This window comes from Silene latifolia, unplaced genomic scaffold (assembly GCF_048544455.1).
Source record: "Silene latifolia isolate original U9 population unplaced genomic scaffold, ASM4854445v1 scaffold_167, whole genome shotgun sequence".
Lineage (NCBI taxonomy): Eukaryota > Viridiplantae > Streptophyta > Magnoliopsida > Caryophyllales > Caryophyllaceae > Silene > Silene latifolia.
The window spans coordinates 47,841-119,404 of NW_027413146.1; the positions used below are offsets into that span (position 1 = coordinate 47,841).

General features: G+C 38.2%; 5 protein-coding genes and 1 non-coding gene across 6 annotated transcripts; 5 read left to right on the plus strand and 1 right to left on the minus strand.

Annotated features, from left to right (window-relative positions):
* The first annotated feature begins 5,806 nt into the window (after positions 1 to 5,806).
* On the plus strand, positions 5,807 to 13,569 carry LOC141638048 (uncharacterized protein C630.12). The gene is made up of 13 exons (XM_074447498.1): positions 5,807 to 6,053; positions 8,839 to 8,898; positions 8,986 to 9,164; positions 10,086 to 10,221; positions 10,347 to 10,443; positions 10,576 to 10,635; positions 11,216 to 11,316; positions 11,457 to 11,491; positions 11,710 to 11,767; positions 11,885 to 11,959; positions 12,060 to 12,205; positions 12,483 to 12,752; positions 13,109 to 13,569. The coding sequence occupies exons 1-13, from the start codon at positions 5,901 to 5,903 to the stop codon at positions 13,344 to 13,346; spliced, it is 1,608 nt and encodes a 535-aa protein (XP_074303599.1). The 5' UTR covers positions 5,807 to 5,900; the 3' UTR covers positions 13,347 to 13,569.
* Positions 13,570 to 21,300: 7,731 nt separating this feature from the next.
* Positions 21,301 to 23,984, plus strand: LOC141638050 (xyloglucan O-acetyltransferase 3-like). Its single transcript, XM_074447500.1, has 3 exons — positions 21,301 to 22,100; positions 22,600 to 23,236; positions 23,380 to 23,984. Exons 1-3 carry the CDS (start codon positions 21,944 to 21,946, stop codon positions 23,798 to 23,800), a joined length of 1,215 nt encoding a protein of 404 aa, XP_074303601.1. The 5' UTR covers positions 21,301 to 21,943; the 3' UTR covers positions 23,801 to 23,984.
* Positions 23,985 to 28,308: 4,324 nt separating this feature from the next.
* Positions 28,309 to 35,533, minus strand: LOC141638042 (15-cis-phytoene desaturase, chloroplastic/chromoplastic). Its single transcript, XM_074447491.1, has 14 exons — positions 35,138 to 35,533; positions 34,879 to 35,011; positions 33,693 to 33,781; positions 32,948 to 33,005; positions 32,504 to 32,659; positions 31,626 to 31,774; positions 31,334 to 31,453; positions 30,731 to 30,944; positions 30,271 to 30,373; positions 29,494 to 29,541; positions 29,315 to 29,360; positions 29,034 to 29,221; positions 28,677 to 28,839; positions 28,309 to 28,538 (listed from the first exon to the last, which is right to left on the minus strand). The coding sequence occupies exons 1-14, from the start codon at positions 35,324 to 35,326 to the stop codon at positions 28,479 to 28,481; spliced, it is 1,716 nt and encodes a 571-aa protein (XP_074303592.1). The 5' UTR covers positions 35,327 to 35,533; the 3' UTR covers positions 28,309 to 28,478.
* A 1,477-nt stretch (positions 35,534 to 37,010) lies between these two features.
* Positions 37,011 to 46,581, plus strand: LOC141638035 (uncharacterized). Its single transcript, XM_074447485.1, has 3 exons — positions 37,011 to 37,285; positions 37,391 to 37,775; positions 45,202 to 46,581. The coding sequence occupies exons 1-3, from the start codon at positions 37,011 to 37,013 to the stop codon at positions 46,579 to 46,581; spliced, it is 2,040 nt and encodes a 679-aa protein (XP_074303586.1).
* A 198-nt stretch (positions 46,582 to 46,779) lies between these two features.
* Positions 46,780 to 47,661, plus strand: LOC141638036 (uncharacterized). Its single transcript, XM_074447486.1, has one exon. It carries the CDS (start codon positions 46,780 to 46,782, stop codon positions 47,659 to 47,661), a length of 882 nt encoding a protein of 293 aa, XP_074303587.1.
* Positions 47,662 to 67,135: 19,474 nt separating this feature from the next.
* LOC141638052 (small nucleolar RNA R71) lies at positions 67,136 to 67,242 on the plus strand. The gene has a single exon (XR_012541978.1). It is a non-coding gene; the product is annotated as a small nucleolar RNA R71 (small nucleolar RNA).
* The last annotated feature ends 4,322 nt before the right edge of the window (positions 67,243 to 71,564 follow it).

Consider the following 71,564-nt stretch of genomic DNA (forward strand, 5'->3'; position numbering starts at 1 on the left):
TTTACTTACTAGTTTTTAATTGAAGTCATATTCCAGTGAGTAGATGCATAAACTTAGTGGTCCATTGAGTATTTTATGATAGAATTATCGCTGTTTTGTTTTGTGTACTCGGGAACCCAAACATGAACCGTAACTGAACCGGTTTTGAACACCCCTAGAGGAAGGAGGTAAGGGGGTGAAGGGATGGAGAATGATAATGAAGAAGGAAAAAGAAGAAATAAATCCCAGAAGAAGAATAAGATTCAGGAGAAAGAAGATCCATGGTTTTGAAATAAAATTAGGGGGACAATGGTGTTTGGTTGTCAACCAACCAAATGCTACAAATTATTGTTGGTTGAAGTTATTGTTGGTTGAAGATGGTTGTATTATTTGATTAGGATTTTTATGGATTTTAATAAAATCTGGGTTTTGTTTTTAATTTGGGGAAAGTTACTTATTTAGGAAGATGAAGATTGACAAATAATGGGAAAAAAGGAACCAAAAAAAAAAAAAAAAAAAAAAAAAAAGTCAACTGTTGGGAAACCTGTGATATCAGGTCAATTATGGGATCGGTTTAGTACAAGTTAAATGATGTCAAAGTTCGGATTTTTCTCGGTTAAACTTTAGGTTGGATTAATATGAGAAGAGGGCCCATAGTTTGGATTATTCCCATAAAATAACCCTTTATTTTATTTTATTTATTCCCGTTTTTTTTTGGGTTAGTACCTGTTATTCCAGTGTTATTCTACATATTTGTCTTTTTTTTTGTTACAGGTTGTCTTTTTTTTTGTTACAGGTTGTCTTTTTTTTTTTTTGTTACAGGTGTTATTCGAGTGTCTCTTATTTTTTTTTTTTTTTGGTGTTAGCAGTTGTTATTCCAGTGTTAATCTTATGTTCTCACGGTTTTCTAATTTTCTCATCATGTTACTTTTTTTTTTACCACGTGTTACTCAGGTGTTATTCTGCTGTTATTGTGTTGCTACACCGCTGTTATTCTGGTGTTATTTTATTGTTATTCCGGTGTTATTGTATTGTTACTCGGTGTTATTGTGCTGTTACTTCGGTGTTATTGTGCTGTTACTCCGGTGTTATTGTGCTGTTATTCTATTGTTATTGTGCTGTTACTCCAGTGTTACTCTATACTTTTTAATTTTTTTTAACTCTTATGTTGTCACAATTCTAGACCATTGGATGAAACAAGATCACCGACTGACATTAACTTACTCAACAAATCAAAGCCCAAAAAAACAAACTCTCTAGATAAGAGAAAAGCCCAAGGATTAAGACTAACAACATTAATCTTAATCATCCGCCATTAACAAGCGAGAACCTCAAAAAGAGAAAGATAGAGAGAGAACAATTAATAAATTTGAAGGTCTTTCTCACTTCACGTCACAGTTACTTCATTTATCTTCTGCATCTTTAATGGAATCTACGATAGGTCATTCAGATCCGCCCTTTGTAATGAATCTTCCTTCTCTTTCACTTCTATCGGAAGGGTCAGTTCCGTCTTTCTCCACCTCTAATTAATCTGAAAGGGAAATATTAACATTTACTTCTTCCAACGCAATCTCATTACCATTCTCAGTAGGTTCATTAGATGGTTCCTTTTCAACGCAATCTCATTTACTTCTTAGTTGGTTTGTTTGTGGTGGTTGTTGGTTTCAAGTTGTGGTTCGAGGGGAGTTGAGTTGGAGGTAAAAAACAATCAGACGAAAGTCAAAGTAGGATTTTTTTCGTAGGTCAATTCACTCGCCTCAAACCACCCCTTGCAACCAACAACTACGACCTACCTTACACTCCCCTCTACCTACATGCCAAATTTCAGACCAAACAAAGTATCCTAACCCCATTTAAAGACCCACGAAAAACTCCATGACCACTCGCTTTATGGCTAGCCTCTCCGACCAACCTTACTTTACACAGTAATAGACCTCATATAAGGCCACCTTTGACCATCGTGTTGATAGCTCCTGGAAAGCTTGTATTGCCACCTTTCCAACGAGTCTAAGAACACCTCAAACCGACCTCGCTTGCTATCTCAAACATCGACTCAAAGTTACCCTATTGCAAAATGTTGAGTCCTCCGGCCAAAATGTCGTGTTTGACAAAAAAAAATTATTAAAGGTTGTGTTTTACAAACTTTTTTTTTTAAAAGATGGTGTTTGGAAAAAAAATGTTTTTTAAAAGTTGTGTTTGACAAAAAAACCTTTTTTATTTTATTTTAAATAAAGGGTATTGATGGAAAAAACACGCAAAATATGTTGGATTGAGTAAAATGACGTGTTGGATTTAGCAATTACGAAATTTATTTCTAAACTTTCAATTGTAATTGTCCCATACAATCAATCAATTGCCCATGTGTTTAACACAAATAAGATCATACATCCTGTTGTACAGGAAGCATGGTACATCAGGCCCATATATTACATATTAAACTATTTAAGCCCCAAAAAAAAAATTCTACCCATCTTCATTTTTCCCTAATTCTAATTTCTCCCCAGTCGACAAACCCTACCCCCTCTTTCTCTTCTCTAAATTTCTCTTAAACGATCCGTAATTCTGATTTTAATATGGTGAAAAGAAATCAATTGACATCATAATCAAGGAGGAAAAACGCATCTAATAATATTTTGGTGAACGAGAAGCAATTTACATCATCAAGAAGAAAAATGGATCGAATAATACTTTGAGGTAAATTTCTACACTAATCATACGAACTATTATTAGAACAATACAAGTTCAAAAATTTGAGTACATAAGAATACGAGCTATTAAGATAAGAATATGAGCTAATGTAAAAAGATTATGAGCTTAAAAGAATCACGAACTTAAAAATACAAGCACATGAGAATACGAGCTATTAAGATAATAATACGAGCTAATGTAAAAAAAAATACGAGTTTAAAGGATTACGAGCTTAAAAATACTAACGCATAAGAATATGAGCTATTAATATAAGAATACGAGCTAATTTAAAAAGAATACGAGCTTAAAAGGATCAAAAGCTTTAAAATACTATAAAGATAAAAATATGAGCTAATGTAAAAAGAATACGAGCTTCAACTATTTTCATGTATTAAAAATTTTGGATAAATTTTTTTTTCTTCGCGAGTAACGTCATATTATTTGTTCCATTATAATAATTTAAAGGAGAATATGATTTATTAAGTGGATGATGGATGAATAAGGAGAGGAGTTAGAAAAATATGGAAGCAGTCAGAGAAAGTAGGAGGATTAAATTCAAAATTGGATTACGTTATTTTATTTTATTTGTAAAAGTATTTGGAATAAGACTAAAATAACCTTGGATGTACAATGCTCATTGTACATCCAGTTGTATAGTCTTGGAACTGTGTGTTTAATTTTGAATGTCAAAGTAGCATGCGATTGATTTAGGGTTTTCAATTAAATAATAAAATGTTGAAATAAAATTGGGAGTAGTGTTGGCTGTAATCTCCTTGTCTTAGATTTTTCTTGGTGTCAAAATTTTATTGGCAGTGTATAGAAGATTTTATACACTGAGTGTAGCCGTAGCATATTCCTAATTATACAGTGAAATTTCTTTTATCTATTTTATATGGTTTGATAATAAAATTCATTTCATAAAGTTTGATCATTTTGGGCAAATAACATTAAAATTAATTTTAGTTTATAATAATCTTTTAAAAAAATAAAATAATTAATTGAATACCATCAAAACAATTTGGTGTCAAATCATTTTCATCAGATTTATAATTTATAAATTTCTCATTTAATTTCATGTTGAATTATATTTGCATAATTAATCGAACATATTATACGAATAACAAAGTTTTAAAAGACAGACCCGTACATTTTTTGTACGTGTATAAAACTAGTCGAATGTTTATAACTATAAAATATACTATATTTTATTAAATTTATATAACGTGTTCCGTGTCTTAAATTTCATAGGATGTCGTGTCACGTGTCCGTGTCGTGTCCGTGTCCATGTCCATGTCCGTTTTGGTGCTACCTAGGTTGCAACTTACATGTGCATATGGATGGCAGTGGGTCGGGGACCCGACCCAGACCCTAAGGGTCGAACCCTTATGGGTCGGGTATGGGTCTCATTTTTTCAGACCCAATGGGTATGGGCCGGGTATGGGTCTTAAGAAAATATTTCGGGTACGGGTACGAGTCTAAGTTATGAGACCCATACCCGACCCTTAGACCCTTTATTTAAAAAAAAAATCGCAACTTTTCTGAATTCATACTGGCAGACCGTAGAAACCAAAGCAACTAAAGTGTCTTTCTCTTCCCTCATCCCATAAAGTGATAAAACCCAACCAAACTCTTCTGACAATACCACCACTCCACCACTGACACAAGGCAACCACCACCACATCACTGATACGCGACTGACAACCACCTCTCTAATAGGTGGCGACCGACAACCACCATTGACGGCAGCCAGCGACGGTCAGATGAAGACGGCTATCAAGTACGGTATTGATTTTAGGGTTCCGAGTTTGATTCTTTCACATGTATTTGGAGATAAAATTAATTTAGGTCTTCTTTGTCTTTCTTAATCTCTTTGGTATGTATATTGGATTTGGTAGTGTACAATAGAGATTAATAAACTCATAATGTTAAAGTAGTATGATTTTTTTTTTTTAATATTATAGACCCCATAACTGTTAATCCTGTTATTAAAGTGGCTGAAACTCGGACCCGCGGGTAGACCCAGACCCGACCCTTACCCATAGGGTCCGGGTATGGGTCCTCAAATTTTAGACCCTTGCGGGTCTGGGTCGGGTACGGCCTACGGGTCCAAAGGGAAAATCTCGGGTCCGGTGGACCTGGCCCAAACCCTACTCAATACTCATTGCCATCCCTACGATGTGCACATGACGAAATAATTAAGGGCTAAGGGTAACATGGTCTCCTTGCAAACAAATCCCGTGTATTGCATTTAAATCTACGACTCTGAAAAACTGCCCAAAAAGGAAAATAAACAAAGAAGTGTACTCCGTAAAAGGGACAGCTAAGGTTGAAGTACTGTCTTAAAAGCGCGAAAGTGGTAATCTAACCCCTTTACCTTGGCTTATTGTGAGATTAGGCCCCTTAAGTTTAGATAGGAGTGATTAGGCCCCTTAAGTTAGCTAAAATGTGAAAGTAAGCTCCTCACTCAAAATCTCATGAGAAATTTATTTTCTCATACAATAAAAGTTCAAATAGTTTATGTTTTATTTTAAAAAAAGCTCAGAATTGTTTTTTTAAATATAAAAAAAGATAATATTTTTAAATTTTGAAAAAATAAAGTTTTTTATTTTAATTATGTTTCCCGAGAAAAAAACTTATTTTTATTAAAATATATCACTAATTCACTATTACTTAAGAAAAACATTTGATAGTCAAAAACTCAAAATTAGACACATATATTTTTAGAGGATCTCTAGCAAATTTTATATATATATTTATTTATTTGTAAAGAACTGTAAAAAAAAAATTAGGAAAAATATTCAGTTCGCTTATAAAATATAAAAAGTTTGATTTTATAATAATTTAAAACTCTAATTAATTTTAAATTTTGATTCCATTTGTTAACTTTTTTATTCTACTGGTATATTTTATAAAAAGTATAATTAATTTCACTTTTAGTGATGTGATATATTGAATTTCTCATTAGATTTTGGGTGATGGTTTAATTTCACTTTAATGCAAAGTTAAGGGGGTAAATTACAACAAACCAAACTTAAGGGGGTTGATTTCACTATCAAGTAAAGCTAAGGGGGTCATTTACCACTTCCGGTCTTAAACGTGTACTTAAACTAGCACAGTTACAGTTATTTAAGACTTATTACAGAGTTACAGTCTGTAAAAATGACACAAAATCAGTTAAACATAAAGTTCATCATCTAAATCCAAAGTAATCCCTCCAAAAATAATTAAAAAAAATGAAGATAATGGCAGAAAAATCAAGAAAATTAACCATTTTCTTCACCTTGATTTGGGTTCTCAATATTCTCTATGGAGAAATGTTTGCATTTTGGGTTCCTGTTTTTTGGACTTGTTCTTGGCCTCATCATCAACATTTCTCCTCTTCTATGGTAATTAATTTATTCTCCCTTTTTTTTTTGGATTTGTTGATGCGGACGAGTTTGAACCCTGATCATGACTTTACCAGCTAAGCTATGTAGAGTTTTTTTTTTGTTTTGTTTAATATTTAAGTTTGATTTTTGGATATTTATGTAGCTTAATGATTTGTATTAAATGGGGTTTGTGTTGATTTGATGTGGGTTAAATCCAAACAATTATATTCAGACATTAATTTTGAATTTTGATGTGGATCTTTATAGTTTTAGAGTCAAAGGTTGGGAACTTGAGAAGAAAATGGGATTCTTTTGTTTTTTGTTGTCCTAATTTATGAGTTTTCTGATCTTACTTATTCACCTTTATATTCTTTGTAAGACATATTTCAATCAATCAAAGGTAAACAAATACTTGAGACGGAGGGATTTGACTTTGTTCAGTGTTGAGCTTTAACTGTTCAAATTTGGTGTTTATGTTACTTATTAGTGTTTCCTAAGAATATATTTGCAGTGAATTAAATTTAATCTTTGGGATTGGCTAAAAAAGAAGTTTGCAATTTTTTGCTACATTAATCGCATAATTTAGTCATTGTTGTGGGCGGTGGACACTTGATTTCGACCGAACAAAAAGTCTCTTTGGAATGTTATAGACTTATTGATTAAGTTGATAAATCTAATAATACTTGTGGCATTGTACAAATGTTGTTGCTAGAATTATGTACATTTGACTGCATAGATTAGAAATTACAGTGGTACTAGAATTTAGAAGATGGCAGCTTGAGATGTGTCCAATTGTCAGCAAATGTGTCTTCTTAACCTTAAGATTTGTAAACTTATACGACTAATACGAGTAGCTATCTCATAGCTAAACCATAGGACGAAAGAGGAGATATCAAACCATATCAATGTATAATCCGATTAGCCACTCTTCACATTGTTGGAAATAATACTTTGTAGGTCATAATAAGGTTAAAATATGCCAAGTATGTATATCGTGATTAGAAAATGTTTTTTTGATGTTAATAGTCACGGAATGAGAAATAATTGCGCCCAACCTAGGGTTCAAATCGATAATATTCAACAATCCCCATGGTCACATAGTCCTCATTGAGGTTGTACTAACTTTATTTTTGGGTGTATAACGTCCGGTTTAGTCCGGATTCAAGTCAAGTAGTTACACAAGGGTGTTAAAGCTCTCCCTTATAGTTTTAACATTGCTGTATAGCCTGTATTCCATAGACTCACTCGGAGACTTGTGGCCTGTGGGATGTGATTAAGCTAGAACAACCCCTTTCGAGTTGATCTAACTTCTCTTGGGAACTAGCTTTTGGGTCAATGTTGAAATATACTTAATTTTTTTTATTGGGTGAAAGATTAGTTTCATTAATAATAAGTCCTATGATATCTACAGTCGACATCAAAATTAACAAAATATGAATCTATAGAAATCAAACAAATTACTGCCTCCATAACACAAAGATCATAACACAAAAATCGTTGTTATTAATGTTGCATACCCTATGATATATTGCTTATATTTGATGTAGCCTTGCATGAGGGGTCTTTGGATATGTTATTGTTGTGAAGATGCTTGGAAATGACCAAATAGTACTCAACAGAGTCTCCTATTGATGAAGAAACCCACCAGTTGGCGGGGGGACGAGAACTCTCCTTATGGGAGAGAAGAAACTCTACTAATGAGAGCGCAACACTTCCTTTTATAAATAGATTAAAGCTAAAATTTGAACATAAGGCTTGTCACCATCAAATTGATGGACAATAACCCATTGTTGAGAGTTAGGGTTTTTTCTTTCTTGAGGGGTGAGGGTATATGCAATGTTATTAGGATCGGGATACTACTTTGAATCGATGAGGTTACTAGGATCGAATCGGTAGGATCGGATCGTAGGATCGTAAGTAACTAAAATACATAATTATGTTATCAAAATATATGAAAATATCGTGTTTAAATCTTACACACTATTTATCATGTGCTCACAAATTGTTCTAGCTTATACAGTAGTAATTTTCTATCATAAAGTCATATACTCCGTACAAAGTTTTGGTAATCGAAAAAATGAAAATGTTACTATTGTGGGATCGGGTCGTATAAACATAGGATCGGGTTAAGATTCTACTTGGAAAAAATTTGATACAACTTGAATCGTAAGATCCTACAAAATTAAGATCCTACGGCTCGGGATCGGTTGCATGGTTCAAAAGCTCGGTATCAAACATAGTCGCGTATAGGTATAACCGGTCCTTATTCGGCCGTTGCGGACGGATCACGGTGAATCCCCGATTTCTTGGGCAATCTCATATTGGCAACTCAGCCGAGATTTTGAACCATGGGTATATGGTTAAAATTATCTCGATAGTAGGGCTTTGTTATTGTTGCATACTGCATAGACAAATAGTGCTATCCAAATACATCAAGTCTCGGTCCATCATCTATATAAATGAGTGCAGAAGATCAATCTTCAAAATTCAAGTTCTCCTTTAGTTTAGTTCAGGACTATCATAATTTGTTGATCACTTATTGTCACGCGTTTTTTCAATGAACTAACGTTTTATTAATTTATTAGTCTTAACAAAAACTACACCAAAGCTGAAAATCTGTTCATAATCTTAAGCAATTCACATGATGAATTGTCCAATTCGTGTTTTTTTTGAAATTGATGGGAATATTATTCTGCCATGGCAACCAGACGACCCCTTACAAAAATTTATGAACATTAGATGGTCCATATGACATGATTGGTCTTTTGATATAAACCCTAATGGCAACAAAATTTTGGTTCAGACGGGTGGAGGGCACAAGACTGATGATTTTGTGAAAGTTGCTGTGCTCACTGATCCACAGGTGAAAGTTTACCCTCTCCTCAATTTTACTGTAAAATGTATGTTTTGATCAGCTTACAAGTTCTGACCCTTGGTTAATGGTTAACAGTTAATGGATAGAACATCCATTGGTCTTCCTCCTAAATCACTTGTTTTGGAGACTGTTGAATTCTATACAGATTTGTACATGAGAAGGGCATTTGTTTCCTCAGTTATGCCTTTCAAACCCGATGTCATTTTATTCTTGGGAGATTACTTCGACGGAGGTCCCTTCTTGTCAAATCAAGAGTGAGGCATTACTACACTTGCATTTGTTTGAATTACAAAGTTTCTAGTTTATGATTTATGAATAGTACTCCTTGTGTCTCATAATAAGTTTTACGCTTTACTTTTCAGGCCGCCTCACAATCAGATTCAATCTTTACTTTATTCATTTTTTTGGTTTGTTATTTGTGGTTACTGTGATTTGTGGTGCCACATATTTCTCTGCTTGCATTTTTTTCCCCGCGCATTCTTTCCCCCATAAATCTTGTGCCTAAGAGGGTGTGAAACTTAGGTGACACACGGAGTAGTTTACTATTTGGATTGAACTTTTTTGTCCTATCTACGGATTCAGTCCGTGTGAACTTAATTATCTCTTATTAATTTGGGGTATTTCATAGAAGTTCATTTTGGGTTAGTGAATTTAGTGATATAAAATGTTGTTTATGCAAAAAGCATGCGGGGGTCTCATGTCACGGATGTGAAGCGTGTGGCCTAGACCTGTTTCACGAGGAAGTTTGCATGAGAAATTTTGATGTTAATGTTCATTAGCCACGACCGTTACGTTACGTCCACTAAATCCAATGTCATGTATGTTCAGATAATCAGATTTGGTTCTCCATGACTTATGTGTATTCCGATTAATGCGCGTACCAGTGGCAGAACCAGGCCGGGGCTAGCAGGGCCGGTCGGCGGTCGCGCCCTCTGAACAATGAAAAAAAACTGAAGCTTTCAGTTGAAATTTTCGATATTTTTTGTAATTTACTCTATTACATTTGTACTTCGCCCCCGCTAACATCAAATCCTGGCTCCGCCACTGGTGCATACAATAGATATTCATGAATCATGAGTACCATGTCCATAAGCCAGGAAATTTGCCCTGCTTCAGATGTTTGATGAATTCTCAAATGTGACCTGATGAATTTATTTATTCATTACTTGAGGCAGATGGCAGGAGTCTTTGAGCCGATTTGAGCATATATTTGAGGTTGGTAAAAGCAAAAGAACTAAAGAGATTCCAGTTTACTACCTAACAGGAAATCATGACATTGGCTATGCATGGCATGCTAACCATAAGCCAGAGGTATACCAGTTTGTTGCCTTTGTGATTTAGAATTAGATAATCTTGTTAACACATCTGCCTTTTCGACGTTGAGTCACTAAGTCATTGGTTGTGCGGTTTTCAGTGATTTTGCTTTTCTGTTGCAGGTTATTGAGCGTTATGAAATCAGATTTGGCCGAAGAAACTATAAGTTTACTATTGGAGAAGTTGATTTTGTTGTTATTGATGCCCAAGTGGTTGATGGTAAATAAAGTTAATTTACCTACAGTATTGGCTTTGCTATTCTGTTCTACTGCTATTCCATACAACTTTAGATGTTTCGCAGCTGTTAAAAGGTTATAAAGCTCAAAAGTGTTTTTTTTGGACTGCCTGAAGGCACCTTAAATGACGATCTAACTTCTCGGACATGGGATTTTGTAAAGAATGCCACCGCGGGTAAGTCCGGTTGACTGTTTCTGTTCCTCTCTACAATCACATTAGCCATTCGAAACATGTGGTCTAAAATAAGAAATTTCTCATTGAGTGGCTCTTGGTAAAGAGTTTTTCTAAGCTTGAGTTAATTCCTCGTCCGAAAGAAATGCATCATATTTAGTCTTAGATACGATACTACCACCTCCATCCCAATTTTCTTGTACCATCTCACTTTGGTCGACCAATGTCAACTTTGATCAATAGTTCCTATAAATAAAAGTAGATACACAAGAAAAAAAATGTCATGCTTCATTATCATATATTGTGAAAAAGCGAGTCAAAGTCGACATTGTTTGACGCCAAAGTCAAATGAGAACGATATAATTGGGATTATGGGATAAAGGAAGTACATTATTACATGCTACATAGAAACGTGCTCCTCATAGTAAAATCTTGCGCTTCTGCTCTTGCATTATTTGCTTTTATTTCGAACTCTTGCAGCAGGGAAATTTAAGGCCAATTAAAGTTCAAATATTTTATGGAGGAGACTATCGTAAGAAAACACCTTCGATTAATTGCAAAATTCAAAATTCCTCTTCTTCAGATGTTGGAGAAAGATCAAGAGTGTTATTGACTCATATACCTCTGTACCGGCCAGATGGGACTTATTGTGGCCCACACCGCTCGTCAGCCATCATCAATCAGGTATCACGGTTACCGCTTCTAGTTAGTCACCTTTAGACTTGGTTTACTATACTCAGCTGATTCATCTTTGCTGCCATTTGTAGCATGGCCCTAACAATTTAGCAATTAAACTTACAGGCCTTTTTTCCCTTTGTGTCCAGAGCATTTCGCGTTCCCCTTATGATCACAGGATAATGTAAGCGTAAAGTCAGACTCTTTTAATTTCAACTTATCAATTTTACCTTTTTAGTTGTTTATATTTTCTTCTTCTGATGCGACCCATGAGGGTATTTTTGATGTTGACACGTTTTGAACACAGATAATTAATACCACCACTCGGTGATTTACCAGTTAAGCTAGCCACATCTACTTTTTCACGCGTATATGATGAATGTTGTTCATTTAATGCTGCAGATACCAGAATTATGTCTCTGAGAAGTCATCAGGCCGTTTATTGGACTTAGTTCAGCCTGTATGTTCACTAGCCTTTTATTTTCTGCTTATTTAAGCGGAACAAATCAACCCTTTTCTTCATAGACTGGAATATCGATGAAATTACTGATGGACTTTTTGTTTCCTGAATCCCAAGGCACTTGTGCTATCTGGTCATGATCATGACCAATGTACAGTTACCCACAAAACTAAACACGGTCCTGTCGAAGAGGTAAGAATTGAAATTCCCTTACAAAAAGAACCGAAGCATACATTGCTAAAGTTATTGGTACGTGGATTGTTTCGAAAGCTGATGACATTTATTACTGCAGCATACTGTCGGAACTCTAAGTTGGCAACAAGGTAACTGGTATCCATCATTTATGCTTATGTCTGTCAGTACAAATAAATCTTCTCTAGAGCCGGAGGTACTTGTCCATCTTTGCTTTCTTCCAAGGCAACTCTTCATATACATGTGGTAATTCCTCATAACTTGCCTTCCATGGTTATAGCAAGCACAATAACTCCGATAATTTTTTTTACCTCCCTGCCGAATTCATTGTCCCCACGTCAACTTTGACAACTTGTAAACATATGAAAAAACTGTCACATGTTTGACAATTATTGTGAGAAAATGTTTGTCAAAATCAACAATGTTTGACGATAAGATTTGGTGGGGACAATATAATTGAGACGGAGGGAGTACTTGTTATTGGTCTTATGTTCTTATGTTCTCGATTATCAATCGGTGTCAGGTATATCGCACTTTTTGTTATAACCATCCTTGCCTTGTCATTTTGGCCTTCATATGGAATAGACATTGGGCATCACTGCGTCCATTTGATGACAAATGTGAAGAAATTGGTATTCAAAGGTGTTTTTTCGAGTGGCTCAAAAGAGAAAAATGAAGATGAAGACTGTGAGTACGAGATGATGTGGGATGCTGAAGGGGGTATGCATCTTGTCAAGAAGCCCCGTACACGAACTCCTTCTGTAGAGTCCAAGGAGATTAATTCAGTTGAAAGGTCAGTTGTTCCTTTTACCTTACACCAACCTTTTCTGTTTTGTTGTTCGTGGTATCCTATTCCTTGTGCAATGATTCAATGTCATTATAGTGTACGACTGCTACACTCCGACCCCTCCTTACACCACATAGATGCCTCTGAGACCTTAGCGTAATGTTTTTGATGTATTTTGTCCAAATAATAGTACTTTCCAACTGTAAAAAGCAGCATGATCTTTAAAACCACGTGATCGTATTGTATTTGAATACATATCTCTAGGTCGAAGAGTTTGTTTGGTTATCTGATAATCCTATATGTGAGATCAGGCCTCTTTAAAAGGAGCGATTAAACTAAACTTACTAATACGTATTATGCAGAGGCAATGCTGTGATGCGTACATCTAGGAGACAAACGCTCTCACAGGACGAAGGTGCTGTAAAAGTGGACAGTGATATGAATCCGGGGTCGTCAGCAGTGATCTTACCAAGATCAACCAAATCAACAGCTGCAAGAGTGGTGCACCGAATTCTTCGGGTGCTCGGGATTGTGTCTGTGATTGCTTTGGTCAATGTCCCACTCTACATGATGCTGTTGTTCAAAGATTGGGTCGAATAATGACGGAGGTGAGCAATCCAGAATGCAATGTGTTGTTCTTTGTTACATTTTGTACCATTTTTTTTTTCTAAATGGTTATTTACTGGAGAATGAGAGTCTCGTGTAATTTATGTTACATATGTCGAGCAAAGCGAGTTTTGGTACAATACAGAGGAAACCAGAAATAACTACTTGGAATTATATCTACTCAATCAATTTGATTATATTTTCAATTAACTAGAAATATTTGCATTTTCTTGTTAAGGTCGTGCTGTTGAACCTCCATTGTGAAGTGAACTATGAACAACTTTTCAGTTTTCGACACGTTTCTTAGATGTTAATTACAATAATTAGCATAATTTGATCACATCTAAATCAAGCCAATGACACTTGATTTAGTTGGGTTTATTTACATATTAGTGCTAATGATGTTGTGTTTATGCTCACACCACTTTTAGAAGCGAAGTGCAACACTTGTGCTAATGCGATGTGATGATACCTATGTGGCTAATGTTGCTCACTTTTGTTAAGGAAACATCATTATGTTTTTTTTTTTTCGACAACAATGAACACCTTATATTAAAAGACAAGCAACTACAAAAAGGTTAGCCTGTTGCTAGGCTTACAGACCATAGAGGGTGTAGTACAAACAAAGTACGGATCCGAAAGACAGAGTCGTCGTCAAGATGGTGGTGCGGCAATTTGTTTGCCAGAACGGAGGATAATTTTCGACATGAAATACGAAAGGAAACATGGCTATAATTCTTCTGCTGAGCATACTGCATAGCCCAAATGAGTAGACGTGCGGCTGCAACAAACCACGATCGCGCCCGAATTGTGTTAGAAACTGAGTCATCCAAAGCAGAATCCCAAATAGTACCAGTGAAGCACTGTATTGTCGCATCATGCTAGATTGCGAGTGAAATGTAAACCACATGATCGCTCCAAGGCTTGCAAATGCCTGCCAGCTTGATAGGAGGAAGACAAACAGCATGCGGTTCAAAAGATGACCTAATTAGACGTAGCTGAGAAGTGGAACTTACCAGATTACCAATGAGATGGTAAATAGCTGCTGGCCGGACCGGATGATTTTGGAAAAGAACCAAATTCCGAGAGTTCCATATTGCACGGAGTGTACAACAAAAATATATCAAACCAAAGTCCTTGTGCAACCCGAAAGATTGACGTGCAAGATAAGTTAGGAAATCCGCAATCCATGTAAGAAAGGGAATGAAAGGATTCGCCATGGCATTAATACCAAGCCAAGAAGATTTCCATAAGTGATGTGCGATCGAACACGATCTAAAAAGGTGATCCATGGACTCATGTGAAGAGTGGCAAAGGTGACATTCTTGGGCCACATTCAAACCTCGTGATAACAAGTTTACATTAGTGGGTAAAATATTGTGCGCCATTTTCCAAAGAAGGATCGATAACTTACGTGGGAGCGTCTTTTTCCAAACAATGTTCCAAGGAAACTGGTGCAGCCTAGACCAAGCCGAAGAAGCAGCTGGAGTTTGTGACCAAAGAAGAAAATATCCCGACTTAGCTGTATAAACACCATCCTCAGTAAACTTCCAATAAATAAAGTCATCAATATCAGGGGCTGGAGGTTCCATAGCAATGATGTCCTTTGTAGTTTTAGAATCAAAATAGCGGTAGAGCATGGTTGGATTCCAGTCTCCCGAATCCAAGATAAAAGATGATAGAGGCGGTAGCGACTCTGGAACGGGTGTATTGATAGTTGGTAGTTCGCCATTCACCCATCGACTGGACCAAATATCAACTAACTTACCACTTCCCACTTTCCAGCAAATGGCGTCCTTTGTCAAATCCACTGCATGGCAAATACCATTCCATGCATAAGATACATTCGAAACCACCGACCTAGTGCTCGGAATAGGCAGATCCCGCCGATATTTAGCGGTCCAAAATTTTGCAAGTAAAGTAGTCGGTCTTGAAGTGATACGCCAGAAATTTTTGAGGAGTAAGGATTGATTGAGCAAGAACGTATTCTTAATACCAAGTCCACCATATTCCTTGGGAGATTGCAGAACCTCTTGACGAAGCCAGTGAATTGTATTTTTCTTCCAATCATTACGCCACCAGAAAGCGACAATCAAAGCGTCGATTTTACGGCATACAGCATGTGGAAGAGGAACACAAGACAAAATATGATTAAGAGAGGCTAAAAGAATAGACGAGATAAGAACAAGCTTACTCGACTGGCTTAGATGAAGTGCTGTCCAAGAAGTAATGCGTGTAGTAATCTTGTCAATTAAAGGAAGAAACGGTTCTGATTTATTCCGCGGGATATCAATTGGAACTCCCAGATAATCTCCAAAAGAGGTAACCGTGGGCATCTTCAGGATAGATGTAAGATGGCTTCGGAAATCCGTTGGTGTATTCGGACTGAATTTAATGTATGATTTGTCCAGATTAATCATTTGACCAGACCCAACTTCAAATTCCTTGAGTAAATCGCGCATAGCTTCAAAAGAAGTAGTATTAGCTTTACAGCATAGAAGAGCATCATCCGCATAAAATAAATGCGATAACGTAGGCGCATATCGGGAGATCTTTATTCCAGTGAAACATTTCAATCTTTCTGCCTTGGCAAGCTGTCTTGATAAAACTTCCATACATATAATAAACAAATAAGGAGAAATAGGATCCCCCTGACGCAGACCACAAGTAGGATGCAGAGCTTGAGAAGGCGTGCCATTTATAAGAATCCGATAAGAAACCGTTGAGATGCATTCCCAAATAAGATTACGCCACTGTGTGGGAAAACCCATATGTCTCATTACAGCCATAAGGAAGTGCCAAGATACGCGGTCAAAAGCCTTGCTCATATCCAATTTTAGCACCGCATAACAATTAGTACCCCTTCTTGTTTTGTTGATGTAATGTAGTACCTCATGCGCAACAAGGCAACCGTCAGACATAAGACGACCCGGGACAAAAGCTTGTTGTGAATCCGAAATAATTGAAGGGATCACCAGTAGAAGTCTGTTAGCAATGCACTTGGAAGCGATACGGTAAATAACATTGCATAGACTAATAGGACGGTACTGAGCAACCAATTCGGGATGGTCAGTCTTCGGAATGAGAACAATATGCGTGCTATTCCATTCTTTAAGCATAACCCCCGAATTCAGAAACTCTAGAACAGCAGCTGATACCAGATGACCAATCTGGGGCCAATAGAACTGGTAGAAACGTGGCGTAATTCCGTCTGGACCAGGTGACTTAGAGCCGTCCATGGTGCGTAGAGCGCGAAGAACATCAGTTTCAGTGAAAGGTGCAGATAAAAGTGAACACTCTACAGAAGAAAGTGAAGGCAATTCCAGAGTAGAAAGGAACGAGTCCATTGATGCAAAAGAAGAATCGGCAACAGGAACATTTGAGGCACACAGAAGATTATGGAAATAAGAAAGTATTTCACCCTCAACCTGTTCTGGTTCCAGAAGCCAAGTTCCATCAGCATTGCGAAGAGAAACCAATCGTTGTTTAACAGAGCGTTGTCGTACTCTATTAAAAAGGACACAAGTTGGAAGACCATCCAAAACCTCATTACGAAGCTTTACCCGCTGAAGTCAATACTCATGTTGCTTAGAAATAAGCTGGAGACGGCTGTCGCGCAGCAGTTGATAATTCTCAGCCGATGCATGATCAGAAATATCCGTAGCAGACATGTCAAGTTTCTTCTCAATGGATGACCAATTGATGCCATAACAAATACGATGTTGAATAACCCATTGCATAATTGCAAATCTTACAGAAGCTAATTTGCGGGAAAGGACATAAGGTAAGGAGCCTAAAACAGATTTTTGAAAAGCAAAGGTAACAAGGGAAATAACTTCAGGTAAATGCAAGCACCAATTATCAATGCGGTAGGGTCTTTTTGAATTATTTTGAGGATGGGAAAAACGGAAAACTATTGGGGAATGATCAGAAATGAGAATAGGTAAGTTTAAGATGGAGGATTGAGGAAACATGTCAAACCAATCCTGCGATGCATATGCACGATCTAGCCTTTCCATAATACAATGTTCCCCATGTTGTCCATTCATCCATGTGAATCGAGGGCCAAAGAAAGGAACATCAACCAAACTATTCTGAAGTTTCCATGTTGTGAATGCAACCTGACCCCGGATAGAGGTAGATCCACCAAATTTGTCCGAATGTAATTCAACCTGATTAAAATCCCCAATCACAAGAAAAGGGGTGCAACCCAGAATAATATTAGAAATCCGATCCCATAAAGACGAACGATACTGAAACATAGATTCCCCATATATAAACATAATGTACATATCATTATACAGCCCCTCCGGTAAACTTATACCCAATTTACATAAGATAAAATGCGGGTTACTACAAAGGATGCTAATATCAACTGAACTATTCCAGTACAAAAGAAGACCACCACTACGACCATTAGAATCAACACCAAAGTAATTGGGAAATCCAAGGTGGTTGGTCCTCGACAAAGCAACATCTACTGTAGAATGAGTCTCTTGTAAAAACAAAATTAGCGGATGATATTTAAGGACGCTTCTATGTAGGTACGGAATTGTAGGATCATCCGCTTCTCCAAATCCCCTACAATTCCAACAAAAGATAGTCATTGGGCCATGGGTGGTGATTTAAGGTCCACCACCTGACCTAAGCAAGTCGTCCCGTCTTCAACGCTGGAAAAAGACAGGAAAGAACACGAAAATCGAGTTAGATTCACCAAATGAAAATCCCAGACCGAACCAAAATCAAACTTAACCCGTTTACTAGCTGTAAACTCCAAGCCATGATCCAAAAAAGGATGTTTACGCTTACGAGGACCAGCATCCCAAACAAAAGAGCTTAAATCCGGGGGTTTGGGCTTCGAATAACTGAAACCAGGAAGACCAAGAAAACCGCAGATACACTCAGAGGGGAGTGTACTAGGACAGACAACAGATAAACGGGAACAATCCCAACTCAAATTAAGAAACTTATATCGACTGGAACATTTAAACTTAGTCCTCCCTAAAAACTTGAAACAGTCATTTACCTTCCTCTTGAAAACAAACTTTAACTTCCTACCTAATGGGTCTGTAGGAGTAGAGCTATTCCCAGACCCATTACTAGGCCCAGCAGCCAGAGAATCACGAAAAAACATGCCAACATCAAGCTGGCGAGGTGGAGTAACGGGGTCAGGCAAACCAAGGTCTAAGGTAGGATCCATTTCAACTTCAGGAGCTGCCATTCTAAAACCTGGTGACACAGGAGCAGCAGAGGTAGTTGCACCAGCATGAGAAGGGGCAACACGAACTAAAGGATGCTTCTCTAGCAGAACTTCTCGAGACTCATCATCATGGACCATTGCCTCAGGTGGCGGCGCTGCAAAGGGTGCTTCCTCGTCCCCTCCATTGTCAGATGGAGAAGAAGAGAACGAGAAAACAGGGGAATCTCCGCCTGAATCAACTTGAGGAGACTCGTCAGGATCAGCAAGATCAATCTTTGATGTCAAGTATTTCACCCTTGAAGGTAAACCCATGATTTCAGGGGTGTAAAACCGCGACCCAGGTGGTCCATGAAGAACCATCAAACCTTTGGAACGAAGCTCCTCCATTCGGGCATGGATACGCCGGGCTCCTTGAAATTTTCCTGAAGGACAGAATGAGACACGATGTCCCACTTCACCACAAGTTTTGCAGAATCTGAACACACCCTCGTAAGAAAACCCGATCCACTGATGTTCCACGTCACTAAGCGCCAAATAGCACCCAGGGATCAAAGGTTTGGACAGGTCTATCCAAACCTTCACCCTAACAAAAGAACGAGAAGGAGTTAAGGAGTTCACAACCTCTTCCTCGCAAATGTCCCCGACATGGGACAAAAGGAAAGCAGCGACGGAAGAATGCATAAGATGAAACGGGAGATGAAGCACTCGAACCCAAACAGGGACAATATGAAATAGCATATTGTCCGGAGAAGTAGTGGCAGAGCAAGGACGGAGCACCATTAAACTCCCCGCGATATTGACTGTTTGACGCTTCCTGAAGTACTTGTAATCCGCCATCGAAGAGAAAGAAAAAAGGTAGTAAGGTTTCATGGGTCGAATAGAAATCGACCCATTTAGCCTCCAGTTTATCCCAATCTGTTGGAAAATCCGGTCAACATCAAGATATCGTTGATCGATAAAACGGGCCGTGAGAACCCTATTAAAATCCAAACCCGTAAGATCCACACAAAGGTGTGGAGGTAAAGAGATACTAACACCGGCCCTACAAGGAGGGTTGAAGGAGGAAGAGGCCATAATTGTGAGAAAATTTGTTTTAAACAGAACAAGGTGGAGATCTGGAATAAATAAAAGTAGAAATTAATTTATAGTAGAACAGTGAAGAAGGGGTTGGCCGAAAAAACGACGTGGCAACAAGACGGAGCAGCTGAACACACGTGTAAAACTTCTAGGCTATCAGCCGACATGTCATCAGACAAACAGAAGTGGTGAGTTTGGCCGAGGAGGTAGATAGTGGATGAAAAAGAAGAAGTTAGGTTGATTTGGTAAGAAGGAAGACAGAAAAGATAGGTTTTTGTCGAAGAGGTGGAGGCGGCGTAACAAACCTCAGAGGGAAGGAACTCTCAATTTAGAGAGGAACTCTCAATTAGAGAGAGAAAGATACAATTGTAAAATTCACATGATATTAAAGTAACGGATACATCATCATCATTATGTTTTGAATTAAGTGAAATATCGTTATCTTATGATTCGCAATAAGGCCTTGTTTTTTTGAACTTAATTTCTGCTCATTTCAGATCAGTTCAGTTCAATTTCGTTCAGTTTAGTTCTTCTCTTCACAAATTAACTCTTACTTTAGTTCAGCTCAGTTCCATTAAGTTCAGTTCAGCTCAGCTCAGCTCCAATAAGTCCCTGTTTTTTTGGATTGAAATTGCCTGAACGCTGAACTGAAGTGAATGGAGCTAAGCTGAATTGAAGTGAATGAAGCTAAACTGAATTGAATTGAGGTAAGAGTTACGTTGTGAAGAGAAGAACTGAATGGAACTTAACTGAACTGAATAGAGCTGAACTAAACTAAACTGAATAGATCTGAACTAAACTGAAATGAAATGAGCTGAAATTAAGTTCAAAAAAACAGGGCCTAAGTTCAGTTCAGTAGACTATACATCCGATTTACTACATTAGGTGGTTTAGTTTCTAAGCATTGAGATAAAGTTTTCGAGTTTTATTTTAAAAATTATGTGTTTTATAAATTTATAAGTTCATTCACTTAAACATTAAACTCAAAAAATTATAATAAAACTCAAAAACATCACATATAACCTTAGAAAAATTTGAATTTTGAAGTCAAAAAAATAAAATGTAACTTCTAAACTTTATAAACTTAGAAAAAATACACATACACTCAGTTATGAATTACGTCTGATGTAATACATCAGATTTATAATCCTTTTTTCTGCTTGTTATGTCTCACAACTTTTTTTTTTAAACATTATTTAAATCGGGTGTGAGTTGTAGCTTGTGATGGTTGCAAGTAAGAATTTGTGATAATGGGGTTCATATTTGGTGTGTTTTTTTTTCTTTATTTTTAGCTAAAAGGAGTCGGAATGCAATTTCTCTTTACCATAATAGAATTTAAACTCGGATGAGTATTCTTCTTATCTCTCATAGTTTAAACAGTTAAATTAGCTTACACGGTATTTCAGCGTTTGTTGGATAATTTCTTTACTTGTTTTGTATTCTATTTTTTTTTTGTATTCATTCTTTTTAAAAAGTTAAACTAAGAGGTTTAACCATAAAAATAATTAGTAAATACATTAATAAAAATTGGTTAACTTAGCTTCTTTATCTTGCATGCAAATGTTTCAAGCTAATCAATTACTAACTTCTACTTTCTTCGCGTTTTTGGGTAAGATAACCAGTTAATACAATTACTCTATATCTATTTAACCCAGTTTAATAATTTATTTTACGAAGTTTCTTGTAAAACCACCTTATCCAAAAAAATGTTACGTCCAACTTTTTGTTTTTTTTTATTGACTCCGACGGGTTGTTTGTTTGAACCTAGAAAAACCATCTCGTGAAGCAAGTGTCGCTAAAAAGTACAGGCATTGGCCAAAATGTATTCATCATGTGAGGCCACCTTAGCTTCTTTATCTTGCATGCAATTGTTTTAAACCAACCAATTAATAATCTTCATTTTACTTATTTAGCAATTCCTCCCAACAACAATTCTCTTAACTTTCATGATTATTTTTTTCAGTATTTTTCCCTTATTTCTCTACACAAATACTTGTATATAAGCTGTTTTACACAAATTTATCGTTAAACAGAATCTTTTAATAACTATTTTTACGGTTTACCACTAATAGGGTTATGTTTATATTCGTTTTACAAGAGTTTGTCTAAAACGGGTTTTTTTGCAAATCTTTTTTCAGTTTTTGATTTTCATATAAACTGATATGAATATGGGTTTTTGGTTTGTAAACGGTCTTACAAGAGACTAATTTACGATATTATTACTCATTATTTTAGAATTAGTTAATATACACTCATCACAATAATCTCTAAGAAATCGGATAAATATTTTAGTTTGTTGCAGAATAAAATAAAAATGAGAGAATTCATAGAGAATACAAAAACTAACGGCCTTGCTTCATTAATCGTATACCTAATTGTTTTCACAACAATTTTAAGCATTTTAGCCCTTTACTCCCCTTTCTCCTTCCTCATTCCTGGGAAACGACTTCCGATTAACCTTACCGATCACGGTACGTTACATGTTACACCCGTTATTTATAATTCGTCACGTCCAAACGATTCTACCCATATTTCAAAATACGAAACAATGAATTATGGGTAGAATCGTTTGGATGAAATTATTAGACGTAATGTTGTCTTATCGATATAATTATAGAAGTGTTTGATGATTGTTTAGAAGCGAAATCTTATATCATTTGTCATATCATATTTTATCATGATAAAATTATGAAATACGAAGTATTACGATAAGATATTATAATACGAGTATGACAAATGGCTTGTATAAGTATTTTATTTTTAACAATAGATGTTCGTTATTGTATGTTCTGCAAATTCCGTCATACCTGGTTCAAATCCCATCAGCAACAAATTCGCCCTTGTGGCTCCCTCTAGAGTCTAGACCAGTACAATATATCGAGGAAGGGAATCTGTGAGGCTGTGACCTATTATTGTTACCATACTTCTGTCTTAATCACTAGACTAAGACCTTTTCTGTAATATTTTCAGATATTTCGAGATGTGATTTGTTTGATGGGCAATGGGTTCAAGACCCAAAGGGCCCACTATACAAAAATACAAGTTGTTCAACAATCCCATCATCAAAGAATTGTTTCTTGCATGGAAGGAATGACACAGAATTCTTATATTGGAGATGGAAGCCATACGGATGTGAACTGACAAGATTCGAACCCACAACCTTTCTTGACATAGTTCGCGACAAAAGGCTCGCGTTTATAGGAGACTCGGTTGCTAGAAACCAAATGGAGTCACTTTTATGTCTTCTATCTCAAGAGGAGACTCCAATAGATGTGTTCAAGGATGCTAAAGATCGGTCTCGAACATGGTTCTTTCCTAGGAGTAATTTCACCCTTATGGTGTTATGGACTCGGTTTTTGATCAAGGGTGTTGAGAGAGAAGGCGGTGTGTTTGATTTGCACCTTGATCAAGTCGACGAAAATTGGGCTCAAAATGTGAGTCATGGGGTTGTGGATTTTGCCATTGTATCGGATTCGCAATGGTTCTTTAAGAAGAATTATTTGTATGAAAATGGGAAGTTGATTGGTAGTCTCGATTGCAATGAAACCGATGTGAATGAGTTTGATGTGGGTTTCACGATTGGCAAAGCCTTCCAAACGACACTCAGGTATCGTTACAAATTAAATTACTCCTTCTGTCCCAATCATTTGTTTACTTTTTATATTATTTGTGACAGAGGGAATATGGTATATGCAATATATCTACATTTAGACGAATTCACTAATTTGATTTTTTTTTCGAGTACTACAGATACATAAATGATTGCGAAAATTGCAAGGACATGGTGACCATAGTGAGGACGATATCTCCGTCTCATTTTGAGAACGGAACATGGAAAACCGGAGGCAATTGTGAACGAACAAAACTGTACAACACCAAAGACGTAGGGGATTTGTTGACGGAAGGCAAAAATAAAGTCGAGTGGGAAGTGAGGAACGTTCAATTGGAAGAAGTCGAGAGAGTGAGGAAAGACGCAGCGACAAGTAGAGATAATTTTCGAGTCATGGACATTACTAAAGTTATGGTGACGAGGCCTGATGGGCACCCTGGTTCACATTGGCGCGACAAAAAGAAGAAAGGGTTTAATGACTGCGTACATTGGTGTATGCCTGGACCGATTGATGTATGGAATGATCTTATGTTAGCTCTATTAAGTAGAATCACATTGTAGAGAAACAATTCCGATTTAGACTAGATAATGTATACATATGCTCCATCCGATTTATTGTTTCTTCCGAATATGTGATGAAAATTTTGACACGGGAAAGATACTTAAATCGTTCTCGTGTAATTAGAGATCGATCAGCTGCAATGAAATGTGACATGGTCCTGAATGGTGCTGGATGTCGAAGTTAAAATCGACCTCCCTGTCTTTTACATTGTCATTGAGCAGTCGGACGACTACTTAAAAGCGGAGAATGACCGTAAATCCTAGGTACAATAAATCCATCTAAAGTCACAAAAAAAAAAAAAAAATCAAGATGTAATAGTAGAAATATGATTTTTTGTATTAATTCAATTTTATTGATGACAATTATTACATGATCCCTCAATTTAACCTCTTATACTCCCTCCGTCCCGATCAGTTGGTTACCTTTTTGTTAGAGTATTTTAAACAAAGGTAAACAAATGATTTGGACGAAGGGAGCCGTTCTTAAAGTAAGAGAGGGATCAAAACAGAGAATTACATGATAACAAGATCCATAGTAAAATTACATGCATATATAATACTCGTACGTAGTAATTCCTTCGGATACAATTCATATAAGCAAAATAATTTGCAAATATGATGTTCCCCATATCCGGTCGTCGATCCAATTATCCGAGGACGGTCGAGATTGGTGAGTAGCAAACTAGCAACCGCATTCAGAACGCAATGCTAGTTTGCCAAAATGCAACAATTTATGCAACCATGAACCTCCCTTATGCCAAAAATAAACCCAATGTACTTTGCCAATTGGGTAAAAAAAATTTTTGGATGGCATAAGGTTAAGGCACCAAAAAGAAGCTACATCATTGCTTGTGTGTAATCCAACCGCGACTTTCCACGTGTAATCGGAGAAATAAGGCTCCGAATATAGGGAAGGTACCCTAGGAAAAAGTATAGTTATATAGTTCGTGCATCTTAGTGAATAAGCCTTATTTGACTTTAGGTTGTATTGTGAAGAAAAAAAGCTTACGCGAAGCTTATTCACTGTATAACTAGCCTTAAACCCGTGTGTAACCAGTTAAGAGTAGGATATACTTATTCATCGCCTTGAATGTACCAACAAAGAAGCATGGTGGCACATCGACGAAGAATGTAAACCCGAGCACGTTGCTCTTTAACCAAAGAAGCACACTTCCTTGTGAACCCATTTCCCTTTCTCTTAGAAGGGACATATGAAATGTTCTTGTGTTGTTGAACTTGAGCCATTTCTAAATTGATTATAATTTAACTTACGGAAAATAAAGAAAAAAAAAACTAAGTGTGTTTGAGAGAGGAGAATGTATGAATGAACGAATGAATGAATGTGATGGAAATGTAAGTGTAAGTATGTGCCTTTATATATGTGTAAATGTTAGGTGTTGACTAGATATATTAAACTCTGGTCCAAAACCCCTTCCCCTTATTAAAAAGACAGGGTTACAAGTTGATGAACTGTAAAAAGAGATGAACACGTACAATCTCGGGAACAGAGGGATTTGGAAATACGAGAAGAATTACGATTTCGAGGAGAAGGGGGTGAACATGGTCATTAACTTTTTTTATTTAGTTACAAGTGAAGGAATTGAGTAAGGATTATTATATGGACGGTTGTATGGTAATTGGGAGTAGGAAGATTATAAAGTGAGCAAAGTGAGCATAAGAAAATGAGAGAATGCTTGAAATAAGAGAAATAAGGGAACAAAAGTCCGGTAATTGAGGTGTAGTTTCGTGTTATGAGGGGTTGTTTGTTAGATTTTTAGCATCACATGCACTAATTACTATGTAACTCTCATTACTCATTAGTCATTTCCAACACACGCATACATTTGTTACACTACTGTTTACAGCAAATTCCATGCATTGTTATTTGTAAAAAAAAATTGTTCAGGACACGCACTTAGTCTTGCGTGAGACGGTTATACATGAATAACTTAGGATTGGTCAAATTACATAAGAGCCAACCCGCTCCTGAGTAACCTAGCCCGACCTGCCTGCCTGCCTGCATGCATGCAACCCCTGCCCCCAATGCCCTCTATCCAGGGTCGGTTTCGGGTGCAGAATATTAAACTCGGCCCGACCTGTGCCCTATATCTTGGGTCGCTTCAGTCCCCAAGCCAAGCCCGGCCCGTTTGACCTGGCCAAGTACTATAACTTGGTATATTTATTTATAGAAACTTATTATACTCCATATGACTTAGTTAGTTTGTTGTATGAATACAATACGGTCTCTTTTGAGTTTTTGTGTATAAGATCTTTCGCATGTATATAATTAAGTCTTTCGATGTTAGTTGTTAATCTTATTTTATTTCTTCAGGGTTCGGTTGAAAGCATGCAACCTTCTTACACGATATTGATTGTTAGTGTGATCTACGACTTTTTTAGTTCGAATTTGATCTGGTTATAAATCCTTAGGATTAACATTTTACTATTGTTTAAAGTATATTTTTGTATTTAGGGGGTCTTAAACTCGAAAACTTTGATTAACTAAATCGTCAAGTAACACGGAAGTAGTACTACCATCAACCATACATAGTAGGTTTGGTTGTTGGAGGCTTGAACTTTTGTCTAGCCTTGTAAGGACACAAACACGAGAGTGAGTTAGTTGGGAAAGTTTTAATAATAAATACTCCGAATTATTATTTGATGCATATAATCATAATTCCTTTGTTTTAATGTGTTTATAGGGGTGGTCAACAGTGTGGGTCGGCTTTGCTAACCCGGCCCGCTGATGAACCTGGTCCGCCTGACCGGGCCCGGCCCGACCCGCACTATATCCGGGCCGGTTATGGGTCCCCAAATGTCAAACCCGGCCCGCCCAAACCCGGACCCGCCCTTGACCCGCCATGGGTCACTTCTGACCCGGCCCGTCCCAACCCGCCTCAACCCGGCCCGTCCCGCCCCCTTACCCGGGCCGGTCCCGAGTCTCCCAAAACCTGACCCGACCCGTCCCCGACCCGGCCCGGACCTGGCCGACCCGCACTGTTGACCACCCCTAGTTTATATTACATATTGCATATTTTGAAAAATGTAAACGGACGATCCTAGAAACCATTCCCCTTCATCTTCCTACTGCGATTAGAATCCGAACAAAGATCAAAAGGGTGATGATATCATTATCTTTCACGTTTTACTGAAGATCTTTGGCATGTGAATTGAAGATTTACCGATACGATGCTAATCTTTTTAATCGCTTTGTTAATTCTACGATTTTCAACAAGCCAAGCTCTTGGCCTTTGAAGTAGTCGTAGTGTTTTAATTACGTGCATAATCAATCACATGGGAACAACTTACAACCATAACACTAAAGCAATACAGATTTGCTGCTTGATTTGCTAATCATAGGATTAGTATAAGTACAAAGAATCATTGAACTAGCATTTAACTTCTTGATAACATTAATTAATTGTTGATGGTTTGTCAAGCAAATACATATATGGGTTTGGTATTTTTTTTAGTTGGTATACCTTGGCTGTTTTTAATTTGCTCCATCACAAACTATTTGACCAATAAAATGTTAAATAATGGGAAAGTTGACTAAACTAAACGAAGCTGAGCTGAACTAAATTGAGCTAAAGTAAGAGTTAATTTGAATGGAACCGAGCTGACTAAACGGAGCTGAGCTGAGCTAAACTGAATTGAAATTAAGCCAGAAAAAACATGGCCTAACTAGCTAAGTAACACTTGGAATATTAATCGTATTATCATTTTTTTTTTCCGATGTGGGATTATCTTTATTGGTGGGTTCACTTTTAATATAAATCTCGAAAATGGTACAATGCTGACGCAAAGCTCATATCAATATTGATTTGGATATATGGTTGCTTGATCAGTCTTAATAATAATTTGATAACTTTAACCATTAAAATAACCAAGAGGATTTGATTCAGCTACTTACATACATAAGACGATGCATCAAGTGATAATAAGATATTATGGCTTTAAACATTTTCTGATCTGTTGGTCGGAGTGTCGACTCATATGGGTGCACTTCAATCATCTTGTAATCCCCACTTTAAATCAAGTCAATTAGTCAACAACTCACCATATACAAGTACTTGTTCTTCAATTATCTCATCATATTTTATTTTACGGTTATTCTACCTTGTGACGAAAAGGCATCTCACATCACAACCATCTTAACCACCTTTCCCTTTTATTCTATTTAAAACGGGTTATAGGACGTCACAAATTTGTAATGCGTCATAAATGGGATTCAACAATGCCGTAATACTAATATTATAACCCTATCAACATGAATAATATATCTTCGCCGCCCTAAACCTATTTTCGAAAGTAATCTATTTTCGAAGTTTACTCCATGATGCACTATCTTATACTGATCTCTATCTTGAATTGAGATTGATAATAGATCTTGTTAAACAAGCAAGCTTTGGAAAGCAAGGTGGATCCTTGTTAACTTTCGGTAGAAAGATTTTGGTGTTATCCTAGAAAAATGTATGGTCTTTGTGCAATGTATGCACAATATTTGTTGCACGGGTCGGGCCAAACTGATGTTAAAGATATACTCCGTATCTGTATAGTAGAATACCGAGATCAAAATCATATTTAAAGATGTTAATATTTTTAGTCGATACTTACAATTTTAGAAAGAATATACGGTGTTGATCCACTTTTAGCTGGTAAAGAAAGCGTTTTGGAGTCAGGCATTGGTTGCGCCAGCCAGTTCTGGTTTTCTTCGACCAGCAAGCAACTCGTAGTCCTGCACATTTTTAAGATGGGACGGCTTAATGATAATCACGGAAGTTGACTCATTGATAACTTGGAGAAATGAGATAATAATACTGCCAACGAAATTGGTTGCAATAGCTAAATATTCAGTCCTGGTGTAAATTAATACCTGGACAATAGCCTGAGCACAAAGCTTCCCAGATAAAACGGCGCCTTCCATAGATGCCAGATACTTCTGTTTGGTGTAATCACCAGCTAGATAGAAACCCTCTACTGGTGATCTTTGCAGTGGTCGACACGGTTCACAGTTTGGGACGGTTTTGTAAACAGATCTGCAACAACACAATCAGTACTCAGCAGTGACTTGTAGATAAACATTTTCTAATGAAATCGACGACATTAAGGAGGCTTTCACAAATCACAATACAATGCAGTTTGATTTTAATAGAATAATGTACACGAATCACAGAGACTCAGACTACGATAAATCAAGAAAGACTAAATTATGAGTTGGCTACTCTCTAACCTTGGAGTTTTAACTACGTGATACTTGAGGACCTTAGCCTTGCTTCCATCGGCTGCGATTTCATCAGGGAAAAGATTAGCAAGTTCCTTCATCGTAGCCTCTATAATATCAGTATCACTCCGAGAAATCCATTCTTCAGCTGGTGCAAACACCAATTCCAGCATAGATTTGTTTGGATCGTAGTATTCCTGCAACCCCCATTTTCTCTTGCATTATTTATTTCTCATTACAGTATGACAGGGCTTCACACACTTATGCGAATTGACGATACAAATGTTTACCTTGCATGTCAATGACATATCAGCGTAGACACTCAAAAGAGGACTCCTGCAAACACAGACAAAGTAAACCGAATGAAAAATCCTCCACATAAGTTTTTTCTTAGTACTCGCCACATGGCTTACGAGTAAATCACGAGACCATTGAAAAAGAGGTGAGACTTGAGATTAAGTTTGAGGACCTGCTGAAAAGTAGATGGTCGTATGTATTCTTTAACTTCCTGTCAAACCTGCAAGCATCATAATCAAAGTTAGTTTACTCCCCGCTCAAATGGGGAATCCTTTAGGTTCATTGCTTATGGGAAAAAAGCATTACTCGACCAATTAGTTTCGTGTGAGACTGTCAAATTAGATTAATGAGACATCGGCCCAATTCAGCTAAAATCCTCGCCCATATAACCATTAAACCCACAATACATTGAAATCAAGACATATTACCCACATATAGACCGTCTCATATGAATTGAGCTAAATATAAAAGCTAAATTACAACTCACAGCAAGATAAACACAGAGATTCCTTTCTATGTTACCAGTAGTTGCATGAAAGTTGAAGGGTGTGGCACTAGTGGCGGATTACCGATAAATGTCAACTACCACCATAGTTGCCCTGAAAATCAGCAACATTTCTCTCATTTGACCAATAATGTATTGCCTTAGATTTGCAAGGGTCTGTAGTCTGTCTTTCCCATTGTGTAGCACTCATGTTTTATATTATTTTTCTTAGTAGGTTGTTTTAAGGAAGTGTAGTCAACTAAGAAATATAAAGGAATCATCTTACAACTATAACAACATTACTCCAGTGCCTGAATGTGTCCCAAAATCTGCGGGGTAAGGGGGAGTTGGATGTACGTAGCCTTACCCCTGTGTTGGCAACAGAAAAAGGTTGTTTCTGAATGACCCAAGATAAAATTGCATTGAGAACTGCATTAAAGGACTGCAGTAGAAGGGTGAACTTACCATATGTGAACATTAATGACTGGAACCCCTACTAATTTATCCAACTTCTTGAAGGTTGGGATCTCTTTCCATTCCTCGGGTAGAAGCAACTTAAAGATGTCAACTGACACGGAAAAATTCAAAAGGCATGTCAATTTTCGAATTCAAAGCAAGTTTTTAAAAAAGTATAAAACGACCCAACAAAAAAAAACACTAGCCTGTTTGATATTTCCCTATGACATTACCACAATGCATCGATGGCTAAACAACCTTGCCTTGTATTACAACGAAATTTGCAGATGATTTACAACGAAATTTGCATTGTCCGAGTGCTACTTCACAATATAAGAAGCTTCGGTGATCCATTTTGCTAGTCCCACTCCCATGTATTAAATAGAGTATAGTTACTGATTTCAGTCTTTTGATGATTATTTAAATCTTGATTGACAATTCACATTTCTATCAAGGAAAAGATGTGAACCTGGTGTAGCACACACATAAGCATCTCCTCTTATCTCTTTTCCATTAGTTAGAAGAAAACTCTTCACACTTCCATCCTCGTTCAACTCTATCTTTTTCAAACGAGAGTTAAGCTTCACTTCACCACCAAGTGACTCAATATGTTTAACAATGGGCATGCACAGCCTCTCCGGAGGATTACCATCTAGGAAAGCCATCTTGGAACCATGCTTCTCCTGCAACGCTACATAACTATCATTAACAGTTTTTCGATATTCTATGGTCCTCCTAAATCATCATACTTCCTTCATCCATTTTATAATGTGCTTATATAACTTTAGTGGTCAACAGTCAACACGTACCAGTTTTGTCCAATTTTTTTTCAGGAAATATACTAGCTATGTCTTTTTCAAAGTGATAATATGAAAGAAGGCTTTTTAATAACTCAAACTTAGCTTTAGATATACTGAAGAAATTAATCGCTAAAGTTGACATCAATTAACCACCAAAGTTAAATGGGGCCAATATAAAGGGGATGGCATAGTATACTTCGTATTTTACTTGCCACTTGCCAGCCCTCAAAAAAATCAAAGGATGAAGTAGCCAATGACATGCAACAACATACCTGCAAAAAACGGTTCAGCGCAATCAAGATGCACTGCATTGAAAGTTCATCTGGATTAATAAAGTTTAGTGCCTTTGACATGGCAATGAACACTTCGTCAGTTACACGCTCAGGAATGCCCTACAAAATTCACAAAACGATTATCAACTCTCCCGATTCCTGCAGAGGCAAATAGAAAGATAGGCATACAGCACTAGGAATATTCAGGAGACGTAATTAAATGACTCTGTTGCTTGGAAGGTTCACGAGACAGTAATTAAATGACACCGTTGAAATAATTGTTTAGTCATACTTGCTGTTTCATCCATTCTTCGACACTCAATCCATCTTGTGCCTCAACATACGGCTGCCCACCCAGCATTGCAGGCAGCAAGCCTATGGCAAATTTAACTTTCTCTGGCCAAGTCAGCATCTCATTGTTCCTTAAGATAGCCCATATACCTGAAATTTAAATTTTAATAAGAAAATTAAGAGAAAAGTTATTTGCTAGTTCGGACAGTTCACAAGCTGCAAGCAGAGAACAAAATCCTGTGGTTAGAAGACAATGTTACAACTAACATATAGGCAATTGAGAATGTAAAGCAAAGTACTTTAGCTAATTCCTGCATTCTCATGTAAAGTAACCACTCAATCCATATACTTTTTCCACACAGATATAGCCTAAAAATGTTTCATACTCTAACCAAACTAGCATGATAGCCATAATAATGTTACACCTATATGATTTAGCAAGTATATCCCCATCCTCTATTGTTGTGTTGTAGCTATGGCATAAAAATGTGGTACTGCGGAGGTTGTGGATGCAATCTCGGCATAAAGATCTATATTTCTCAGTAATATTAGTTGAATAATGGCGATAATCTGAAATATCGGTTGATGAAGCCAAAATATCAGTGTTTATCCCTTGGATGTAATATAACAGGAAATAACATAACAGCGGCCCGGTATTCCGTTTAGTATTGTAGCAGGAGCATTATAATACAATGGTCATGGTAGGTCACTAGGTCAATACTCAATAGACAATCTTTCAATCTAACACCCAACAGATAAGGTATCATCAGTTCAAAAGGTTAATAATTTCGTGGTTGAACGTTCAGTTTTAAGTAGATTATTAACTACTATAATTGAAGGTTGGTTTTATGGTTCCAGAGTTATGATGGACATACTTACCATTCAATGGTGCAGGCAGAACATCAGGAAAGTCAAAGCGGCTAAATTCACCAGGTTTGTTAGGCATGGCAAAAATCATGGAGTGCTCCTTCCACTGCAACCGGTCATTTATACCAAGCTCTCCAAATAAATTCTGTACATTTGGGTAAGCCCCAACTTCAAGGATACACAAAAGTTCAGTAACTAATATTGATAGCTGCTAGTAGACGTACGCCTGGGCAAGAGAAACAGTATTAATATTGTGAACTTATCTAAAGTTTTGAGAAAGACGTCAAGAAGGACAAGGGCGTACATATATAAATCAGGAAGGACCTAGACTCTAAAATCTCTTATATACCAGTATGTAAAAAGTAAAAACAATAGATAGGCCGTCCAAAGCAGCACTAGAAGGGTAAAATAAGGAGTGAAAATTATAAAGCTAAAGAGATTTCCTCGCACACTCACAGAATATATGTAGCCCCGTCTCATACCAGTCCCCATCCTCATCTTTCCATGCAGCTATCTGTCATGAAGTAAATAACCATAAATAATAAATACAAGAACCAAAAGATTTAAAACCTCACATACTAGCAGCGCAACTGAAATATATGCAGTTGATCATATCCCCGTTAACATATAGTAACACTGTCCATCATCTTCCGCACAAAAAAAAACACGAAGTAAAAATCCATGCTCCTCAACTCCTTCTAAAACCCCCAAAAGAGAAGTCCCTAAAATAGAGAAATCAAAATTTTCAAAACATGGGATTTATGAATCCACATAATCTAGTAAGTAGTTGTCCGGACTTGTCCCTTCAGTTCTCTTGAATTGCAACATTTCATTAAAATACTACTCACATATATTCAAGAAATGTTGCAATTCCAGTGAACTTGAGGGAGTTACTACTAAGCCTTACTCTCAAAATGTTAGGGTTTGCCTAACATGAAGCATCGGATGGAACTGTCACCGCGAACAGTGAAACAACCTATTTACGCAATAATACAAATCTAAAAAGAAAACTGTACACACATATCAAAAAGTTACTACATTGATATTTCATATTTGTAGTACTCCGTATATGATATGCTAAACAGATAAGGTTCCGAATTATGATAGGGTGTACTTTTGAGTAATATGATTTTAAAAAGAGTAGCGCAAGCATCAATTATGTTTCAAAAGTTTAAAAATATACGTAAGGAGTAGGACATACCTTCCCTCCCAAAACATCTCTCCCTTCAAGCAATATGGGCTTGTGACCTGCATCAGCTATATACTTTGCAGTGGATAAACCTGCCAAACCTGCAACACATATAGAATAGGTGTTTGACATGCATGTTGAAATTTTCACGACAAAAACCTTAACCAAGAAGGTGCCTCATCAACCATAACAGACTTATTTACTAAGCTACTCAACACCAAAAAGCCATAACAACTTATAAAATAGTTGAATATCTTCTCAAATACTGACTAAACCGGCCTTATCCTGTTTTTTTTCCTTTGTATCAATCACGATTATTCCAAAAGAAAGGGATGCGATACAAATAATCAATACCAGCTTCCGCAGCCCTTCAACTCCACAAAAACCTTGAATTACAAACCTCTATCCTAATTTCAAAAAAAAAAAAAAATTAGCTATGTCCATTCAGCATAGTTTTTACCTACTATAGTCCCAAACAACCCACATTAGAAACAAAATTCATGGTCGTAACAGAAGTTCTTCACCCCCAAAATCACCAAGATAAATAACAGTAGAACATTTCCCGAATCTCAACCAAAGACGTCCCTATCAACCATCGACCTGATGTTACACTCATAACTCTTTACAACATAGTGTTCGTACATGCAATACAAGAGAATATGAGATTCAACCAATCATCAAATTCCTCACTCTAAATCCACAAAGGCCAGAAATTATACACCATTTCTGTCTTACCATAAGAAGTCCCACCAATTATTAGCCACATGACATTAACGACTTCTATTTTACACTCCAATTCAACATACTACCACGCCCTCACGTTAAAGGAAAATATTTTAGCAGCTAAATCATTGGGAATTGCAAAACTAATCATTACAGGCGACATGTACTATCATCATACTTTATAACATTTTGCGAATTCCTCAAAAAAAAAAATCTAGTATCAGTAACAATTTGAAGCTAGACATCAGTCATTCAAAGGCATGGCAATAAAGTTCCCCCACTTTACGACCAACTTAGACTTCCATACCAGAACCTCCGGACGTCTCCAAAAGGATGAGATAAGTTGATCTTATCATCGTAAACTAGTTTTCCTTCATATACAGCAACCCACATACTACCTTACAAAAAAACAAATTCTAACTTCCATCAAACAAGTGAAAGAAAAGCAAGCACTAAAACCACAAAAATATCATACCAGCACCAGCAATCACAACTTCTAATGGCTTCTCAGGCCGAGGCGAATTCCGAAAACTTGAAGACAATAAACCAGCTTCCAAAAAATTCACAGTGTTATCAAGTTCAGGCCTTGGATAATCTACACAAACAACCTTCACCAACACAAACAAGTAAACAACACAATCAAATCAATTCCAATTTAAACAAAAGAAAATTTTTCCAACATAAACACAAAATTAAGCATCAAAAAGACAAAAAAACTCAAATTAAGCACAAACCTTTAATGGGTAATGCCCAATTCTTTTGTTTTTACCAAAACCCTTACTATTACTAACATTTCTTACAAAATTACCCATTAATTCACTTTTACTAGCCTTAATTGAAGATGAATTGGGGTAATTTGAAGTACCCAAATGAACATATCTTGAAGTGGATTGTATAGCACAAGTATAACCAAAATTACTCATTTTTTAAGCAGTTAAAGAATCAAAAGTTCATAACTTTGCAAATAATTTGGAGCTGAGTATGAGAAAGAGTTTAAAGGGTGTTGAAATTGATGTGTTTTTTGTGAATTATAACCAAAAGAATGGGAGGAAATTCGGTAAGATGATGTGAGTGCGTTTGTGTGGAGAGTCTAGTTTAGAAATGCTGCAATTACCGCCTTTGTGGTAGTTAAATTTACTCGTCACCCTCTTTTTTTATTTCTTTTAGCAATAGGTCGAACAGACGGGTGGGGCGAACACTAAAATGGGTATGGGGGACAAGGTGGATACCCCCATGTGCTTCCCACTTTATGACAAATGGGTATTTTATGAGGGAAAATGGTATCCGTCTATACGTATAGACGGATAGTGTCCGTCTATAATGAGAATTTGTGTTCTTTTAGGGATGAGATCCTCTTTCTTGTTTCGAAAAGCCTAACATAAAACGGTTTTATATTATTAATAATATAAATCATATGAAAAAGACTTTGTGTGGTGGTTAGAAGAAGGTATATTAATGGAGTATGTATTTGGGTCGGTATTAATGTTTTAAATCCGTGTAAAATTGCAGGGGTATGTATTTGGGCCGGTATTAATGTTGTATTTTTTTTTTTTTTTTTGTGCATTTCTATTGTAATTATCTAGTTGGTCTAAATCAGCGATCTACATAATTAATGTTTACACTTGTTTCAAATACGTGTTCACATGTAATGGTTTAAGAGGAAATAACGTAATATACTATTGTAAATAAATTTTGCATACATAAAAAACTTTACATCCCGAAAAAAGAAATATAATTTAATAATCAACTTTAACATAGGCAATTTATTCTAAAAATTGAAAATTTTCATGATAGTGGTTCTCGGGGATTTGACATTGATTGCTGCGTATTTTCCGTAATCACCAAGTTTCTTGGAGGTATGAACACCTATATTCGTCAAGCATAAAGGCAAAGACGAATTATTTCATTAATTTCTGTAAAATATTCACATTATTTATTATTCAATCCCGTAAGTAAATGTAATTTATTCATGTAATTATGTAATTTTATTAGTAACTACGTAATTCAGTCCGATTATATGTAATTACTTTCATTTATTCCGATTTGTAATTCATTCCGTTTATATGCAATTTCTTTTACTTCTGCCGATTATCTATTTATTTCATTAACTATTATTGACTAATATAGAGTATAGACTAGAGTCGACTTTAGCATTGACTAGTTTGTTATGAGTTAATTGTGACTCATAATGTTGTATATATATGTAACAGATCCTTGACTCACATTAAGTTAATCATAATAAAATTCCTCTTTTATTTACCTTCTGATTTATCTCTTTAAACTCTTTTCCTCCATTGAAGAAGACATCAATCAAGCTTCATTCATGGAGTTCAGAAGGTTTCATATGGTATCAGGAGACTAAGTATTCGATCTATCGTCTTCTTTTCAATCTTGATCGCACTATTTCTTGCTTTCGATTCTGGTATAATCATTTTCCCTAATTCTTCAAAATTAGGTTTTCTACGATAATTAGTTTTTCCGCTTCCGCATAAGTTGATCATCAAATCGCTTTGTTTCTTGCTTCTTTCGTGCAACGTTGATTCTCTGCACTGATTTCCAGCTGTTAATTGTTTCAATTCTGCTTTTCTTTGACTCAATTCATCAAAAATGCCTGACGATTCTTCTACTATTAGTTCGTCTGCTGTTAAATCTTACGCATGCTTCAATGATCCTCTTTACTTGTCACAATCTGATCAACCGTCATTAAAATTGACTTCTGCTGAGTTTGATGGCTCCGATTTTCTGTCTTGGAAACGTGAGGCTTATTTAGCATTGATTTCTAAGAATAAGGAGGGTTTTATCGATGGAACTTTTAGGCGACCTCCTAGCACTCATGATTCTTATCATCAGTGGATTCGTTGTGATCTTTTGGTCATGAAATGGTTGGCCAATTCTTTGATTACCATAATTAAGGAGACTGTAGAGTATTCTCGCAGTTCTAAAGAGTTATGGACTGAACTCATTGAGAGATTTGGTTAGACTGACAGTTTGGAGGTTTATCAGTTGAGGAAGGAACTTGTTGAGACATCTCAAGCTAACACTCCCTTGGTTGAGTACTACAACAAGCTTAAAAGGACTTGGGAAACACTTGATGCCTTAGATCCTGTTCCTCTTTGCAATTGTGGTGCTATTGATGCTTGTACTTGCCAACTTCTTAAGAGAATGTTAGATAGGGAGTCTAATACCAAGTTAATACAATTTCTCATGGGGCTAAACTCTAGCTTTGAGGCTACTAAGACCAATGTGTTGAATATGGAGCCTTTACCTCCTCTGCACAAAGCTTACTCACTTTTACAGAAAGTTGAGAGACATAAACAAATAGCAACCACTGTTGATGTCTTGGCTGAGGCCACTGCTTATGCTGCCTCTAGTGTAATACTCCGTATTTATAAGTCTTTAGGTACTCTATCGAGTAGGCCTTACTCTGTCGAGTAAGGGTGAGTTGCGTTTTAAAACAGTTTCTGACCTGTTGGGTACTCGATCGAGTAGCTGGGGTACTCGATCGAGTAGGGGGGTACTCGATCGAGTACCTTGGGTACTCGCTCGAGTAGCCGGTTTACGGGGATGTTTTGTCGGGTTTTGTTAAATGATGCGAGATAAGTATAAAAGGTTGTCCGTCACTTTTCTTAGTTTCTTTAATATGTTCTAAAACCTAAGTGAGGAGAAAAGGAGTTACGTAGTTTGTCTGTCATCGCATCGTTAGCAAATCCCGGAGCTAGAGGTGTCGGATTTCATTGTTCTTTGCATCATAGTGTTCCTTGCGTCAAGGGTAAGTCCTACATACCAATTTTATAGCGTTTGGTTGACTTTGTTTAAACCCTAATTTTGGGATTGGGGGTTTTTATGATTTGTTGTGTTGGTAGTGATTATGTGATTATGTGTATAGGAGAAGGGTTCGTAGAGGAAAGGTTTTGAGACAAATTTTGCTAGATCGTCGATGTTTGTGTTGCATTCGGGTAGGACTTCCTACTCAAAAGTATTAGTCCCATAATGGGATGATTGTTGATGTGTTGAGATTGATTGTTTGATATAGTAATTGTATTGTGACTACTGTGTGATTGTGATTGTACACTAATTGTTGATAAATTGGACGGTTGTTGATATTGTGATTGTGATTGGTTGCCTATGGTTCTCGAGATGCGTTCTCGGCTGAGTGGAGTCACTTGCGGGAGTGGCTTCACGCCCTAGTTTCGCCCTTCGTGGAACCCGCCACGGAAGGGGATGTGCACATTAATGGACAGGGTTATCGCTCACTATGTGGAGCGGGGATTTGGTGGGTACGGTGCGGTCCCCCATCGCGGGGTCGGGTCCGGTGGACGGTCGGTGATTGAGATGATTGGAGTTGGTGGGTTGTGTATGTGTGACAGTTAAGCTGTCTGTTTATCTTATTGTGACATGTATATTAATTGTGTGATTAGTACTGACCCCGTTTAAATGTTTTAAAAACTGTGGTGATCCATTCGGGGGTGGTGAGCAGTTGCTTGGCAGGTATATCTTGGATACGCGTGGGATCTAGCTGGGGATGGAGTCATCACATATTAGAGTCTTTAGTCTTCCGCTGTGTTTGTTAGGACAGTTCCTTTCAGTTGGTTTATAGTTTGAGAACAGTTGTATTTTGCTTACAGTTGGTTTTATTATGTAATCACTTAAACTTATTCAATAAAGTATGTTTCTTCATCGTCTTATGATTATCATGCCTCGGGTAACCGAGATGGTAGTATCCTTATACCTGAGTGGTCCTGGTAAGGCACTTGGAGTATGGGGGTGTTACAAATGGTATCAGAGCGACGATCCTGAAACCTGTAACCAATAAATCCAATGAATATAGGGAGTCAATTAAAATGAACCCGGGGTAAAGGTTGTAGGGGCTAATGCAAAGACTTGGGAGACATCCTAAAGTCGCGAACTCGCCCTACAATTTTGAACCGGTCACCATGGGATATGTGTCGGGATCGTTATGTGCATATTGTGTGCTGTGTGTATCTATGTAGTAGTATGTTGCATGAATTGATGATGATGACGTGAATTGTATGTTGGTTGATTGTAAAGCATGAAAGTATAATGATTGATACATGTAATTTTGCATGAATTGATGATGATGATGACGTGAATTGTATGTTGGTTGATCGTCTTATGTAAGGAAAAGTGTTTTGTCTATATATATATATATATATATATATATATATATATATATATATATATATATATATATATATATATATATATATATATATATATATATAAAGCGATGTGTAAGTATACATGTTGTTGTTGTTGTCGTGTTGAGTAAAAGTACAAAAGGTTGGGAGTGTGAATTGAACATGTGCTGGGTGAATATGTTGAACGAATATGGTGGGTAAATATGTGGTATGATGGATGAATTAGTGGAAAAAGATGAATCATCGTGGTATGATAACATGGTTCCGGATTAAGCATGTTATATAATGGAAGTTATTTTATAGTGTTGTTATGTTAGTAACATGGAATAGGATTTGTAATGTATGAGTATGATTTGTCTTACGAAAGGCTATAGAATAAAAGCATGTGGGTAGTGCATGATGAATGTTGTTGCTTTGTTTTCGAAAATAATAATATGTGATTGGGGCTCTTTTGGTTTCATGAGTATTGGGTTGTTTTCGTTTAACTTGGTTGTTGTTTAAGTTGTTTGGAAGTAAAAATCAAATAATTATGTCGTCTGATTACAGCAAAGTTATCTTTAAACTGTTATAACTTGAGATGCGTAAATGATTTTAATGTGATTCTAATTGGAGGTGATAGCTTGTTCTTTTACGATTCTAACGATAGGTCACACGCCCAAAGCGACCAAGAAATGAGTGAGTTATGGCTGTTTTACGAAAACCGGAGTCTTTGAGAAATGCGTAGGTACTCGATCGAGTAGCCTTGGTACTCGATCGAGTAGGGGGGTACTCGATCGAGTACGTTAGTTACTAGATCGAGTGGCCCTGGTAATTTGTTTTACGTGCTTCTGATCTTCACCTACTCGATCGAGTAAGTCACTTACTCGATCGAGTAGCCTGTACTCGATCTAGTGGCCCCTATTTTGGGTCATATGCTTGTCTTTTGAATTCGTTGCATATTCTGTTTAATTCAAAGTCGTTATTTTGCTTCTTTATGCATTGTTTTACATGTATGTTGGTCTTGACGCGTAAGTTACCCAATTTTGTGGTGTAAAGAGTGGCACCTATGATGAGTATGAGTTCGGTGGGGAGGACGTGATTTATATGTGTTGGGATTGGTAAGACTTAATTGAGGCATAGAGCATGTTGTGTGAGACGATATGAGTGACATGATTGTATGTTGAGTAATGAAAATGTAAGTGAATGTGGGCAAGGCATGATGTAAGTTTAAGGAACGTGAGAATGAAAAGATTGAAAGAAAGGATGTGGATAGTAGCAACCTGAGATGTATAATAAATTATGGAGGGAGATGGCTAGAAATAGTGTTGAGTAAGAACATATGTAATGAAAGGTCGTTTGGAAATAGTGGTATATAGCGAACTTAATGGGACATGTCGCGACATGGATTTGCAGGTAGTGACTGAGTTTGGACATTTGTGTTATCGAGAGACGAAACTACTGTGTGATTTCCTTGGGTAATTAACGGTATTAAATGAATTTTGATTTCTAGAGATGTACAAAGGACATACAATTGTTTGAACAGTGAACGTTGATTTTATGGATAAACTAGAGGCAAGGGTGATTAAAGGCATAAGAAGAGAATATTTATGGTAAGAAAGAGTGAGATGATATCGATATGAAATAATGGGATTTGAGTTTTGGAGCAATGAAAAGATAATCGGAGCACTAAAGAGTTAGATAAAAGTAATAAGGAGTTGAGCTATTAATGGTATTTTTGAGTATAACGAGAAAAGAAGAATAAAAGTAAGTTGAGAAAAAGTTCACCGGAGTTATGTGACATAAAGTAAGGAATCGTCGAGATGTATGATACTATCAAGGATAAGTAAGTTAATAGTTATACAGAAGTTTAAGGACAACATGATTAATCATGAGTTTCGAGGAATTAAGGGAGTATGAAGTTGGTGGAGTATTTGCACGATACGAGATTTTTGGTGGAGAGTTAGATGATGATACAATTAAGGATAGTATTGGGAAGAATGTTGAGGTAATTTTGTTAATGGATTGGATATTCGTTATTTGGGATGTTAACCAAAGATAGGAAACGAATCGTGATGTTTAGAGATGAGTGTAAGAGGTTTGATGCCCGGACAGCGATAGTGTTATGGTTTGTGACTAGTGGTTAAGGGTAATGGTATATTAGAAAGGTAACAATTCTAAAGAGGTTGATTTTGCAGAGACCAGATTGATAAGTACAGTTATGAAAGAGTATAAGAAGTGGTTATATGAGGCGGTTGTTAGTAGTTGAGTATTAATGGTGTGGCTACATTTGGCAGAGGGTGATGGATATGCGAAAGGGAGAATATATTATGAGGTGTATACGAGTTAAGCTCGGGCGACAGGTAACCTTTATCGAGTGGTAACTTATGTGGTCAGGATTGACTAGTTGGTTGTGATTACGGGTCTTTGATATGTGTAAATGTTTGTGTGAGGTTCTGACCTCACAAGAAGTGGTATGGTGTGATAATTATAAAGTTGTTTTATGAATGTTCTGTAATATATATGTTGGACACGGTAATTTAATTGAATGATATCCAAAAGGTAATAATTTGATTAATTTGACATGGTTATTTATAATTTTATGTGTATTAATAACACATGTGTATTCCGTGAAATGGTAGAGATGATGTTCATGAGATGCTTATCTGTTTATTCATATAATATGTTGCGTTGTGATTGAGTAAAGTGGATTTGAGTAAGTTTTCTTGTCCGAAAGGTTATTTCCGAGTCAGTATTTATGGAATTGTATGTAGTTGTGATGTCTATCGATGTGGTTGTGATGCCTCGGGTGGTGATCCGGGCACGATATTTAGTGTTGTGATGCGGGTATTTTCGCACTACGGTGTGGCTGTTGGTGGCGGTGTTGTGATGCCGTCACCGGTTGTGGTGGAGAAGGCGGGATGATTATGATACGAGTTTTCGAAAGTGCATACCAGTTATACATAGATTGTTGTTTTGTTTGCTGTTGTTCTTTGTGAGTTTTGGTTGAACATGTAGACAGTTGCCTTCCTTATTGATGTTTTCTTTACCAGGTTAAGTTAAGAATGAGGTAGAGTATGATATGAAATAGAGTTGAATATGTTTTCGTTGTTGTCATGGTATAGTGATGTTCTGTTGATGGGACACGGTTGTGAGAGGTTGTTACAGTAATTTTGATCTTGTTCTAGATAAGGCTTTAGTAGACATGGTAATGGAAAATGATTCGTGGAACATGTGTTGTAATGATCTGAAAGCGGCAGGTAGTTCATAATCTTTTGTTGGGACAGTGAGTGTAGGGTGTTGGGGGAATTAGTGTCATATTAAGTTATGTATGAGTTTTGCGGTAATGAAGGAAAGAACTTGAGGATCTGGAATGAGTGCACGTAACAAGTGTGGATCGTGAGTTATGCTTTTGATGATGGGAGTTTCATATAGTTTATATAGAGAGGTATGTCATGTTGCGGTAATGTGGAAAAGTTGAAGTTTTGGGTTAAGATAAAGATTTTGAGGTATAGATTAGGTGGTTTGACGAGTGAATTGAAGTATGAGAATTGTTTAAGTAAGAGAGCCTTGGATACATGCATGGCGAGTGTTTAGAGTATAGGTGGTTGTCTATGACATGTGATGATGATGAGAATAATGAGAAGATATAACTAAGGATATAGTATTAGTAGGTTACGAGGACGTAACATTTATCTTAAGAGGATAGGATGTGATAAAAGAGATTTTGATGGTTGTTCATATGGTAGTATATTTGGAAGTAGAGTGTTGGTGTAGCATAAGATATGGATTTGTATATGTTGTGGTTGATAGTGTTAAAAGGTCACGGACGTGCTTGTAGTAGTTTGATGTTAGGAATGCGAGAATACTTCGATAGTGTTGACAGTTGGATGATGAGATTATGAGTGTGAGTAAACTTCGAGGACGAAGTTCCTTTTTAAGGGTGGTAGAATGTAACATTCCGTTTGATGTCTATGAGTGTCTTGATTTTGGATTTGATAGTGGATGATATTATGGAGCTAGCAGCGTTAGAGGATGGTAGTTGGTTATGTATGGAGTTGGTGTCGTGAGAGATATATATGTGGTGGATACGATATCGTGAGTCATGTTAGGGAAGTAAACATAGTTGGTGGAGTGGGTGTTAAAAGTTCATGTTTTATGTTTGGTCGAGTTCTTGAGTTCTTAGTTATGTTGTTGTGTCTTGGTCGAGTTAGTATGGTTGTTTTTATGTATGGGTTCAACTTCGGGGACGAAGTTCTTTTTAAGGAGGGAAGACTGTAATACTCCGTATTTATAAGTCTTTAGGTACTCTATCGAGTAGGCCTTACTCTGTCGAGTAAGGGTGAGTTGCGTTTTAAAACAGTTTCTGACCTGTTGGGTACTCGATCGAGTAGTGGGGTACTCGATCGAGTACTCGATCGAGTACCTTGGGTACTCGATCGAGTAGCTAGGTTTACTGGGATGTTTTGTCGGGTTTTGTTAAATGATGCGAGATAAGTATAAAAGGTTGTCCGTCACTTTTCTTAGTTTCTTTTATATGTTCTAAAACCTAAGTGAGGAGAAAAGGAGTTACGTAGTTTGTCTGTCATCGCATCGTTAGCAAATCCCGGGGCTAGAGGTGTCGGATTTCATTGTTCTTTCCATCATAGTGTTCCTTGCGTCAAGGGTAAGTCCTACATACCAATTTTATAGCGTTTGGTTGACTTTGTTTAAACCCTAATTTTGGGATTGGGGGTTTTTATGATTTGTTGTGTTGGTAGTGATTATGTGATTATGTGTATAGGAGAAGGGTTCGTAGAGGAAAGGTTTTGAGACAGCTGCTAGATCGTCTGATGTTTGTGTTGCATTCCAGGTAGGATTTCCTACTCAGTTTTAGTCCCATAATGGGATGATTGTTGATGTGTTGAGATTGATTGTTTGATATAGTAATTGTATTTGTGACTGTGATTGTGATTGTACAACGTTGATAAATTCAGACGGTTGTTGATATTGTGATTGTGATTGGTTGCCTATGGTTCTCGAGATGCGTTCTCGGCTGAGTGGAGTCACTTGCGGGAGTGGCTTCACGCCCTAGTTTTGCCCTTCGTGGAACCCGCCACGGAAGGGGATGTGCACATTAATGGACAGGGTTATCGCTCACTATGTGGAGCGGGGATTTGGTGGGTACGGCTGCGGTCCCCCACGGGCGGGGGTCCGGTGGACGATCGGTGATTGAGATGATTGGAGTTGGTGGGTTGTGTATGTGTGACTGTTAAGCTATCTGTTTATCTTATTGTGACATGTATATTAATTGTGTGATTAGTATCGACCCGTTTAAATGTTTTAAAACTGTGGTGATCCATTCGGGGGTGGTGAGCGGTTGCTTAAGCGGTATATCTTGGATACGCGTGGGATCTAGCTGGGGATGGAGTCATCACATATTAGAGTCTTTAGTCTTCCGCTGTGTTTGTTAGGACAGTTCCTTTCAGTTGGTTTATAGTTTGAGAACAGTTGTATTTTGCTTACAGTTGGTTTTATTATGTAATCACTTAAACTTATTCAATAAAGTATGTTTCTTCATCGTCTTATGATTATCATGCCTCAGGTAACCAAGATGGTAGTATCCTTATACCTGAGTGGTCCTGGTAAGGCACTTGGAGTATGGGGGTGTTACATCTAGACAGTCAGATCCTAGGCAAGGTGATTGGAAGAAAGCCAGGACTGATGGTAGTGATGAGCAGCCAGTTAAGATCTGTTCTAATTGCAATTTCAGAGGGCATGATGTCACTGAATGTCACAAGCTGATGACTTGTGAGCATTGGGGCAAGAAGGGTCATATTATAGATTTTTGCTTTGATTTGACAAGGAACAAGAATAAGTATAAAGGTAAAGGACCTTACAAGACTAAACCTGCAACTACTTATCTCAGACCAGGGAGTAATGTTTACAAAAGGGCTGCTCATAATGTGGACAATGTAGATGTGTGTGAAGCTGATTCACCTTTGGATTTCACTGATAATCCTAGTTCATCCATTCCTGGGATGACTGTTGCTGGGACTTCTGGTTCACAATGTAATGCTGCTCCATTTCTGGATCCTAACATCCTGAATTCCATGGCTCAATCAATCTATCAACAAGTCATGAAGACTTTCTCAGATAATAATAACACCCCTGCTTCTGTCAACTTTGCAGGTATGGTCCCCTTTTCCTATGCTAATTCTGCTTCTTCATTGTTGTCATTTCATAACTGGATAGTAGATACTGGTGCATCTGACCACATGACACCACATGCACATTTATTACATGATGTGTATAGTTTAAAGTATCCTATCCTAATTGCCTTACCTGATGGTACTATGAAAACTATGCATAAAGCAGGTAAAATGAGAATTAATTCTCATATCACTTTACACAATGTTTTCATTGTGCCAGATTTCAAACAAAACTTGTTATCTGTTGGCAGATTGTCAGAACAATTGCCTTTACATGCTATATTCACAGAGAATTTGTGTATATTCCAGGACCTTTCAAGTAAGGTTACTTGTGCCTCTGCTAAAAAGATTGGAGGACTGTTCAGGCTGCTATCTGAGTCTGCTTCAGTCACTTTTCCCTTAAATGCTAATAAAAGTTGTAATGTGTCTGTTGCTAAAGATGTTGTTCATACTAGCAATCTGAAATTGTTTCATGCTAGGATAGGACATTCTTCTGTTGAGAAGTTAAGACATGTACCTGAGTCTTTTCATGGAATGAAAGATTTTTTTTGGGAAACTTGCATATTAGCTAAGCATCATAATTTACCCTTTCCCGGAAGTACTTCCCATGCTTTACATTGTTTTGATCTTATACACATGAACTTATGGGGTCCTTACAAAGTGAAGAGTGTTAATGGTGCTAGTTATTTTTTAACAATAGTTGATGATTGCTCTAGAAGTACTTGGACTTATTTGTTAAACAATAAGGAAATGGTTCCTGGTGTAGTCAAAGGGTTCCTGAAAATGGTTGAGACTCAATTTGGGACAAAAGTTGAGGTCTTAAGATCTGACCATGGCACAGAGTTTGTATAACAAACCTGTGATGCTATTTTAGCAGACTTGGGCATAGTTCATCAAAAGAGTATAGTTGGGAGACCTCAACAGAATGGGAGAGTGGAGAGAAAACACAGGCATTTGCTTGACACTGCTAGAGCCTTAAAAATCCATGCCCATATGCATATCAAATTCTGGGGTGAGTGCATTTTGACAGCTACTTACCTGATCAATAAAATGCCCACTTCTGTTCTTAATTGGAAGAGTCCCTTTGAGATCTTATTTCAAGAAAAGCCATCTTATGATGAACTAAGAGTGTTTGGGTCCTTATGCTATGCTTCTATGCCAAACACATATAAGGACAAGTTTGGCCAAAGAGCTAGAAAGTGTGTTTTCATAGGCTATCCTTATGATGAGAAGGGTTACAAATTATATGACCTTGATACACACAAGATTTTTGTCAATAGGGATGTTGTTTTTAGAGAAATGAAATTCCCTTTCAAATCTTTTCCTGATTCACAGTCTAATTTGGATTGTGTTAATCTTTTTTCATTCCCTTGGGATGCTTCTACTTCAGCTTTACCAAACAATACAAATGCTACTGAAAATAGTAGTCTTACTTCCACTAATAATCAAATTTTCCCTTCCACAAATTTAAATACCAATATCAATAATAATTCTTCTTCACCAATACAACTTGACATTCCTGATCATTCTGGCATACACCATAATGGTGTTGAAAACCTAGCTGATACTGCAACTACTCAAGCAGTGCAGCCAAAGAGGTTTGTCAGAGAAAGAAAATTTAATTCTAATCTCAAAGATTTTCTTTGTCCCACTCAAAAGAAGACTTCTTCTTCACATACTGCTGGATCTTCTAATGTTGTTTCAGCAGCTTTTCATGTCAAGATCCTTCAAAGTCTTGAAAATTTTGATGCATCTTATGTTGCTTCTTTGGCAAATGTTCTGCAAACCAAAGAACCCAACACTTATAATCAGGCCAAAGATGACCCTCAGTGGCAAGAGGCTATGGCTAAAGAGATTGCAGCTTTAGAGGCTAATCAAACCTGGGAAATGGTGTCTCTGCCTTCAGGGTATAAAGCAATAGGTTCAAAATGAGTGTTCAAAGTAAAGCATAGGGTAGATGGGTCAATAGAGAGGTATAAAGTAAGATTGGTTGCCAAGGGCTATAATCAAGTCAAAAATAAAGACTACAAGCATACCTTCTCACCTGTGGCAAAATTTACAACTGTGAGAACCCTTATTGCCTTAGCATCTGCTAAGAATTGGCCACTTCATCAGTTAGACATCAACAATACATTCTTGCATGGTCATTTAGAGGAAGAGGTGTATATGACACCCCCTGCTGGTTACAACCATGCTCTTGGACTGGTTTGTAAATTGAAAAGATCTGTTGAGTTTATGAATTCAAGTACCTAAGAGGGGGAGGGGGTGAATTAGGTACTATTTTAAAATTTTATAACTTCAACTTTATTGAATTAAAGTGAGTTACGAGGACAAAAGAAATGAGGAGATACTTTGAATAATATTGAAAGACTAAACAAGTATCACGATGAATGTTTGCTTAAGTATGAAAGTAACAATCGTTCTGACTGTAGCTATTTGTCTCAGTTTGTGGAATACTACTGCAGACCAAATGTGACAGTATGATGAACTGTTACTTCAAAGGTTTGAGCAAAGCACGACAAACAAACAAAGTAAATTGCAGCGGAAATAAAGAGAGACAATGAAACACGAGTTTTTGAATTGGTTCGGCAAGAAACTCAAGTGCCTACGTCCAATCTACCTTTTTATTGCTTTCTTTTAGTGATCTACTCCGACAACTAAAAGACCCTTACAATAAAAGACACCAACCTACTCCGGTTGTAAAGCTAGTACAAGAACTACTCCGTTCTTATGACAAGCTAACTCGCAACCTACTCCGGTTGCCAAGAGTTAAAGACTACTCCGTCCTAAACTCTACTAACACACTTAGAATGTTATAGGATCAAGTTTCCACTAACATATTCTTAGCAAAGAATAGAGATGGACAACTTTTACAAGATCAACAATTCTTAAGCAAGAGAGTTTAGTATAAAAGTAACAGTAGCCACGACTGTAACAACTTGAAGACTCTTTAAAGGTTTTGCAAATAACACACGGTTTAAAGCTTTGAAAAACAAATTTGCAAACTTGAAAATAAATTCAGAAAGAAGTCTTGAGATTTAATGAAGGAGAGGCACGGTTTATATAGAGGAGGTGAGTGAAGGGGTTGCTAGGGTTTTGAAGGGTCAAAGACCACACATGTGAAGAGCATTTGCAACCACCCAAAACTTGCACCAAAGAGGGCTCTTTTACAAAGGCAAGAATAGGGAAAGATGGTTAGAAAGATATCCTTAAAAGCTCATGCAAATTCAGAAAACAAAGAGAGAAAAGACAAGTCACATGATGACAAGTTAACACTAAAATGGCAAAAAGCATTCTTTGTTTTCTTAAAGAACCAAAGGGTTGAATTTGCATAAAGAGGAAACATTTTGAAAATAATAATAATTCAAACCACTCTTTATTGAAGACCATCTCCTTAATAAAAATCTGAAATTTATCTTTGAAAAATAAGAGTCACGTGAAAGACTTTTGAAAGATAAAAAGGAACTTCAAGTTGTACGAATTGTGGCAACAATCCAAGCAGCTGTTTACTAATGAAAGCAAATCAAATGCCCTGGACTGTTTCTATTACTCTAAAATACTCTACTTTCTTGCTTGTACATTAGATGACAATAAGACTCAATACAAGAGGATGATTAACAACTTCAACACTTCTTAATCCATGCTTGATTACATCAATAATCCTGAAAAGGTAAACTAAGATAGAACAAATCAAATGGGCATGTCATCATCAACCATAAGGAACCCAACAAATTCCCCCTTTGATGATGACAAGCCCCAAACGAATGTATAAGCAATGTAAACACCTTGATTCAAGATTTTAAGCAAGCGAGATCAAATGAGAGAAGGGACAATATTACCTTACCTAAGGCAAGAGCTTGAATCAAACTATCATGACAATTTTACATTGCCCCAAAACAAGATTCAAACTAAGAAGGTTAGACAAGACATTAGTTAATCAATATGCAAAGAGATTAAGAGCATGAGTTTACCTTTTCCCCCTCTTGACATCATCAAACGGATAAGGATGTCAAAAGCATTAGAGTGCAGATAATTCACAAGAAAACACAAAAAGACACATGTAATCGTGACAAGGTAACAAAGTCAACATAAACAAAGATTAAACATAAGTTAACCAAAGTTCACCATGGCTAAATAGAGTTTAGAATACACCACCAAATGTCAAAATAACAAGCAAAGAAAATAGTGTTTTAGAAGGGCACAACCAAGGTGGGACAAAATGAAAAGGCACGGGTAAAAGTCAAGGAGGCCGAGAGGGAGGGGATAGGCTAAGGGGAGGAAGCTTGTTCACCATCCGAGCCACTACCCAAAGGATCATCATCCACATGAGCATCATCACCAATTTCCTTTGTTGACACGAGGGTGTAAATGATATCCACCTCACCACGGATGAGGTCCACTGTAGAAGCAAGGGCCGAGATTGCCAAATCCTTTTGACGAGCATCTTCCTTAAGCCACGCACTCAACTCAGCCACGACATTAAGAACTTCCCGCATACCACCCGTATTCACTTGACTAGATGACCCAACCTCCGGGTCCTTAATTTTCACCGAGATTAATTCATCATTTTCAACTTTGATGAGCATTTTCCCCATTTGACCATCACTCATAACATCACACATATCCAATGATCCCAAGCTAGTACTCACTAGTACCCCATGTGCCTTGAGCACAACCGACAACCATATTCCATAGGGTAAGTGTAGCACGCTAGAAGAGGGTCTACGAAGTTTAGTCGAAATAAGATGAAAACGCTTAAACATTAACCCGACTAGGTTCACCTTCTTATGAGTTGCAATGTGATAAATAAGGTATTGTTGGGCTATGGTGAGTTTTCCCCGATCACCCGAGGGATAAATTGACCGACAAAGCATGTTAAAAATGATTCGAAGAGGAGGAGGTATTTGGGTGTTGCTCACTGGACCAGGAGAGACAGTTTTGGGACACACAACTTGAGCGACATTAAGTGGTGAGGCATAAGGTAAAGCGACCCATGTTTCGGAGGGGAGTTTGTCATAACCTCCGACGGGGATATCAAGGGCGGTAGCAAAATCAGATTGAGTTAGTTTTAGAGGCTTACCGTTCACCTTAGCCGTAAGAAATTCACCCGACTTATCAATTCGGACAGTTTCAAAGAATTGAATCACTTCACTCACAAAGACCGGTTCACGCATTTCCAGTAATTTTTCCCAACCTTGAGCCAATATCATGTCACAGACCGAATGAAAAGCAGGAGGCTCAAACCAGGTTTGGTTGTAAACCCGCGGAGAATGGATTGCCTTGGGATGCATTAGCCTCTCACAATTTTTATAGATTGAGGTGGGAAGATCAATACTTTCGAGGTGATCCCAAACAATAGCCAAGTCCCATTTAGAGGTTAGGGAAACCGGATATGAGGGAGAGAGGTACACAAGTTTCTTCTTTAAGGGTTTTGATTTTTTCTGGGGAGGTTCACTGGGAGTTTCAGTTGGAGTATCAACAATGGGGTTTTCGATGTTACTCTGCTCGACATTTTCTGAAATTGGGGGTAATTGGGATGAAGAGGCTTTTTCTTTCCTTTTGTTGTTTTTTTCTTCGCACGGAGTCGGGTCAGACTCGGCGGACTTGGTTGGATTCTCATTTAAATCGAACTCGGTTTCTTCAACATCTTCAACATTCACCAATACCGGTTCAGAGGAAGAGCTTGGAATGGCGGTGCTTTTCTTCCGACCTCCTCGTGTGCGACGTCCTACCATAGTGGAGATGGGGATGTCGTCGGATGATGGTGGATCAGTGGGGTTCGGTGATGGTTGTGGGTTTGGTGGATCTGGGTTAGTTGAAGGAGTCGTGTTTGAGGTTTGGGGAGGGAATGCGTAGGAGATTTTGGTTGAAGTCATTGTTGGAGTTGTTGATGTCGGTGGATTTGATGTGACAGGTGGTGAGGTAAATTTTGTTGGTTTGATGGGTATGGTAGTATTGAAAGAAGTTTTTACCATTATGGGTTAAGGGAAGGTTAGATATGAGGGAGTTTGTGGATTTGGGAGATGAAAGGGTAAGTGGATTAGGAGGTTTGGACGGGTAGGGATAGGTAGTGGGTTGAAGTAGTTAATGGCCCAATAAATGAGGGAGGTGAGGTAGTTGGCCCAACTTAAACACATTTAATTACTCGAAATAAAAACGCAAGGTAGCATATAATAAACGTAAATTTAGATATGAGGTTGAGTGATTACCGACTCACAAATACGGTGTCAATTTTTGGTCCAAACATGATGTCAATGCACTTAGAACACTTAATGACATATATCCAATTTTAATTTAATCAATTAAGGAAATTTGTAAAACTCATACCAAAAATCACAAGCAATTAATTAACCCAATTTCTAGTCTAAATTTCTCAAAATGTTCTCTTGCAAGTGGCTTAGTAAAAATATCGGCAATTTGATTTTCGGTCTTGCAAAAGATAAGTTTAACATGTTCTTTCTCCACATGATCACGAATAAAATGGTGACGAATATCAATATGTTTGGTTTTAGAGTGTTGAATAGGATTTTTGGAAATATTTATTGCACTCGTATTATCACACATTATGGGCACGGAGTCAAAAATAATACCAAAATCCAAGAGTTGTTGTCTTACCCAAAGTAATTGAGAACAACAATGCACGGCACTAACGTACTCACTTTCGGCCGTTGAAAGAGCGACCGTGTTTTGTTTCTTTGAGCCCCAAGAGATCAAGCAAGGACCCAAGAATGTTGCAATTCCGGAGGTGCTCTTTCTATCAACCGTGCATCCCACATAGTCCGCATCCGAAGAGCCTATGAGATCAAAAGGACAATATAAGGGATACCACAAGTAAAGATTTTGTGTTCCAATCAAATACCGAAGAATTCGTTTAACGGCTTTAAAATGTGATTCTTTCGGATTTGCTTGGAACCTAGCACATAAACAAACACTAAAGAGAATGTCGGGACGACTTGCGGTCAAGTAGAGAAGTGAGCCTATCATACCTCTATAAACCTTATCGCTAACATTCTTACCGAGTTCATCTTTGTCCAATTTGGACCCGGCTACCATAGGTGTATCATGAGGCTTACCATTAGTCATCCTAAATTTCTTAAGCATTTCTTTGATATACTTTTGTTGATGGATCATGATTCCATCCTTTGATTGCTTAATTTGGAGCCCAAGGAAGAATCCTAGCTCACCCATCATGCTCATTTCAAACTCCGATTTCATTAGTTCCGAAAAATATAAGTAAAGGAGTTCATTTGTTGCACCAAATATAATGTCATCAACATATACTTGTACAACCAACAGTTCACTGGACTGTTGCTTCAAGAACAATGTTTTGTCAACGGAGCCTCTTTTAAAACCATTTTCAATAAGAAATTTAGACAATCTATCATACCAACACCTTGGTGCTTGTTTTAAACCATAAAGAGCTTTGTCTAATTTGAAAACATGGTTAGGCAAATCATTGTTCTCAAAACCCGGTGGTTGCTCTACAAAGACATCTTCTTCCAAATATCCATTTAAGAAAGCGGTTTTGACATCCATTTGGAAGAGTTTAATGCCTTTGTGAGTCGCAAAAGATATAAGTAATCGTATGGCCTCAAGTCTAGCTTCCGGTGCATAGGTTTCATCGTAATCAATACCCTCTTGTTGGTTATAACCTTGCACCACTAGTCTAGCCTTGTTCCTTACAATTTCTCCCGAGTCATCAAGCTTGTTGCGAAAGACCCACCTAGTACCAATGACGGTACGATTAGGCGGTCTAGGAACTAAGTGCCATACCTCGTTTCTTTTGAATTGATTGAGCTCTTCTTGCATAGCAAGCAACCAGCCTGCATCAGTCAAGGCGACTGTTACATTTGAAGGCTCAATTTGAGAAAGGAAGGCATTATGGGCACAATACTCATTGAGATGAGCGAGATTGTTGAGGGATGATCTTGTTCGAATTCCCGAGTTGAGATCACTTGTGAGATTAGTGAGTGGATGAGAGCTTTGATGTTTCCACTTCTTTGGAACAATGGTTTCTTGTTCCCCCTCAACAAAAGATCGATCACGATGGATCTGTTTCTATTGGCCTGGAAGGATCTTCATCCTCACTGTTTTGGATTGCTTCAGTTCTGGAGGTGGAGGCAACAGTCGTTGGGTCTGTTGCTTCCAGAGAAGAATCAGTAGCAGAGGTGCTACGTGTTCCCCCTGAGTTGCTGATCTCCTTTGAAGGTGACAGTCTCTGTGTCTGTTGCAATTCAGTGCTGGGAGCTTCTTCATCCGCGAATACGAAGTCCTTTCGAACAAGACCAATCTCAAACTCATCATCCTCATCCTCATCATCATCATCATCCATGTTTTGTACCTGTCCAAGCACACTAGATTCATCAAAAATGACATGGATGCTTTCTTCAATTAACAAGGTTCGTTTATTGTAGACTTTATAGGCCTTGCTATGGTCGGAGTACCCAATAAATACTCCTTCATCACTACGTGGATCGAACTTACCCAAGTTGTTTTTACCATTGTTATGAACAAAACATTTGCTTCCAAAACATCTAAAATATGAAATGTTGGGTTTTCTTCCACGTAACGATTCATAGGGAGTTTTATTTAATATACTCCTTATCATGACACGATTATGAATATAGCAAGCGGTATTTACCGCTTCGGCCCAAAAGTTCTTAGGCAACTTACTAGATAATAACATTGTTCTAGCCATTCCTTCAAGGGTTCTATTCATCCTTTCAACCACACCATTTTGTTGTGGTGTTCTAGGAGCCGAGAAGTTATGGTCTACACCATTGTCATCACAATAAGCACCAAATGATGAGTTTTCGAATTCGGTTCCGTGATCGGTTCTCATTGAAACAAGTTTTAAACCAAGTTTATTTTGAATCTTTCTTAACCAAATTAGAAACTCATCAAATGTCTCATCCTTAGAGCTTAGGAAGAGTGCCCAAACGAACCTAGAGTAATCATCAACAATGACACACACATAACGACTACCACCTCTACTTCTAGTTCTAATTGGTCCACACAAGTCGATATGTAAAAGTTGCAAAGGTTGAGATGTACTCATAATTCTTTTGGATTTAAAGGAACTTTTAACATGTTTACCTCTAGCACATTCATCACATACTTTATCAAACTCAAACTTTATATTAGTAATGCCTTCAACTAAGTCAAGTCTTTTAAGGGTATTAAGAGTTTGTGTACTAACATGACCAAACCTTTTATGCCATAACCAAGGATCATTGTTCATTACACTCATGCAAGACATGGTGTGACCGGATAGAGTGTTCAAATTAGTTAAGTATACGTCTTTGACACGTCTTCCTTCGAGTATTAGTTCATTAGTAGTGGCATCAAATATTCGACACAAATTAGCACTAAATTCTACAAAATTACCCTTATCACAAAGTTGAGAGATACTAAGGAGATTATGCTTCAAACCTTTGACAAGCCGCACGTTGTCGACACAAAGTAATGATGACTTACCAACCTTTCCAATGTCGATTACTTCACCTTTCTTGTTGTCACCAAACCTTACCGTGCCACCATCATATGCTTTAAGTGAGAGGAATTGGCTTCTATCACCCGTCATGTGACGAGAGCATCCACTATCCAAGTACCAATTGCGGCCGCCTCTCACCAAGCCCTACACAAGATTAGTTTTTGAGTTTAGGAACCCAAATGAATTTGGGTCCCTTTTTGTGATCAACATAACTTGTGGTGTCTTTCTTAATGCTCATTTGCTTTAAAGTTTTGGTATTCTTGTCAATGTCATCAAACCGTTTTGTACATCCATTAAAGACATGACCATTGTCACCACAATAATTGCAAATGATGTATTCGGGAAGACCTACATACTTCCTTCCTCTAAAATCGTTTTTAGGCTTCGGATGCAACGATCAGTCGATTGTTCCATTTGAAGCCCAAACCAGCAACTTTATCACATTTCTCGGTTTGATTCGTGAGGAAATTTAACACGGTTTGACTTCCTTCCCATTTTTCAGTGATGTTCTTAGCATTAACAAGTTCATTGGTCAAGTCATTGACACGTGAAAGGAGATGCAGATTCTTTTCTTTTTCTCTTTTGAGTTCATCATTGTTGACACTTTCTATGGACAATCTTTTCTCAACAATGAAGTCATGGGTGTGGTTGTTGAGTTTAGACACGAGATATATGATTCTTTCTTTGGACTCTTCATGATACCCGTCGTAAGGTGTCAAAAATAAAATTTATATTTCCAAACTAAAACTATAGCTAGTGATAGTAAGGGTCGAACCACAGAGAGACAAGGTTGATTTTGTTTGCTATTTTTCAGTCTAAAAGGTAACAATTAATAGGGGGTTGAAATTGATTGACTAACAGGCTAATTGATAAAATGAAGATTCTTAACAAGATGAAAAGAAGATCAGGAATTTCGGTTCACCATGGCACAAAACAAGTCAGTCAAGCAGCAGAGATCTTATAATACGGTCTCAGGGAAAATAAGCTAGTCTTTCGACCAAAGCTCAATTAACCTCACGGTCTAATAATTCCCTAGAATTTATCAAAGTTTTCACTCAAGAGAAATTCCAAATCTAGCGATAAATCAATTTACCAATCTTTCGACCTAGCAAAGAAATCCATCAAAAGATGACAAGACCAATACGGAAGAACTCATGCTACACAACTATCCTAATTTAATACCATGGCTCACCTTATTCCCAATCAAAAGGATTACCTATGCATAATCATGACTACACTAATTGCAAAATTAATAACTAAAGACAAATTCAACATGATTGATTCTAACTAGAACAAAGGAGAGAAATTTTAATTACTGAAATTAAATGAAGAAAGCAAGAGTTAAATTAACAAGGAAGAATAATAAGAAAGAAAATTGCATTAAAGACTTACTAATTGAAAATCAAGAACTAAGAATTTGAATCAAGGGTTCCGTCTCAAGCTAGATCTCAAAGCTAAGTTTTCCAGAATAAAATTACATAACCTAAAAGTTGCTGCGTACAACTGATAAAAGCTACTGAAAGTTAATTACAAGTTGGGCTTTTAAAAGTCTAACACGGAAAATCAAACATCAGCTCGAAAACAGGTCGATCGACTGGAAATGCAGGTCGATCGACTGAACATGCGGAACAGTGACTTCTGCCTGAGCTACAGTGGTCGATCGACTGAAAGGCTTAGTCGATCGACTAAAAACGCTGTGCAGTGGCTCCTTGATGCTTCCAAAATGAGTCTTCACTCCTTGCACGCATCCCAAGGTGAGTGAATGAGCTCTCTTTCCTCTTGGCTTCCCTGAACTCGCTTCCGGAGGACAAACTTGGCTTGATTTAACCTACTTCCGCGCATTCCTACAATAAATTACAGAAAATGCAAAGTAAACCATTTCGGGAGAAATAGTAGCCTTAAGCTACCAATTATGCATGGAAATACGTGCCAAAACCACAGATAAAGTGTATAGAATATGCACGTATCAAATCTCCCCAAACCAAACCTTGCTTGTCCCCAAGCAAGCACTATGACCCGTATAAAAACCTAAATGGAGAGGAGTACATTTCAGAGCAAACCACAAGTCAATGCCGAACCATTTAATGCCCAAAGTCGTCTACTGCAAAGCTTAAGTTAAGCGAACAAATTTATGCATATCACAGAATTAGATCGGGCATTCGACCTTGCAAGACTCACACAATCGGACTCTCCCGGATCGCTCTTCTCTCAACAAAGCAAATGGTAAGATAATATGTAAAAGAGAGGGAAGAAAAGTATAGTCTCTCACCTAAACTGCGACCGACAAAACATGCATGCTTGACTAACATGAATAATGATTCTATTTACCGTACATACGCATAACCACCGTCAAGGACTATCACATGCCGAATCATTGCAAAATTTGGGAATGTGAGGCTAAGTGGGAAAGAAGGGGCAAAACAATTATGGGGAAGTGAAGGTAAGAGCCAAGCTAGTACCTACTGAACCATTAGAGACCGAATCCCTTCCTCCAACTCGACAAAAGATCAAGCCTTTATTGACTAGGCAACACACAAAACCAAACGGACGCCTCCAAAACATGATATAAGCATATGAGGCGTGTTTTCATTTCAGCTAAGACCCATTTTTTCATCTTTTTTTTCATTTTTCTATTTCTGTTTCTTTCTTTTTCTCTTTTTTTTTTAAACACTGAACTGGTGGTCGATCGACCACGGATGGCTGTCGATCGACCACTCTGCACACTTCAGAGCATTCTGCCCAGGTAAGCAACTCTCTCTTTTATTTTTTTCATTTTTTTTTTTTCTGAAATTTTTTTCTTCCCTTTTCCAGACTGAAATAAGTCCGCTATTTCTCAAAAATACCCGCTCTAACATTACAAGAGCGAACCAAAACAGCTTAAATCAACGAATTCCTCTACTACTTCCTAGCTTGGCACAATGGTAGGCTAATTATGGGATGTAGTTGAGGGCAACTGGCAATTTTGGCTTATAGTGGAGTTAGTGGGGCAAAATGAGAAAGGGGATGATGCAATAATTCTCCAAACATGCAATACCGACCACAAACCAATGCGTATAGGCAATAAGAAATCAAAACTCATACACGTGCAAAACATGAAATGAAGGGAGTAACTACTCTCAATCCTAAATTAACCGGTCATAAATGTCACCAGTTATAGGCTCTATATCTCAGAAGGTATAAGTAGTTTGCCAAAAGTAATGAGTCAAGTCTAATTGCCCGAAATAGATTCCACAACAAAATTTGAGATATCGCTTTTAATTCTTGTTAAGCAGCTATGAAAGGGCAAGGAATGGCATATTTGACTAATAGAGCAAAATCATCATTAAAAACTCCAATCCGACTCAGCTATATGCAAAAGTAAACGTGATATTTTTGGTTTTTATGCATTTTTTCAATTTTTTCAATTTTTTTTTTTTTTTTTTTGAATGGTGAAAAGAAAAACAAATGCAAACAGAAATGCACTAAACATGTGACTGAAATGCAATAAAAAGCAAATGCAGATGCAAAACAAAAGGCATATGCAAATACCCTCCCCAAACCAAAACGCACAATGCCCCCATTGTGCTCAACAGCAAATCACCAGCAGAAAAATGGGAGGATAAAAGCACAAAAGGTAAAAGGAAGCGAAAAGAGAAAAAGAAAAAAAAAAAAAAAAGCAACTCACAAAATACGACCTCCCCAAACCAGCCAAAAACGGGGAGGTCACCAGCATCTAATCTCCACCCTCGTAAGAAGGGTCTCCGTCCTCGTCAGACCCCGACTCACTCTCCTCCTCCTCAGCAGCAGGAGTAGCTCTCCTGGAAACGGAGGGAGTGGGTCTCCTAGAAGTGGAGGGACCAGTAGTAGTGGTGGTAGGAGGGGGTCTCCTAGCAGACTGAGGGTAGCCGCCCTCGGGGGAACAAAGTAAGAAGGGTGAGCCCGGTCACCCCGTGGAAGCGGCCCCCTCGAGCTAGCTCGTCGTAGACCGGGAACAGGGCGATGGCCGTGTCCAATCGGTGCTCGTTGAAGCTCCTGCACAAATCACCCAAGACACGTGACATTGCCCCTCGGTCCATGACCGGAGGGACAACTAAGGGAGTAGGTGGTCGAAAAGTGGACGCACCAGCAGCAGGGGTGGTAGTGGAGGCAGGGGGTGCCTGTGAAGAGGAGGCATGAGCCCTCCTCGAAGTGCCAGCAGCAGGCGTGGCTGCCACCAAAGGAAGCCTGTAACTAGGCAAAGGTGGCCTAGCAGTCCCCTCAACGGTGGTGAGGGGCAAGACAGAGGGTAACAAAGTGATGGGGATGCGGTCACGAGATGAAAGAGTCAATCTTCCACCGCATCGTCGTCGACCCAATGGACGCTCCTCGCGTAAGGGAGGTCCATAAAACGCAGCTACGGGTCAATGGGATCCTCCTGTCGAGGGAAAAGTAAAACAAGACGGTTGGCGATACGTGTCACCAAACCGCCACAGGCAATGGTGGTCAAGGCGCCCGCACTTACAGTCTGAAAGTGCGAGGCGGTCAAGTAAGCAGTGTTATATATGCGGGCTCTCCGACGCTCAACGTTCAGATATCCCGCCAAAATGGACAACTCAATGTTATTAACATTGTTAGACTCTTTACGGCCAAAAATGGTATTACCCATTAGCCGTAAGAAATAACGAAGAGGGGGCAAATGGACGGAAGTGCCCGTCCTCCGCGACCCGTAAATGTCACCAATGCAGGACCACATGGCCTGGTGAGTGTCAGAGGGGTCCGAGGTGCTACCCTCGGAGTGAAGACCCAGAAAACCCGCAAAATCAGCGAGTGTCAGAGAATAATTAACATTAAAAAGTCGAAAGGAAATGCAGGGTTTGGTCTTATCAGCCTCAAAGGCTTCGGAATCAAAAGCATAGGAGGAAAAGAATTCTAGGGTCATGACATAATATGTGAACTCAGACATGTCCACCAAACCTATCATACCCGTCCCATTTAGCAGGGACACGACCGACTCATAACAGCCTAGTTTCTCCAAAGTGTCTTTATGGAGAAACCGGGTAGCTGTGACCTTAACAGACGACACAAAGAAAGAAAATTTAGCGCGCTGAATAGGTTTTTCAAAGATAACCCGCGGATAGTCAGGTAGACTATCCGTAGTGGTCTCTATCATCAGAGGTGGTCCGCGCGGGCGTTTAGCAGGCCTTTGACTCGATTGTCCCTCTTGCATTGGCGCTTTTCCCTTTGTCATTGTGATTCCTGCAAAAGAGTCAAATTAGCAACAATCAACCAATTCAATTTACAAATTCCAGAAACCGCATCAAAGTCAGGCCATATACCCGAATTAGGGTTCTAAATTTTTAGGGCAAACGGAATTAATCACTCTTAGATGCTAATTAGGGCCGAAAATCAAGGGGTAAAGGCTAGAATAAGCGATTAAAGCATGAATATTAGCGGAAATCAAACCCTAAAATCGTTTTCCCCAAATCAATTTTTTCGACTCAAAGGGTCAGTGCTCGAAAAATTGACATTCCTCTTCAGCAAAACTCGAATAAATAGCATAGAAACGAGTTTAGAAGCATACCTTGATGATTTCTTTGAAGATTAAAGCAAGAATGGCAGAGAATGAGGCGGATTTGAGGTGAAAATCGCAGCAATGGAAGGGTACTTAGGGTTTCTTTTGTTTTTTTTAGAAATTAGGAAAGTGAATGAATGAGAAAAGAATGATGTAAACTTCCCTTATTAACTTCCTCTGAACCCGCGGACTGGTCGATCGACAAGTTCACTTGGTCAATCGACTGATCCTTCAGTGACGTACCTTCTGGAATTTCCTGGTGGTCGATCGACTATGTGACCCAGTCGATCGACCACTACTCTATGCACAGTAGCCTCTGTACTCCTTGCTTCAGTCGATCGACTGAACAACCTAGTCGATCGACCATTTGAGCTGGCAGTTTGAATTAAAATCGTCAAAATACATTTTGCCATCAAAACTTTCTGTCTTTCTTCGCAAAAATCCAGAAAACCACTTACGCACTTTGCATAAAATAAATTCCTGTAGAAATTATCAAAGGCGTACAATTTTCCCAAAACAAGAAATTGCAAATGCATGAAATGAACGGAAATAAAACACGAAAAACTTAAAATGCAAATTGAATGAAAAACAAGATTGAAATCCTAAATTACATAATAACTACAACCTGGGTTGCCTCCCAGTTAGCGCTGGTTTAAGAGGTCCCGCACGACCTTGTTACCTCACTTTTCATCATCTGATAGCGGGTCGAAGTACAAAACCTCGATCTTCCCAACATATGCATCTGATCCATGGTAGTGCTTCACATATTGGCCATTTACCTTGAACCTTTCTCCAGCTGAGGTCTCCAATTCAACAGATCCGAACTTTGTGACAGCTGTGACCGTGTAGGGACCGGTCCACCTGGATTTCAGCTTACCAGGAAATAAACGGATACGAGCGTTAAAAAGAAGTACCTTGTCGCCAATATTGAACTCGCGCTTTATGATTCTCTTGTCGTGCCAGCGCTTTGATTTCTCCTTGTAGATCCTTGCATTGTCATAGGGCCAGTGACCTAAATTCCTCTAGCTCATTCAAATTTGTGTCATGCGTTTCTCACGAGAGAGGTTAGGATCCAAATTCAAATCACAAATAGCCCACCAAGACTTACGCTCTAACTCAACGGGTAAATGACATGTCTTACCATAAATCAATCGGTACGGTGACATCCCGATTGGCGTTTTAAACGCAGTTCTATAAGCCCATAAGACATCGCCTAATTTGAGACTCCAGTCTTTCCGTGATTTAGAAACAACTTTAGCTAAGACTTCTTTCAATTCTCTGTTAGAAACCTCAACCTGACCACTAGTTTGGGGATGATACCCCAAACCTCTACGATGTTGGACACCGAATTTAGTCAATAAAGCACTAAGTTGTTTCTCTTTAAAATGCATTCCCCCATCGCTAATGACAACCCGAGGGACACCAAAACGAGGGAAAATAATCTTTTTAAACAATTTAATCACGGCTTTTGCATCGCAATGGGGAGTAGCAATAGCTTCTACCCACTTGGATACATAATCTACTGACTACGAGGATATATTTATTACCTTGACGCTCGGAAAAGGTCTTGATAATCGATGCCCCGGACATCGAAAATCTCGACCTCAAGAATGCCTACCTGTGGCATCTCATGTCTCTTGGAAATATTCCCCGATCTTTGACAAGCATCGCATTCAGCAACAAACTGCGACAATCTGCATGCAAAGTTGGCCAATAGAAACCAGATTGGAGTACCTTAGCTACGGTCCTGGACGGACCGTGATGACCACCATAAGCAGAAGAGTGGCAAGCCTCTAGGATATCCTTCACCTCCCACTGAGGCACGCATCTCCGGATGAGACCGTCTGCGCATTCCTTGAAAACATAAGGATCATCCCAAAAATATTGCCTAGCATCATAGGCAAACCGCTTCTTCTCACGCCATGAGAGCTCGGGTGGTATCCTACCTGTCACAAAGACAAAGTTAGCAAAGTCAGCAAACCACGGAGGTGGATAAGAACCTGAAGTAGTAATAGCTAACAAACTCTCATCGGGGAAAAGAATCGTTAATAGGCAAAGAATCCTCCCTTTCGTCATTTGCAGACGAGATAAGTGGTCACTACCACATTCTCTCGCTCCTTTCTTATCCCCGATCTCCAAATCAAACTCCTGCAAAAGGAGTATCCACCTCAAAAGCCTTGGCTTTGCATCTTTCTTAATAAAGAGAGTCTTCAACGCTGCATGGTCAGTGTAAACAATAACTTTAGAGCCTAACAAATAAGACCGAAATTTGTCTAAGGCAAAAACAACAGCTAGAAACTCTTTCTCAGTGGTAAAATAGTTGACTTGAGCCTCATCCAGAGTTCGGCTCGCATAATATATGGCATTCAAAGCTTTATTCTTTATTTGTCCCGAACCGCACCGATAGCATAATCGCGGCATCACACATGATCTCAAATGGGAGGTCCCAATCAGTAATTTGAATGATTGGCGCGTAAATTAGGGCCTCCTTTAACCTGTTAAAAGCGACATGGCACTCATCAGTAAATTCAAAGACAACATCCTTAAGAAGCAATTGTGTAAGTGGTTTAGCAATTTTTGAAAAATCCTTAATGAAACGCCGGTAGAAACCAGCGTGACCTAGGAAACTCCTCACTCCTTTAACATTCACGGGAGGAGGTAATTGCTCAATCACCTGCACCTTTGCCTTGTCAACATGTATACCTTTATCAGAAATCAGATGCCCTAACACAACTCCTTCATTGACCATAAACTGACACTTTTCCCAGTTTAAAACAAGATTAACATCTATACAACGCTGCATGACTTTATCAAGATTAGCTAAACAACGATCAAAGTCATTACCATAAACTGAGAAATCATCCATGAATACCTCCATGATATTTTCTATATAATCAGAGAAAATCCCCATCATGCACCTCTGAAAGGTAGCGGGGGCGTTACACAATCCAAAAGGCATTCTACGATACGCAAAAACACCCGTGGACGGTGAAAGTAGTCTTACTCGATCGTCAGGATGAATAGGGATCGAAAGAACCCGAATATCCGTCTAGAAAACGAGAAAAATTTGTTAGAAGCAAGTCTTTCAGTCATTTGGTCAACAAAAGGGAGGGGGAAATGGTCTTTCTTAGTGGCGGCATTTAACTGTCTATAATCAATGCACATCCGCCACCCTGTCACTACTCGAGTTGGTATTAATTCATTTTTATCATTTTTAACCACGGTAGTCCCTCCTTTCTTCGGGACTACCTGAACTGGGCTAACCCACTTGGAGTTGCCAACTGTGTAAATAATACCTGCATCAAGTAGTTTCATCACCTCAGCCATAACAACTTCCTGCATCTTTGGGTTCAACTTGCGTTGACCCTGTCTATAAGGCTTGTGGCCTTCTTCCAACTCTATCCTGTGCATACAAACATCAGGGCTGATGCCTTTAATGTCATCTAAAGAGTAACCCAAAGCCTTCCTGTTTTTCTTAAGTACACACATCAAAGGCATTTTGGTCATCATTAAGCTTAGAGCTAACAATAGCCGGGTACTGCTCCGTATCATCTAGAAAAACATACTTAAGATTAGGGGGAAGTGGCTTACGCTCCGGCACCTTTACCTCTACAAAGATAGACAGAATCAGCTTCAATGGTGTAGCAAGTGTTCACCAAGTTATCATTGGCCAGGCTCAAAAGCATCTCATCTTCTTCTTCATTGAGCTCGTAGCTCTCCATTGAGGCAACCAAAGCATCTGGCTCCTCAGCATTCTCCACTGTATTAACTGCACACTCATCTAAATGGGTTAGATCAGCTAAGGGATCCCTGGCTAAGGATTCCCTCCAATTACAGGTAACGATCCTGTCAACAACATCAATAGAATAACACGTATCCTCATCAGCAGGTTCAGTTGCCTTGTGAGCAAGACTGAACTCAATAGTGTCATCCCCTACCTCTAAGGTGATGGTTCCGCGTTTGACATCTATCACAGCCCCAGTTGTATGTAAGAACGGTCTGCCTAAAATGATAGGTATCTGACTATCCTCTGCAATGTCCAAAACAACGAAATCGACAGGAATAAAAAACTTACCCACTCGAACGGGTACATCCTCTAGGACACCTATAGGTCTCTGGGTCGATCTATTTGCCATTTGAACGGTAATATCGGTCACCTTAAGTCTACCAATGTTTAACCTTTCGCAAACAGAATACGGCATGACACTAACGCTGGCCCCTAAGTCACAAAGGGCCTTTCCAATTACGTGGTTACCTATAGTCTAAGGAATTGAAAAACTACCCGGGTCCTTTAATTTAGGTGGCACATTAACTTGTGAAAGAACATTACATTCCTCCACAAACGCAACATTGCCTTCATCACGAAATTTTCTCTTACGATTCAAAATATCTTTCATAAATTTAGCGTAAGAGGGTACCTGGGTAATTAAATCAGTGAAAGGAACCGTTACCTCGAGATTCTGGACCATCTCCAGAAACTTACCAAACTTACGCTCCAGCTTGGTAGCTTTCAAACGCTCCGGATATGGGACTGCAACACTGGCCGTAGGATCAGTAACCTTCGGCTTTCGTAGGTTTAAAACCCCCGTCAAATCATCAATGAGCGATGGATCATGCAAACTAGTTGACGGATTTGCATCCTGCTCTGGAGATCCAGTCGATCGACTGGTATAGGTGGTCGATCGACCAAGTGAACTGGGAGTGAACAGTTCCTGACCAGAATTAACGTCATCAGGTATTTCAGTCGATCGACTGATGATGTTGGTCGATCGACTGGATGTACAAGGAGTGAATAGTTTCTGACCAGAAACTATTTTATCTGACAATTCAGTCGATCGACAGGGAATGTCGGTCGATCGACCGGAATCACTGGCATTCAGACTCGTTTTTGCATCAGAATTCAAACGAGCCGCTTCATCAATTTCCGAGTCTTCCTTTGGCTTGTCGGGACTTTCATAAGAAAGGCCACTTCTGAGATTTATGGCATTGATCGTCTCAACCGGCCCTTCACATTTAATTGAAGAATTAGCGGCTTGCTTAGCCTCCATATTCTCCAATTGTTTCACAAAGTTCTGTGAGGACTCAATTCCGGCTGCTTCCATATTCGCTACTTGAATCAAAAGGAGTTGGACCATCTCCCTTAACTTCTCGACCTCATCTGAGTTTTGAATAGGAACTTCGACTTTCCCCTTGGAAGCTTCTGAAGTCTCGAGTTTCTCGAGACGGGTAGAAATGGAAGTTATGAGTGACACAACAGCAGTCATGTCGTCAAAATTTGATACCCGTCGCTGTGAGTACCAAAGATAATATTTATAATCTCCTATTAAGACTAACCTAGGCTAGTGGTAACAGGGTCGATCCGCAAGGAGGCAGTTGTAAATTCTAGTTGTTCTATGATCAGTCTGAGGTAACTATTATGGGGGTTGATTGAATTGGTCTATAACTAATAACAATAAGAAGGAAATGAACTAAAGATAAGATTTAAACAGGTAAAAGAAAGGTACTAGGATGGTCGGGTCATTACAGCTTCGGCGGCAGCAAACTAGTTGACGGATTTGCATCCTGCTCTGGAGATCCAGTCGATCGACTGGTATAGGTGGTCGATCGACCAAGTGAACTGGGAGTGAACAGTTCCTGACCAGAATTAACGTCATCAGGTATTTCAGTCGATCGACTGATGATGTTGGTCGATCGACTGGATGTGCAAGGAGTGAATAGTTTCTGACCAGAAACTATTTTATCTGACAATTCAGTCGATCGACAGGGAATGTCGGTCGATCGACCGGAATCACTGGCATTCAGACTCGTTTTTGCATCAGAATTCAAACGAGCCGCTTCATCAATTTCCGAGTCTTCCTTTGGCTTGTCGGGACTTTCATAAGAAAGGCCACTTCTGAGATTTATGGCATTGATCGTCTCAACCGGCCCTTCACATTTAATTGAAGAATTAGCGGCTTGCTTAGCCTCCATATTCTCCAATTGTTTCACAAAGTTCTGTGAGGACTCAATTCCGGCTGCTTCCATATTCGCTACTTGAATCAAAAGGAGTTGGACCATCTCCCTTAACTTCTCGACCTCATCTGAGTTTTGAATAGGAACTTCGACTTTCCCCTTGGAAGCTTCTGAAGTCTCGAGTTTCTCGAGACGGGTAGAAATGGAAGTTATGAGTGACACAACAGCAGTCATGTCATCACTTTGCTTTCGTGACTTACCACGTGAACTTCCAAACTCAGCTTTATGGACTGCCATCTCCTCAATGGTGTTCCAACCTTTACTTTGACCGGTATTATTTTGGAATCTACCATTAGCAGCTGCATCCAAAATAACTTTGTAATCATCATATAAAGCATTGTAAAAGAGATTGCAAAGATACCATTGCTGGAAACCATGGTGAGGGACAGCTCGGACCAAACTTTTGAAACGTCCCCATGCTTCACAAAAATCTTCGTCGGCCCCTTGCTGAAAACTCGTGATTTTACTCTTCAAGGCCTCAGTCTTCGAAGGCGGGAAGTACTTCTTGTAGAAGGCTAGTGCCAAAGATGTCCAATCAATGACTCCAGCTGCTACTCTATCGAGGTAGCGATATCAATCTCGCGCCGAATCCTTCAAGGAGTATAAGAACATGAACCCCTTTACTTCATCTTGAGTCACCCCCTCCGGTATAGGTATTGAGCAGCAATAGTCCGTGAAAATTTCCATATGTTTCAAGGGATCTTCATCTGGTAGACCCGCGAACTGATTCCGTTCCACTAAATCAATGTAAGAGGAACGAAACTCGAATTTACCGGTAGAAGGGGTAGGTAACTGTTGCCCCTTTGGAAGGTGGTGCTCCTTTGGCTGAAAGTTATCATATATCGTAGCCATAGCTTCCAAAATGAGAGTACTCAAGTCTTCCTCTCAAAAACCTGTCCTCTAACTGTGCAAAAGCAAAACTAGAAGCAAAGGTAAGCAACGGTCTCAAGGAACAAAAGTCCCCTGAGACAAGTGAAGATAAACTAAAATAAAGCAAACAGAATTACACCGTCTCCCCGGCAACGGCGCCAAAATTTGATACCCGTCGTAAGGTGTCAAAAATAAAATTTATATTTCCAAACTAAAACTATAGCTAGTGATAGTAAGGGTCGAACCACAGAGAGACAAGGTTGATTTTGTTTGCTATTTTTCAGTCTAAAAGGTAACAATTAATAGGGGGTTGAAATTGATTGACTAACAGGCTAATTGATAAAATGAAGATTCTTAACAAGATGAAAAGAAGATCAGGAATTTCGGTTCACCATGGCACAAAACAAGTCAGTCAAGCAGCAGAGATCTTATAATACGGTCTCAGGGAAAATAAGCTAGTCTTTCGACCAAAGCTCAATTAACCTCACGGTCTAATAATTCCCTAGAATTTATCAAAGTTTTCACTCAAGAGAAATTCCAAATCTAGCGATAAATCAATTTACCAATCTTTCGACCTAGCAAAGAAATCCATCAAAAGATGACAAGACCAATACGGAAGAACTCATGCTACACAACTATCCTAATTTAATACCATGGCTCACCTTATTCCCAATCAAAAGGATTACCTATGCATAATCATGACTACACTAATTGCAAAATTAATAACTAAAGACAAATTCAACATGATTGATTCTAACTAGAACAAAGGAGAGAAATTTTAATTACTGAAATTAAATGAAGAAAGCAAGAGTTAAATTAACAAGGAAGAATAATAAGAAAGAAAATTGCATTAAAGACTTACTAATTGAAAATCAAGAACTAAGAATTTGAATCAAGGGTTCCGTCTCAAGCTAGATCTCAAAGCTAAGTTTTCCAGAATAAAATTACATAACCTAAAAGTTGCTGCGTACAACTGATAAAAGCTACTGAAAGTTAATTACAAGTTGGGCTTTTAAAAGTCTAACACGGAAAATCAAACATCAGCTCGAAAACAGGTCGATCGACTGGAAATGCAGGTCGATCGACTGAACATGCGGAACAGTGACTTCTGCCTGAGCTACAGTGGTCGATCGACTGAAAGGCTTAGTCGATCGACTAAAAACGCTGTGCAGTGGCTCCTTGATGCTTCCAAAATGAGTCTTCACTCCTTGCACGCATCCCAAGGTGAGTGAATGAGCTCTCTTTCCTCTTGGCTTCCCTGAACTCGCTTCCGGAGGACAAACTTGGCTTGATTTAACCTACTTCCGCGCATTCCTACAATAAATTACAGAAAATGCAAAGTAAACCATTTCGGGAGAAATAGTAGCCTTAAGCTACCAATTATGCATGGAAATACGTGCCAAAACCACAGATAAAGTGTATAGAATATGCACGTATCACTTCATATTTAGATGTCATCTCGTCAAGTCTTTTGTTTAGATCAACGACTTCATCGGATCTATGGTGAGAAGAAGACCTAGAAGTGCTACATTCGGGCATATCTTTTTGAAAGAAAGTAAGCCTATCATGGAGACCTTCTATTTCATTCTTGAGACAAATAATCTCACTTTTAAGACACTCGTTTTCATTTTCCAACCATTCACTCTTTTCTTTAGACTTGTCTAAATCTTTGTTGGAAGCAACAGTCTTAGACACTGTTTCTCTTAAGTCTACAACTTCAACTACAAGGTCATAGATCTCATTTTCAAGAGCATCTTTGTCCTTCAAAATATCATCACGTTCCTTGGTTAGAGAGGAAACTTGCATCACCAAGGTAGTGTTGACATTTTCAAGGTCAGAGACATCCGTGGGGGTCAACCTAAGACGCTCAAGTTCTTTAGTCAAATGTTTGTTTAACTTGTTGACTCTTTTAACTTCATTATATGCCTCGAGAGGTGACATGTTGACGCTGTCTGTTGCTTTCGAGTTCATTTTTTGATTAAAGTTCTCTTGAGCAATTTCCTCAATCTCATTTTGCATTACCTCGAGTTTATCATTTTGAAACCGACACTTATCAAAAAGTTGGTCAAGAAGCTTACATACTTTCTCTTTGGAGTAAGTTCTAGCCTTGGCCTTTAGATGATTTACCTCGTTGTCGGAATCGGAGTCGGAATCGTCGGGGTTAGCCATGAGGCATCTTAAGTGTTCAAGTTTTGAGGTTTTTGAGACTTTTTCTTTACCATGATTTGCAAGACACATTTTAGCCTCAAGTTCCTCCTCGATGAGTTCCTCATCTTCCTCGGAGTCGTACATTCCCCAAATAGCACTCATGACTCTATGTTTATAGTCCTTTTTAACTTTTTCTCTTCTTTCCTTTGATTTGATTTCTTCCCACTTGGGACATTCTTTAATTTGGTGAGTTTTATCACCACATTTAAAGCATCCCACGGTGGAGTTAGGTCGTTTCTTAGGAAAGCGTTTTTTCGAGTAATTATTAGTGAACCTTTTGTTTCCTTGACCATTGACCAACCCGGCTAGATTCCTTGTGAACATAGCAAACTCGTCTTCCTCCTCATCTTCTCCATCACTTGGAGAGGATGTGAGGGCGAGACTCTTTCCCTTTGATGACTCACTAGAATGCTTATCGAGGTTAAACTCGTGAGCCATTAGTGATCCCATTAGTTCATGAAGAGATAGGGTTGACAAGTCTTTAGCTTCCTCTATGGCGGTGACTTTGGGTTGCCATTTAGGGGTTAGACTACGAAGGATTTTTCGAATGATGTCCTCGGACTCGAAATTCCTTCCTAGACTTTTAAGCTCATTAATAATACAAGAAAAACGTGAAGAGAAACTATTTAAAGACTCGTCCTTTGACATTCTAAACATCTCATATTGTTGCATGAGAAGGTCAATACGGTGTTTTCTTACTTGGGACGTCCCTTCATATGCAAGTACAAGGGAATCACAAATAGATTTTGCCGTAGGACACCCGGAGATTCGACTAACTTCCCCCTCACCAACACAACGTTGAAGAATCGACATTGCTTTGGAATTCTTTTCGGCAAGCTTGAAGTCGTTCTCATTGTAATTTCTTTCCTCTTTTGTCTTGGTGAAACCGTTTAGAATATCGGTTTCCTCAATGGCAAGAGGTCCATTTTGGATGATGTTCCAACATTGATAATCGATACTTTTGATGTAATGTTCCATTTTGAGTTTCCACCATCCAAAATTCGAACCGGTAAAGACCGGGATCTTGGAGTGTTTCTCGGAATCCATTACCCACGAATCAAACTCTAAGGCGATTAGCCTCGATTAAGAGCACGAGGCTCTGATACCAATTGTTGAGTTTATGGATTCAAGTACCTAAGAGGGAGAGGGGGTGAATTAGGTACTATTTTAAAATTTTATAACTTCAACTTTATTGAATTAAAGTGACTTACGAGGACAAAAGAAATGAGGAGATACTTTGAATAATATTGAAAGACTAAACAAGTATCACGATGAATGTTTGCTGAAGTATGAAAGTAACAATTGTTCTGACTGTAGCTATTTGTCTCAGTTTGTGGAATACTACTGCAGACTAAATGTGACAGTATGATGAACTGTTACTTCAAAGGTTTGAGCAAAGCACGACAAACAAACAAAGTAAATTGCAGCGGAAATAAAGAGAGACAATGAAACACGAGTTTTTGAATTGGTTCGGCAAGAAACTCAAGTGCCTACGTCCAATCTACCTTTTTATTGCTTTCTTTTAGTGATCTACTCCGACAACTAAAAGACCCTTACAATAAAAGACACCAACCTACTCCGGTTGTAAAGCTAGTACAAGAACTACTCCGTTCTTATGACAAGCTAACTCGCAACCTACTCCGGTTGCCAAGAGTTAAAGACTACTCCGTCCTAAACTCTACTAACACACTTAAAATGTTATAGGATCAAGTTTCCACTAAC

What these genes read in the sequence shown, in the direction of transcription:
- LOC141638048 (XM_074447498.1), top strand. Translation starts at nt 5,901, where the DNA reads ATGAAGATAATGGCAGAAAAATCAAGAAAATTAACCATTTTCTTCACC. An exon ending in TGATGCCCAAGTGGTTGATG is followed by an intron (nt 10,444 to 10,575) that starts GTAAATAAAGTT and finishes GACTGCCTGAAG; the next exon opens with GCACCTTAAATGACGATCTA. An exon ending in AACACGGTCCTGTCGAAGAG is followed by an intron (nt 11,960 to 12,059) that starts GTAAGAATTGAA and finishes TTATTACTGCAG; the next exon opens with CATACTGTCGGAACTCTAAG.
- LOC141638050 (XM_074447500.1), top strand. Translation starts at nt 21,944, where the DNA reads ATGAGAGAATTCATAGAGAATACAAAAACTAACGGCCTTGCTTCATTA. An exon ending in GATTAACCTTACCGATCACG is followed by an intron (nt 22,101 to 22,599) that starts GTACGTTACATG and finishes TAATATTTTCAG; the next exon opens with ATATTTCGAGATGTGATTTG. An exon ending in GCCTTCCAAACGACACTCAG is followed by an intron (nt 23,237 to 23,379) that starts GTATCGTTACAA and finishes CGAGTACTACAG; the next exon opens with ATACATAAATGATTGCGAAA.
- LOC141638042 (XM_074447491.1), bottom strand. Translation starts at nt 35,326, where the DNA reads ATGAGTAATTTTGGTTATACTTGTGCTATACAATCCACTTCAAGATAT. An exon ending in GACGGGGCTACATATATTCT is followed by an intron (nt 32,660 to 32,947) that starts GTGAGTGTGCGA and finishes GTATCCTTGAAG; the next exon opens with TTGGGGCTTACCCAAATGTA. An exon ending in TTATGTGTGTGCTACACCAG is followed by an intron (nt 30,374 to 30,730) that starts GTTCACATCTTT and finishes TTTCCGTGTCAG; the next exon opens with TTGACATCTTTAAGTTGCTT.
- LOC141638035 (XM_074447485.1), top strand. Translation starts at nt 37,011, where the DNA reads ATGCCTGACGATTCTTCTACTATTAGTTCGTCTGCTGTTAAATCTTAC. An exon ending in GATCTTTTGGTCATGAAATG is followed by an intron (nt 37,286 to 37,390) that starts GTTGGCCAATTC and finishes TTAGACTGACAG; the next exon opens with TTTGGAGGTTTATCAGTTGA. An exon ending in CTGCTTATGCTGCCTCTAGT is followed by an intron (nt 37,776 to 45,201) that starts GTAATACTCCGT and finishes ACATCTAGACAG; the next exon opens with TCAGATCCTAGGCAAGGTGA.
- LOC141638036 (XM_074447486.1), top strand. Translation starts at nt 46,780, where the DNA reads ATGCCCACTTCTGTTCTTAATTGGAAGAGTCCCTTTGAGATCTTATTT.